General features: G+C 44.1%; 1 protein-coding gene across 2 annotated transcripts; it reads left to right on the forward strand.

Annotated features, from left to right (window-relative positions):
• Positions 1 to 2,022: 2,022 nt before the first annotated feature.
• LOC121577596 (GATA-binding factor 2) lies at positions 2,023 to 16,116 on the forward strand. Of its 2 annotated transcripts, none has more exons than XM_041891328.2 (6): positions 2,023 to 2,367; positions 2,930 to 3,307; positions 3,822 to 4,412; positions 8,873 to 9,030; positions 13,283 to 13,408; positions 14,003 to 16,116. In XM_041891328.2, the coding sequence occupies exons 2-6, from the start codon at positions 3,076 to 3,078 to the stop codon at positions 14,288 to 14,290; spliced, it is 1,395 nt and encodes a 464-aa protein (XP_041747262.1). In that variant the 5' UTR covers positions 2,023 to 2,367; positions 2,930 to 3,075; the 3' UTR covers positions 14,291 to 16,116. The 2 variants fall into 2 exon arrangements, with proteins under 2 accessions (XP_041747262.1, XP_041747264.1); XM_041891330.2 differs by having other exon boundaries at positions 8,885 to 9,030.
• The last annotated feature ends 55,973 nt before the right edge of the window (positions 16,117 to 72,089 follow it).

Here is a 72,089-nt window from a genome sequence, read left to right on the forward strand (position 1 = left end):
TTACCAATGACCAGGGACCATCTCTCGGCGGAGCGAACTCACACCGTGGCACTCTATCTGCGGCGCGCCCCACATGGACAATGGAAGAGCGATGAAGCGCGGTGGGAACAAACAGGTTAGCAGCGCAAAGCCATGTCGCGACATTTGTTAATTATCAATGTGATTACTCCTGCTCTGAATGCCTTTTTTATTTCCAAAAGGTACCCATCCCATCTTTACGAAGACCCTTTGCTATATATAGCACAGAGCACAGCGGAAAAATAACTATTGTCCAGTAGCATAGTGACAATGTCATCAGAATTGTAGGCCCTATTTCTCAGAACAAATACACTCTGATGACTATATCTCTGGCTATAGGCTAATCAACTTATTTATATTGCCTGCTACTTATAACATTGTAATAACAGGTAGAGAGGGAACTGATGATACCACTTTGACCTCAATCCAATCAGGAATGATGTTGACAGCAAGAGTGCATTAAACAGATATTTTTCAGCTATGTTGTGCTCCCCCAGGCTGTGTCCACTCCATAGTCCATCAGACTGCAGTTCTCTGCTTTATTGATTGCGTTTCAAATGAGACCCAAAGTGTTCTCTGGGGTCAAATCAAATCCCTGGTCGGGCTAGTGTGACCAAATCTCGGTCTCGCTGTCTTCTGTCGCCACTGGATCTATGTAGACACATTTCTAAACCACATCAAAGGTCAAAAGACTGTACTTTATTCATTATTAATGCCACTATAGTGAATATCTATTGCAGTCCTCCCAATAGAGAGTGTCTTTGAACGTGTTCCTCGAGTTCATCCTTTGGGACGTAAGCAGATCTCGTGCTCCCCCATCTCCCTACTTTAAGTATTATTAAAAGTTAATTTCCTGATTATTATTATTTTTTCTCCTCTAAAATGCGGTGACGTCAGGGAGCGGCGTCAGATAGGCGGCTAGTCGAGCTCCCTCGTCACAATATTCCCTGTCATTCCTATTCACTCTCCCGCCTTGGTCTGCTATTGACCGCTCACACACCGCTGGATTGTAGTCCGGACAAGCAGGGTTAGTCACTGAATTATTCACTGTTGTCAAGTGTTTCTGCAGGACGCGAAGCGACCAAGGAGTGGCGATAGGTAGCCTATTACAAATCTATTTGGAGGAGCTATGACACCATGTTACATCCATATTACATACCAGCTACAATGTGCCACCCCGACTCCATCAAACAGTTTCTCTACAAACATGCATCATTCTCTCATGTGAGTACTCAGGTTTGATAGGTGCGACAACATTTTTGTAAAGCTTTACCGGCGGGATAACGAGGATACTGCTCTCTCACAGCCATCACAGACCAGTGGCGATACTGTGTCTTTGCGACCATGACTGAGCTGCTGGGTTCTTTGGGGCAGTTTTTATTGTGACCACATAGCCTACTAAACAAACCCCATTTAGTGGCCCTCTATGGCTGTGGACCACTATGGCTGGTACTTACCCCCTGTGCGCTACTGACCCGCCAGTCAAAGAAGGCATTAAGATGTAAAGCAGCGTGTGATCGCCCCTGATTCACAAACAAAAAACATGTTTATGACATTACTGGTAATTAAAGACAATTAGGCATAGCCTAAAGACAGACAGGCGTCCACAGACATCACACTGGCCTACACCACAGCGTCATATAGTTGGCATATAGTTTAATTTAGCCTAAATACAAAATATAAATACTCATGAGTAGCCTATTTATGGAAATCTTTTTTTATTAAAATATAAAGTGATCATTACATTTACATTTACATTTTAGTCATTTAGCAGACGCTCTTATCCAGAGCGACTTACAGTTAGTGAGTGCATACATTTTTCATACTTGGCATCATTACACTTGGCATCAACAAATACATTTCTCCCGTGGTTGAGAAAGCATTGGTGTGGGCGGTGGCCCGAGGCTGCATCTTTAATAAGGTGACCCTGTTGATTAATACGTCCTGGGATCAGTGGGATGAGACCAGTAAGGCCTACACTACAGGGGCCATGGCTGTTTGCTCGCTGGTGCTTGGGCTGGAGAGGGTGAATGGCATGGAATCGGCGAAGGCAGAATCCAATTGGATGTCGCGGTGTCAACGCTAAATCTAAGACCCTGCCCCTGCGCACATGATATGGAATTCACTGGCGCCAGTGCTGACAGTTATTTCAGCTGCATGTTGCTAAAGCCCTATCCGTCTCCAACGGAGTTTACCCAGCCGATAACCCTGCACCAAAACCAAGGAAAACAGACCAAAGATATTCTGGAGAAGTTGAGTCAATACAGGAAAGGAAAATACATTTGCTAACTGAAGGAAAATTCTCTCAAGGGACTTGAAAACGGAATAACCAAACCTGAGACAGACAAGGTATTTGCATGAAATCTATATTATTTATTTTCCTAGTTGTGTGTGAAAATATATGACTTCTAACTCTGTAAGAATGTTAACTGTTTGTTCTGAGTGGGCTACTGACGACTATTAGTTTACTAGCTAGCCTATGACGGGTAGGCATGGGTTCAAAAGTACAGCCTACTAATCTGCGCGCGTAACGGTGAGGATGGCTCGGTGATTTCAGGTTCCTCGGAATGGGAGTGGTTGGGGACGAGTGACTCGATGTCTTTATCTTATGTTGGATATTCACACGCATCACTTACAAAACGCACCTAAAAAGGAGCAGCCTTCCGGAGTTCTTCTCTTAGGACTGGACGGCCACACAGAGATAACCACGCAACACCTTGTAAATGCCTCTGAAATATTAACATCCTATTTTTGGTTGTATTACAGTTAGGAGTCCAGTGTTAAACACGACTTGATGCCTGTTGAAGAAGGAGTGACAAGAGGAGCTCATCGGAATATGAGTTAGGACCGACGTATTGGAGATTGACTAACGCAAATTCTTAACAAATTTATGTTTTGTTTTCTACAATAGGAGGACATTTTTATCAGGAGAGGGAGACGCGTTTTATGAAAGATAAAGCGGAGAGAGGACGGTTCAGGAACACACTGTCCTCTCCCTAGAGAGGCTCCTCTTCTCTTTTCACCCTGTTTGCCCCACACGGAGAGACCCATACAGACATGGATGTAGGGGCTGATCCGCCTCGGTGGATGCACCACCATGCCGTGCTGAACGGCCAACACCCGGACTCGCACCACCCTGGCCTTTCGCACAACTACATGGAGCCCACCGCACAACTTCTGCCCCCGGACGAGGTGGATGTTTTCTTTAACCATCTTGACTCGCAGGGAAACCCGTACTACCACAACTCAGCTCATGCGCGGGCCAGAGTGTCCTACAGCCAAGCTCACGGTAAGACCTCAAATTCACTTTGCTAAGTAACTTACATTTCAGGATAAAGCAGGAATTATTGTGGGCCTATATTCATTTAATATTTTCGTCAAAATTGTCAGAGCGGATTAGAGCCTATTTTTCTCAAATCAATAAAACATTATTAAAGGCTTCTTCTGCAAAAGAGGTCCTGCATGTTCCAATGCACTTACTAGACCAGATATCCAGATATCTTTTTTTATCATAAAAAAAAAAAAAAAAAACATTTCTGGGGTTATCGTTTCTCTGTTTTTGTCTGAATACCTGCAAACTGTGTATTTTGTGCCCCTCACGAATCGAATAATACCTTTTACGCACAATGAGGGATTATTGTCACTGTGCATCAACAGGTGAATGACTGGTGTCCCAACTTTCTCTAATCCTATGACATCACATAATCAACAGGGCAATGACAGTTGTAATAACCATATAATTAGTCTGTTTGTGTAGGCCTATGTATTCCATCTAAAAACATATTTTTCAACTCTTCTTCCAGCTCGCCTCGCTGGGGGTCAGGTCTGCCGGCCACATCTCATCCATAGCCCGGGAATTTCATGGCTAGAGCCCGGCAAAGCAGCCCTCTCAGCGGCCCACCATCACAACGCATGGGCGGTCAGTCACTTCAGCAAGACCGGGCTGCATTCCTCAGGCTCCGGGGCTCCGGGCGGCCTATATCCCTGCAGCAGCAACGCCAGCACCGCCTCGGCCTCCTCGTTAACGCCCGCATCCCATTCGAGTCCACATCTCTACAGTTTCCCCCCTACCCCGCCGAAAGATGTCTCCCCAGACCCCGGGGCCACCTCTCCCTTGTCCTCTACCCCGAGAATGGACGAGAAGGAGTCTATCAAGTACCACATGTCCCTTTCTGACGGCATGAAGATGGAGGGTTCGAGTCCTCTCCGGAGCAGCCTGACCTCAATGAGCGCCCAGACCCCCTCCACGCACCACCCCATACCGACCTACCCCACGTACTCTCTCCCGGCAGCGCATGACTACGGGGGCAGTCTCTTCCACCCTGGCAGCCTACTCGGAGGATCATCCTCCTGCTTCACCCCGAAATGTAAAAGTAAAACTCGGTCGTGCTCAGGTGAGTCTCCTCTCAACTCGAAAATGTGGCATTTCAAATGTTTGTACTACAGAACAAAAGGATGATGACATAGCCTAATGACGATGGCAATACTTTATATTAATATTATTATTATTATTATTATGAATATGATTGTGATTATGATTATGATTATGATTATTGTTATTATTGTTATTATTATCATCATTATTATTATCATTATTATTATGACAGAACACACCGAAATTACGTTGTTTGACTAGGCTTATAGGCTAGGTATATTTATATTTTAGCGTTATCACAGGTTTGTTGTATCTAAACCCATAATTGAGTTAAAAACAAATAGCATATGTTAAAACAAGAATAATATGAAATATTTGTCCTATGCCATGTTTATATTAAGGAGAAAGTGTATCGAATGATTGCCACTGATAGCAAACTAGAACACAGTTTAAACTAAAAACAGAAACTTCGGCAATTTTTAGACCAAAGCTACTTATGTAGGTATAAATATATATTAGCCTATAAAAATACATATATAATAGCTAGCCTAGAATTAATATATTATTTTATATAATAATTGATATATTAATGCCTATGTTTATTGAACATGCATGAGAACATTTTCCCAAATATGCTGTTCTATAAGACTGGTCATTTGTGACAAATATTCTGAATGAAACGTCTTTGGCATTTTCAAAACCTCCAGTTTAATGCAATTTGATTTACTTGGTTAGCAAACTTTCCATTAACGTCCTTAGAAAAGGGTGACAATTCATTACAATAAGCCTCGACGTGGGGTGTGCAGGGATAATTGGGATGAGGTTACATCTTATCTGGGTGCATGTTGTCAGCAACTCCTTTCATAGCTATTTTCACACACACCGGTTTTTTTTGTATCCAAAAGTAAACACAATCCGCTTCAAAGAACCAGTAGGAAACTGTAGGCCCCTACACACATACACATAAAGCAGTGTCACATATCCACATAATAGTAATCCTGTATGTGAATTGCTTTACATAGCCTATGGATGAAGAATGGTATTTCAATCTTTTCATCCCCATGAGGACAAAAGCAGATATTATAGTTAACTATAATAGACTATTTATATATAAAAAGTCTATCAATAACTGTTCATTTGTTATAGGGGGGACAGATACACCAATAAGATGTGGTTTGAGGTTATGATATACAGTGTCCTCTTCGTCGATTTTGTCTGGCCTTATTTATGCAGTCACGTTTTTAAACAGTAGGCCTACTCCCTATAGGCCTACCGTTTCCTCTTTATTAGGCCAATTGATCATATCAAATCTGCATATTTTTTAACAATACAAATCGGTAATATCCACATATGTAGTATAATTATAATGATAGGCTTCGTCTAATAATGATAAGAAACCCTTCTTATTGTAAGCTGTGAAGACACAACTTTCCCAGTGTCCCAGGTCTGAGTAATGAAGGGCCTAGGCGAATAAATTGCTTAAGCCTATTTGGTTGGAAGGGACAGGTAAAGCATACTGCCACGCCTCACGCACCGCACACAACCAAGACCTGTCGTTTGGCTGCGCGCGGGCGCGCTTTGGCTGACACGTTTATTATCCTCTTTTGTAAACCGCGACTCAATTACGCTCGAGCTGGCTCGCCCTTGAGAATGGCGAACTAGATGTGAAAAGAAGATCTGCTTGCGCATATAGCCAAAAACCTCAGTATTTACAATTAGCCATTTCTTTGTTATATAATATAACATTGTCAAGACTTACATTTGGCAATCAGGCTGAGCTGATTGCCTTCAAGCAGCCCCCTATCTTATAAACTGTCTCTCTTATACTGAGCACCAGTATTAATTTGTTAGAGAAAGAAAGCGGCAACAAAAAAATGAATTCACCACATTTCAGAAATAGGGATTAAATGTCTCAACATAAACACCAAGAGTATTCTTAAAAATACAAATAAAAACATCTGTCACTGTGGTATTATGGTCATTCTCAGACAAAGGCACAACTTCCATCAGGAAGACCCAGCTAGGTGTTTGGTAGTGAATCCTCCTTCCTGATAGATCCTGATAGATTGATGTGTTAGGGGCTCTCCCTGACATCATGCAGGAATAGTCTGTCCTGTTTCTAGGAGCCTTTCTCTGTAGGGATGTCCAGTACTGGTGCCTTGCAGGACCATAGAACGCTATAGCGTCACACTATTATGGTGAAGGCCCTGATCATGCATACCTTAGAGGCACTTCCTGTTTGACTAACCCTAATCCAGGCCCCCTTCCTCTCTCTCCTCTCAGTCTCCCCCTTTTTTCTCTCACTCCTTCTCTGGCTGTCCATACTCAGCATTATCTGGAGACACCAACAGAGGCAAAGGCCCACAAGCACGCTAGTATTACCTCTACTAATCTAGACTGACAATATGATCCACATTATAAGCAGCACAAACATGTAAAAATGGCTACCTTTCTTTGCACTGTGGTTAGGTTACTTTGAATAAGGAATGGTCACCTTTCCTAAGAATTCCGATTTAAAGTGATTCAGAGCAGGCCATTATTTAGCCTATATAAAGATGAGCTGATGAGGCTGAGAGAGGAACAGGGAGATGTTGATTATCAGACCATCTTTGCCACATCTACATGCACACACACACACACACACACACACACACACACACACACACACACACACACACACACACACACACACACACACACACACACACACACACACACACACACACAAACACACACACACACACACACGGTCATCTACTAAAGGTTGATTTTTACCCTACTGTATATACGGGGAGGAAAATCATTGCAATCAATGTTCCCTCCATTTTATTCCAGCTCTGAGCAAATTTCAAGTCTGCTGAGTGCAAAGTTGAACATTGTGAAAATTCTGTGCAACTTCTGCCGTGCGTTTACTGTGAACACTGAGGCTGTACCCACTTTAAGTTACAGTTTTAACAGTGGCCAAGTAAGCTACTGTGGCTATTTGATCATAATGTAGGCCTACCAGAGTGGCCTACCATCAAAAACAATGGAGAAAAATGCATCCCATAACATTTTAACATGGAAATAGCTGTTCTATCATTCAGCCTACAGTAGCAGCAAATGTGTGTTGTTCAATGTAGGCCTACATTTAATGAGACTTTTGAAAAAAACATGCAGGGTTTGACATTAACCTGTTTATCCACTTGTCCTTTAGACATGGAGGTGACTGAAAATATTGTGTTGTTTGATGCAAGAAACCACTTTACAAAATAACATTCATTTTTATTCCAATACCATTATTACAGAGAATCAGACAAATTATGCTACCCTCTATGTATTGCAGAGCTTATTCAACCTTCAAGACCACTCAAAATACAACACAGCTCTTGCATCTACTTGTGACCACTTATGCAGCACTCATGCAGTTCAGTTCAAAGTGAATGGCACAGATCCATATATGGCAATGGCTATTCGCATATATATGTCTACTGCAGCTCTGATTAGTTATGGTGCACCGGTCTGTGTAGAGCAGGTTTGCCCAACCCTGTTCCTGGAGAGCTACCCTCCTGTAGGTTTTCACTCCAACCCCAGTTGAAACTAACCTGATTCATCTTATCAACCTGCTAATTATTAGAATCAGGTGTGCTAGATTAGGATTGGAGCAAAAACCTACAGGACGGTAGCTCTCCAGGAACAGGGTTGGGCAGTCCTGGTGTAGAGTATGGGCCTGAGTCGTGCTTGTCAATGCAGTAGAATCCTACTCCAATGCGCTCTGCCTACAAGAAAATGTATTGCATAGTTCATTTTGTTTCAGTATGTTACATTGGAAGTGGCTAATATTGTGTTGAATCGAGCACAATTCCCACAGTAGAGCGAAACGTTGATAGAGTTAATTCAAGGGGAAAACTCTAGAAAGTTGAGTGAAGTTCAATCTTGTGCTTCTCTGTGCGTGCTGATATTTCTTCTGCATGGCACAGTTTAGTGGGAACATTGATTGCAATCACAGCAAAATGAACAGAAACGTGAGAGATAGTCTGCATTTCATTGTGGGTGTACGGGTGCCCCTGTCTGAAACATACCTGGGTCCCAGCTGACCCAAAACGGACAGGGAGGAACTTAACCAGATCAAACAGAACAAAGCCTGGCCACAGCATTTTCATGTTGTTATTCCAAGAGTCTGCAGAGGGTTAAACACACACTTTCTCTCTCTCACACAAACTTCAAACCAAAATCACTCAGCTTTCTCATATACATATGAATTCAAGAACAGAACTAGAGAGTATAACTTAGAAACTAAAAATGAATTCTCAAAACTTTTCCCATGCTTCGGTGCACCTAAAAATATGCAGTCCTGGCATAGCTTTCCAGACAAACTTACATTACATTTTTCTAAATTGTATATTTCACTGCTACAGGTTACAGAGTTTTTGTGTATGATAAATGTGCCAGAGTTGACAGGTTAATTTTATAAATGTCCCTGTGCTCTCCCTCCACCTGCATGCTGCTCAGAGGGGCGTGAGTGTGTCAACTGTGGAGCCACCTCTACCCCGCTGTGGCGAAGGGATGGTACGGGCCACTACTTGTGTAACGCCTGCGGCCTGTACCACAAGATGAACGGTCAAAACCGACCCCTCATCAAGCCCAAACGTAGACTGGTGAGTACCACGGAACCCCCCCCCCCCCACACACACACACACGCGCACACATACACACACAGAGAGAGCATGGAGTGCAGAGGCAAATAAGAGCACAAGGTGGAGGAGACGGACGAGGAGGGCCACAATTCCAGGAAAGTTATATTTTCCCAATCAGTTTCCGGGAATTGTGTTTCCCACTCACCCCTGTGCTCCTGTACACAGGCTGTTAGCTGAGTGCAGCTAACTGTGTTGTTTCTGCTATCGTTATTGTTGCTACTTCTGATACTGTCACTGATACCAGGGCCAGTGCAGGCCTCTATATCATCCCTCACTATACAGCTCACTGTTGCTGTCTGCTGTGGAGGCTGTGTGGGCGACTGGTGCACCACACACCTTGTGTTATTCAGTCACTTTCTGCCCTTATACCAGTCACACATACTGTATTAGGTAATAAAAAGGAAACATTATAGACCTATGTGTTTCTTTTCTCTGTGAGTGAATATATGTGACTTGTTTGCAACACACTTGTAACACACTTGTCTTTCTGGCAAATGCTGGACTGGGCCTGCTTGGCTGCTTGGCTGATGTCACATTGTGTACTTCTCATCATGAACTCATTTCAACATCAATGTTGTGTTTTCCTCTGAGTTCAGCAGCCAGGTCAGATCCAGACTGATATAGCCCAGTCAGACAGCAGTTCAATGGACTATGTAAATGTTGTAATTACTGAAAACAGTCATCTTAGACTTAATGTGCTGGTGACTCCATTGATTGCAATTGTTTTCTTCATTTGTTGGGGTTAAAATTAAAATATATTATTTACATGTTACAGTATCTATAGCCCTGAGCTAATCAGACTTTAAAGCACTTGGTCTCAACAGTAACATATGCGCAATGAAGATGGCACATATATGAAACTCTGCGATGGAGGGAATTGATATGATGACCCAATGAGATGTAGAAACCAGAAGATATAGATAAGAACAGAACATCAGATGTGATTTAGATTATATTATATTGCGTGATGGCCAGTCGGATTTGCATCAAATACAAAAAGCAAATAAATACGTTTCTCTATGGCCTGTTGAAAGATAAATGAGGAACAAAAAAATTATATGCATAAATGACAAAATAACTCGATTCAAGATATGATCTGAATATTTCCTGTATTTCTAACATTTTGAATAGCCCACAGCTACCGTTAGCGGGCGTAAACCTATTTGCATGTAGACTAATACATCAATAGCATAAGAAGAAGAAGAATGGTAGACATAATGTAAAATAGCAAATAATAATAACCATAAAAGTATTTCACTGAGCTATAATTTCACTCGGCTCATAACCTCTCGATAATTGATTTATTCTGGCAACTCGTGGTTGATTTTCGCAAGAGTATTTTTAGAGAAATTACTGTAAAACGAACTGAGCCTATCAGTGGGAGATCCATCTATAGAAATGAAATACCTATGGCTTATTTTCTGGTAATTCATATTTGAAAATTGGATGTAGGCCTAATTAGGGTATGCCTATTCAAATGATTTATGAATTGGTTCCCAAATGTCTCAGGATGCATAATAGGATTATTCATATTTTAATCAAAGGCTACGGATACTAGCATTGAAACGCATTTATGGTTGAGACACAAATAGGTTATTTAGGCCTACATAGAGTATTTCATGTCGACTACGTTTTTTTTAAGGACCATCCTAAAGATCATATAATCCTGTGAGCATCTTGATAAGAGAATGGTCGAGAAAATATGGCTGAGGCCAATACAGACTATTTACATACGTTTTCACAAGGTCTCAGCCGACGGCATAGAGACTGCACAGATCTGAATCAGCCAATGCTGGCTATACAAAAGGCATCACCAACGAGACTATTTAGAGACATTTGAATACTATCTGAAACATTTGAACACTATCGTGACTTGAGCTACTTTACATTGTAAGCAGCAACGCCATAGGCCTAGGCTATGAATCTTTGTGCCTTGACAAATAATAGAAGTCCAAAGGATATCCCTGGACCACAATCAATATTGCCTAAACGTGCATGAAAAGCATAATAACGTGTAATACTTTTCCCTTTGGTGCTAATGTCTGAAAAATCCATTCGATTTTTTTCCCATACAAGTCAGCATCTTGATAAGAGAATGGTCGAGAAAATATGGCTGAGGCCAATACAGACTATTGACATTCGTTTTCACAAGGTCTCAGCCGACGGCATAGAGACAGCCGACAGCATACTGCTTTTGTAGCTATTTTTCAGCTCGCGTGTTTTCAGTGCTCGCGCAGGGGCCTTCCAGTTATTTCCTATATCCGGATATCTGCCGGTACGGATAAGGAAGCGGGGCCAGCGCATGTTTCCGTCCGTGGTGCGCTAACTACACTTAAATTTCTATAGCAGTGGTCAAGCCGGTCAGTCCTCATCTCACAGCATACAGTAAAGTGGATTGGCACAACATTTCAGGCCCCGTTACGTGCAGAGAAAAAAAGCGAGGGATATCGAGATGCAGGCAGGGCGCACGGGGGGGAGGTGAAGTAAATGGATTTATGCCCTGCTGCCTGTCGGGCCAAGGTTAGGGCTCGAGCCTAGACTTATTTACTTGGAGATTTGTTTATATAGGGCCTGGTTTACACAAATTGGGGCGTTTCCCGGGGGCAGTATGAAAATGTATGCACTCACTAACTGTAAGTCGCTCTGGATAAGAGCGTCTGCTAAATGACTAAACATTTTAAAATGTAGGTGTGTAGGGCCATGCACTATTCTGACTGAGGGTTCAGATTACCATATTTCGCTATAGGGGTATACTTGTAAATGTCTCATATTATTAAGTGTGAAGAAACCATCTGTAATAGCAGGGGATCGCAGGCAGCCCGGACACTGGAGGGCCTATATCACCCCTCGCTACCTAATCTCCATTCAATAGCAATGCTTTGCATCTGAGAGGAAGACCTTTGATAGTCAGTGTTCATCACTACTGTGTCTGTGAAATGAAAACGATTTCTCATGCTGGGAGAAATATAGACAATCCATTACTTTCTTATATGATCTATTCAGCATTACTTTTATAGTAACCCCATGATTTATTATGGTATTATAATACTATCTAGCCAATGCGTGCTGGCAGCTGAAAATAACTGGATAATTACAAAAAATAGTCCTGTTATTATCGTATTCGGAAAATTATCCATATCTGTTAAGATACTCGTTTTGTCCGAGTACTCGGCACACTCATTGTTAATAGAGACCAATTAATTCACACATTAACAATACAACTATTTGGTGTATGTCACGGATCCCCCGGTACTGCTGCTCATTCCGTTCATAAGTTCCGGAGGTCTACGTCACCGGCTTTCTAAGGCGTCACAGACATGGATCATTACCACCAACCCCGGACTGTCTTGTCTCATTACGCACACCTGGTTCCCATTCCCCCTGATTAGTATGTGTATATATGTGCCTACCTCTTTAAGGAATACCTGGAATAGTATACCAGTAATCCTTCTACCCTCCCTCCCCCACCCCCCCATTTTATTTTTATTTTATTTATTATAAAACAAATTACAAATTAAATAAAACATATATTTTTTAAAGGAGTGGTTGTCCCACTGGCTATCCCTAAATTGAATGCACCAATTTGTAAGTCGCTCTGGATAAGAGCGTCTGCTAAATTACTTAAATGTAAATGTAGAATGTAAATGTTCCCCGTTGTTCTTGTCGATTATTGTCCCCTGTCCGTTGGTCTTGTGAGTACCGGTTATAATGCTCTTGTTGTTTACGGGTCTCGTCCCGTGTAATGTGTAGAGGTTACACCTCGCTCTTTGTTTGGGTTACATCCCTTTTGTATATATATACGTGTTTGTGTTGGATGGAGTAAATAAAACCCCTAATACGTATTCCTGCGCCTGTCTTCAAATCATTATACAACGTGACAGTGTATTTGATAAATATTCTGTCTGGGAATGTAAAGACCTGATACATTTTTATTGCATACTTCCTTCAGTATTTCATGGCATTGCAATAAACTATCAAACTGTCACGCAATATGAATAAATTACAGCAATGATATGCAAATCTATAATTATAATGAACAACTTTAATCTAAAACAGCATGGAATATTACATGTCCTCTCTGCTCCTGGCAGCCAATATGCAAATACTATCTACACACTTTCCAGCACTAAAGTAATTCCCAACCTAGGCTTTCATGTGTTATGTGTCCGTGCAGTTGTGGTCTAATAAAGGCTTTCTTCATGTTTCTATCCAGTCTGCGGCCAGACGAGCCGGCACCTGTTGTGCTAACTGTCAGACGACCACCACCACACTGTGGAGGCGCAACGGCAATGGAGACCCTGTGTGCAACGCCTGCGGCCTGTACTACAAGCTGCACAACGTAAGTCTTTCACTGCTAACCGCCTGGCCTGACCGACCGCCAGCCCTACCCACACTCAGCCAGCCAGGTCAAGTATATGGACAGGTTGCATTGATTAGAACGGGATAAGAAAGAGGGATAGGGAATGAGGGAGGGAGAGAGGGATGCATAGCTTGGCCCCTCAGACACACTGGGCCCCGTTGGTGTTTTCTTTCTTTGTGCTTTATTGTTTCCATGGTAGGCGTCATCCCCTTGAGACTCACAATGGTGGGACTGTTATTCTGACAGAACAACTGCGTCTGTTCAAATGAGGCACAACTGTTGAATGTTGAGCCTTGGTGTATTGCCATGTATTAAATTGAATATGGCCTAGTTTTAGGGAATAAGCTGCGTACCGTTTCTGCATGTTATTTTCAGAGTATTTTATTTATTTAGAAAAATAGGCAAATTAGTGTGTCTAGAGTTCTCATGACAAACATATAGTTTTCAGGTAATATACAGTATGTCATTTCTGCACATAGTCCATTAAGCTCAAACATATTGAGTTGATTAAAAACCCTTACCACCATCCCAACCCGGTGACTCATCTCTCCCTCCAACCCCGTCTCCCTACAGGTAAACCGGCCTTTGACAATGAAGAAGGAAGGCATCCAGACACGCAACCGTAAGATGTCCAACAAGTCTAAGAAGGGCAGGCGGGGCGGCGACGGTTACGAGGAGATGTCCAAGTGCATGCACGACAAGTCCTCTCCTTTCAGTGCTGCCTCCCTGGCCGGACACATGACCCACATGGGCCACCTGCCACCCTTCAGCCACTCCGGACACATGTTGCCCACCCCCACACCCATACACCCATCCTTCGGCCACCCCCACCACTCCAACATGGTCACCGCCATGGGCTGAGCTGGGGAGGACAGGGAGGCACAGGGGAAGTGAAGGTTGTTCAGTTTTCTAATGGGGGTTGAGGGTCAGATAGGCCTCTTGCTTGAGGACAATGTATACTATGTGAAAGACATGCATTTGGTGTGTCTGTGTTGAGTGTCTTGTTGTATTCATGGGTTTCACATTGCGCCACAATATTGTTTTGAACGTTCATTTTAGGACTGATGCCCAACTGAGCATTATACTCAATGCATCCTCATTGGGCGTTGATGAAGATTCGGTTTAAAGTATATTACTGTGGCTTGAAAACACTATGACATTTCTAAAGAAGGCAAATAATTAGTAGGAAAACCTGTCATCATTTTGATGTCGTGAGATTGACTTTAGATCCAGTATAACGCTAGCTAGCTAGTTAAGATTGAGGGGAGACCTCCAGATTTTATCTAGCTAACGTTAGCATTGCTAGCTATTTTTGACAAACTTTGCTAGCTAATGACAACATTGCCATCTGTCTAAAGTACATTTGATAACATGATGATGATGGCAAAGTTGTTTTCTACTAAATATGTGCATACTTTAGCAATGTCATTGTATTCCCAAGCCCCTATGATGTAATTTGGACAAAAAAAGAATTAGCCCCTGTTCTACATTTGAGCATCAATATGGCTGTGGCGTCTGTAGATTGTTGATAACAATGGCAACGTGTGACGGAGGTGCAATCTATGAATAGAAAGGATGTAAAGGGTACAAGGGTGTCTGGGGAACCATGCAGAATCCACAGCATCCACTGATGGGTGGGGGTAGGGGGTCATTTTCCTTTCTATTAGGTACCTGCTTAGACCAGATATAGACTACACCTACACCCACCCCCATGCAAATACCGTCCCCTCCCACTTCTCCCCCGTCCTGCTGCAGTGGTACTGTATGTGCTGAGCAGGTCTCTAGTGAATGTGAATATTGTAAATGTGTGAGATACTTGGGTGGTGAAGACAGAGCAATTCCCTTCACACCGTTTAATAAATATATGCTGGATTTCTGCTCAATTACTTCTACTATTTTACATGAACATTACAAAGAAAAAAAGAAACAAGCAAAGTAAAAAAGTTTAAAAAGCTTAATTTGAAACAGTTTATTATTGTTGTTATTATTATTGTTATTTTTATTGTCATTCAGATAATTTATTTTATTTTTTCCTTTTTCTTTCACCTGAAACATTATGGATATTATTATCACCATTTCTATCATTATGAATATATTTTTTAGCTGAAGTGCTTTCTCTGAGCTGTTAAACATTTCCCTCTTCATGAAAATAAAGAAATCAAGTTTAATTCTGCCAACTGCCCCCTCTTTACATGATCCCCCCAAAATTGAGAGGGCTGTGTGTTTAAAATCTTCAGCAAGGAGACAGAGAGAGATACACAGAGCATAGAAATAGATTGAATAAAACAGATACCCTTGCCATTTCAGCTGCCATATTGGATACGTCATACAGAAACTGACGCCATTGTTGGAATAATAAGCTAATTTACACGTTAACACGAAGCAACAATCTGTTCTATCAATTCTATTTCTATGGGACAACCTTATTGACCTCTGTCCTGTTCTATGTTACCTAGGCCTCTCCTGTGTTGTCAGCATTGCCACGGTGATGGGCAGTAGCCTGTACCTCTCTGTTTCTCTGTGGTGTGTGTCTCTGTGTCACAGCACAGCTTTGATTTGCTGCCACTCTACCTAACAAGATAGAAAACCACACACCTGCTCGCTATTACCTGTTCAAAACCATTATAACCTGACAATCTGGATGCCATTACATACTGATGATAATAAAGAAACCTTGTAAACATGAATGAGACTTCTATGAGACTTATTTTTCCAATGAGAGATTCAGGAATCAACACATGCACACACACACACACACACACACACACACACACACACACACACACACACACACACACACACACACACACACACACACACACACGCACACACCTTATACTGTAGCATACACTGTGAATGGGAATGGGTAAGGAACCATAACACTAGCAACATGCCACTGCAGTATGGGATATATTCTGAACCAAAATATAAATGCAACATGCAACAATTTCAATGATTTTACTGAGTTACAGTTTATATAAGGAAATCAGTTAATTGAAATAAATAAATGAGACCCTAATCTATGGATTTCACATCACTGGGAATACAGATATGCATCTGTTGGTCACAGACACCTACAAAAAAAGGTAGGGGCGTCGGTCAGAAAATCAGTTAGTATCTGGTGTGACCACAATTTACCTCATGCAGCGCGACACATCTCCTTCACATAGTATTGATCAGGCTGTTGATTGTGGCCTGTGGAATGTTGTCCCACTCCTCTTCAATGGCTGTGCGAAGTTGCTGGATATCGACGGGAACTGAAACATGCTGTCGTACACGTTGATCCAGAGCATCCCAAACATGCTCAATGGGTCACATGTCTGGTGAGTATGCAGGCCATGGAAGAAGTAGGACATTTTCAACTTTCAGGATTTGTATACAGATCCTTGCAACATGGGGCAGTGCATTATCATGCTGAAACATGAGGTGATGACGGCAGATGAATGGCACGACAATGGGCCTCAAGATCTCGTCATGGTATCTCTGTGCATTCAAATTGCCATCGATAAAATGCAATTGTTCGTTGTCCGTAGCTTATGCCTGCTCAAACCATAACCACACCTCCACAATGGGGCACTCTATTCACAACGTTGACATCAGCAAACCGCTCGCCCACAAGTGGTCTGTGGTTGTGAGGCCGGTTGGACGTACTGCCAAAAAGACATCTGTGAAATTGTGTTGTGTGACAAAACTGCACATTTTAGAGTGGCTTTTTATTGTCCCCAGCACAAGGTGCACCTGTGTAATGATCATGCTGATTAATAAGCTTCTTGATATGCCACAGCTGTCAGGTGGATGGATTATCTTGGCAAAGGAGAAATGCTCAACAGCAGGGATGTAAGCAAATTTGTGCACACAATTTGAGAGAAATAAGCTTTTTTCTCTCTGACATCTCTTTACACCTTGCATTTATATTAACATGTATATTAATGCCATAAGATCGGATGTGAAAAATCTGGCAAATCCAAAGACCAAACATGACACAGAAGACCTACAACTGATCTCCTTCTACCTGGATAGATGTATGCAACGTGTCATAACACATGATGCACCCAAAGAGCTTTCTCACGTAATGAATACCTACCTGAGATTTCTCTCCAAAGAAACCATGTTTCTTAGAGAACACTTTGTCCTGATCCTCAGTGGATCATAGTCTCAGCCTACAGTAGTGCTACCTTAACCCCTCCCGGCATCAAATTATATCAATTCTCTAATTGACTTGCTGTCCTCCAAACATTTGGGACACGCAATGTTGACAGAATCGGAGAGGTTTGACCCACATGTTACATCTGCACTGTTACTCAACCGGCAGCATCGGTTCAGTGAAAAGACTAATTAAACTCATTGTGTAATAAGGCTCCTCTCTCCTCAGACAGTACCATGATGCCATCTTGGCCCTGTTCCTGGGAGCCATGTTGGTTCAGCCTTGCAGTCGACTCACAGAAACAGAATGAAAGTGTGTCTGTGAGGATGAGGATTATTATGAAAGCCACATGGGCCACAGACGGATGGGCTACAGGACAGGGGTCTCAGACAGCACACCACAGGGGTCAACTTGAGTGCGAGCCCCTGAATCACCCTCCCTCCCCTCCTAACCTCCTTGACCTCTCACCTTGGAAGCACTTACACTGTCACTCTGCCAGACCCTTCCGCTCTCCACACACAGACATATTTACTGATCCTTTTAAAATGTCACGACTCCCCACAAAAATATGACGCTGCAAAACAGACACCTCCGTCGTAAAGAAGGAGAGATGAAAAGCATAGCGATAAAGGAAGAGTCGACTGGCAGGGTGAATCCCTAGGAGGGCCGGAGAGGTGAGGGGGGAGGGGGGTTGAGAGACGAGAGGAGTGGGTGGGCCTCTTAAATAAGTGGCCTTCGAGGTGTACAATACCTCCTCCCCTCCGCTCCCCTACATACCTCCTCCCCTCCGCTCCCCTACATACCTCCTCCCCTCCGCTCCCCTACATACCTCCTCCTCCATTAGTTTTTCCATCAAACTCAATTAATGGAATCAAAAGCTGGGCCAGGCTGGACTTCAGAGGGACCAGTTAAAGGAGAGATGGAAAGAAAGAAGATGAAAGAGGAAGCAGCTTGGTTCAGTTCAGCCCATGGTACCTTTTGGTGGGTTGGGGTTAGGGTGGGTGGGAGTTAGGGTTTGGGGGACGGTGTCCACATAGAGATGCCAACATTTGGCAAAACAAAAGAAGTAAAGGAGAAGCATCATCAAAGAGCATCCACAGAACTACAGACAAACGACAGGCAATATGTGATGAGTGTGATAGAAGGAGTCAGGCGCAGGAGGGTAAATCACAGAATACAGAGTTTATTCCGTCGTACAATTGCGCTGGACACACGAAAACAGGCACAAGGGAAACTATCTACCCTGGCAATACATGGTACGGGATACTCCAACAATATACAGGCACAGGGGAAATATCTACCCCGGCAATACAAAGTGCGAGTAGCTCCACTGAGCTACACTACTCTCACAAATAAACAATCACCCACAAGGACAAGGGGGGCATAGGGAACACTTATACACGAACTAATGTGGGGATAAGAACCAGGTGTGTGTGATTGACAAGACAAGACAAATGGAATGATGATATATGGAGCGGCAGTGGCTAGTAAGCCGGTGACGACGAACGCCGAAGCCTGCCCGAAAAAGGAGGGGAGGCAGCCTCGGAGGAAGTCGTGACACAATAACTCATAGTAAATGAATGTTCCCAAGCTGTTCGTTTTCCAAACCATTATAGCTCATAGATTAGTGTTCAGTGGGTACCCAGGCTTATATACCAAGCTGGACGTAGAAAGGAGGAACAACAGCATAGTAGAGCAGCATGTAGATGAATGCATGACCTCCACTGGTAAAACTAATGTTGAGTCATTAAATACACTGTCCCGGCATCACCTGGGTGGCACAGCTATGGCACATGGTTAGAGGTCAAGGTTTAAGGGTCAGGGTGGTAGGCTATCTGAGGTCAGGATTAGGAAAATGTAGTGTGTGACATGTTACATCCTATCATAGCTTTGTGTCCTGGTGTCCCATTGACCCAATCTGGGACACGAACTATAGGGCTTCAGTGGGATATAGGTCTCTACTGGGATCTCACATACAAAAACACCCAGAGAGATTGTTCCTATCTTAGATGATCCGATCTGCAATAGAATCTCAGCATCCCAGCATCCCAGTTGGAAAAGAAAGTATCTTGCACGCACGCACGCACACCACACCAACACACACGCACGCACACGCACACCAACACACACACACGCACACCACACCAACACACACACACACACACACACACACACACACAAACTGTGGAGTTATGAAACAGGGATGATCATAGGGAGTCATCGTAGTGTAAAGATGCCAACACTACAGTCAGACACAACACAAATTCTGGGAGGCCATTATCATGTAAAGCTGCTCCTTTCATTGGGCATGCAGGTAGCTTTGTCTTCTCTCCATGTAGCATTACAGTCCCCAAACTGGAACAAAACAGGAAGAGAACGACATAACAGGAAACACTTATGGGGATTTATTATGACCAAAGGGAGAATATCTGGCACACACACACACGTGCGCACACTTACACACCTATTTCCCCACATTTGTAGCACTGGTTATATAGTAGAAAGGCTGTGGTGGCAGAGGAAGAACTTGCTGACACACGGTTCATTCTCTGTGAAAAGTGGGACGCCCCCCAACCCCCACCCACCACCCAGACAGCTCCCATTCAAGACCCTTTCTTCTCCTGTCTGAAGCAGACAAATTCATCCCTCTTGTCTCCAAACAATCAATCCTTTTTTTCAGCCCGTGGCTCAAGAGAGAGAGAGAGAGAGAGAGAGAGAGAGCGAGAGAGAGAGAGAGAGAGAGAGAGAGAGAGAGAGAGATAGAGAGAGAGAGAGAGAGAGAGAGAGAGAGAGAGAGAGGGAGGAGAGCTGCTGTTCACACACGGTGAGGCAGATCCATGCGCTAGGCAAATGCTAGCGCTGCATCGTCCTGTGTGTGTGAGGGCCCCTGGGACTGGGCCCCTGGGCCCCACTATCCTATGACACGCCTGACAAAAGGCCGACGGCTTGGCTCCAAGGAAACATGAGAGGGCGGGAATCTAGGGCGGAAGGGAGGGAGCGATGCACAGAGGGAAGAAAGAAGAGGTGCAGGTGTGTCGCTGATGTTACATTGGCCCACAAACAATAAAAAAGCGGGGTAACACATCCCAACATCTCTCCACTGAGACATGCCGAGCTGCTCATCACTGGTCTGAACACTCAGGCAGCACATAGGACTGATATAGTGTATACCATGTGGTAAACACACAACCTGGGGAGGTCACACATTAATGGCCACCATTGGAAGGTCATGGTCCAAATCCAGGGTTCAGCCAGCCATCTGTCCTGGCGTTAGAGCCAGTGGTTCCACCAGAGGCCCTGTCCCCCATCCTCTCACCCCAGCCAGGAGGACTGAATCTGGGTCAGAGCCACTGGGCCTGCTGGGGCTCGTCTCTGTCCTCCATGGCTCTGGGCAGACGGTAAGGCTGTCTCTTTGTTCACAGACGATGCCGCCCTGTGTTGTGTCTGCACCTCCACCCTCCACCCTCCACCTGCCCTTACCCCTTTGCCTACCCCCTGCCCTCCCTCTCACCTCCATCTCCCCAGTGTCTGCTGCTCCTCATGGGCATCCACCCACAGCACACTGGGACCGCCAGGAATGCTACTAGTGACTCAACGACAGCACACACACACAGACAGACGCATATACAGACGCACACACAGACGCACACACACACACTTGAGCTGCTCTCTGATGCCCCACGTGCCAATCCGACCAAACTCCCCACACACTCTCCTCATCTCATTGTGCGTGTGTGAGGGGAGATTGGTGTGATAGCACCGATCTGACACTGATCCATGTGGCTATCTGAAGGCCTCTGTCTGCCGGCCTGTTGTTGTTGCATCTCGTCAGGGAATTTAGCCCGGTCCACTGAACTAAAACATGTTATCGCTGCATCTGGCTATGGAGACTTCTCTCTCATTCTCCTTCTTTCCCTCACTCTCTCTCACTCTCTATCACTCTATCGCTTCAACACTATAATAAACCCAGCAGGCAACAAACCACTCACCAATACCACCGCAGAAATGTTTACCTAAGGCCTCAACATTCTATTCTGTTGGTGTTCTGCCATTCTGCAGGGTTTTGTCAGGGTAATAAACCGGAAATCTTCAGAGCTAATCACATAGAAAGATGTGAAACATATTCACACCGAGCGCTTTTCTCTGGGAGACCAGAGGGATCTGTTCTAGTATCACAGCTCATCTGACCTCTGTGTGACCTGAAGAGTAGAATACATCTCAGATGAGAGGCCCCACTGGCTAAGACCAAACATAGGAGAGACACGCATAAAAGAGAGAAAGAGAGAGATAGAGAGAAAGATGGAGAAAGAGAGAGAGGGAGGGAGAGAGAGAGAAATTGATAAATAGGAAGAGAAAGTGTGAGAGAGAGAGAGAGAGAGAGAGAGAGAGAGAGAGAGAGAGAGAGAGAGAGAGAGAGAGAGAGAGAGAGAGAGAGAGAGAGAGAGAGAGAGAGAGAGAGAGAGAGAAGGATTATATGAGTGCTGGGATAGTGGTATAGAGTGGTTGGCTGGTTGGATGTAATGTAGCAGTGCTATCGATGAGGAATCAGCTCCAAACACAGCTAGGCCTTCCTGCCTGACTGCAGTGTGTGTCAAATGTTGCAACTCCAGCTATTTCTGCAGCTTTTATCTCCCCCAAGTAGTTCACAGCCCTGATACCCTGTTCTCTCTTTCTGCACTGGAAATGACTGCAAGTCAAACTAATGATATCTCAAATGAAACGCACACACACAAATATGTATGCCCGCACCGAATGCACGCACACACACATATGACACAAGCACACATGCAAACATACAGGCATGCATGTGCACACATACGCATACACACAAACGTGTATGCACACACCCACATAAACATGTAACGGTTTCTTAACACATTCCAAACCTGCTGTGTGAGTGCATGGCCATGTCCAAAATCTGGCTTGCCTACTACTTAAACTGTATACTGTGTACTAATCATAATACATACTATTTAGAACGTACTGTTTAGTAAACACTAATGCAGTAAGCAACAAATATCAGCATACTAGGCTAATCCTACTGAGAATGTGTCATCTAATGGGCAATTGCAATGATTCCCACCTTTTGTTCATTTTGGTACAGAGCATCCCCTTAACTGATTATCAGCTATTGTAAAACACATGTGGGTCTTGAAAGAATATTCTCTTCCTCAATAGTGTGCAGTGAATTCTAGTAGATGAAAAGCCGAAATGAGTATGACATCCTGGCATTTAAAAAGCATACTCAGTTTTCACATGCTATAAAATGTTCTTTTTTCACATACCCAAAATGCCTAATTTTTAGAACCCAAGTACAGGTATTTGGACACAGCCAATGTTCGCTTTGTGTGGAAATAGGTGGGTATGTTGTGTATATTCCATGTTGCAGGATCTCTTTATGTCAGATACTCAAATGGCCGAATATCATCTACATTTTATTTGTCTCACAAGTTGCTTGATAAATGGTATTCAACATTTGTCACTCAATCTTGCCTTCTCTTCCACACACTTCCACTTTATCTCTCTCAGTCTCTCTGTCTCTGTCTCTGTCTCTGTCTCTGTCTCTGTCTCTGTCTCTGTCTCTGTCTCTGTCTCTGTCTCTGTCTCTGTCTCTGTCTCTGTCTCTGTCTCTGTCTCTCTCTCTCTCTCTCTCTCTCTCTCTCTCTCTCTCTCTCTCTCTCTCTCTCTCTCGCTCTAATTTAAGCTGACGGCTGCTCCTCTTATCATCCTCCTCCATCTTGCTGCTCTTTCATTTCCTCTCCCCCTTATTGCTTTTCTTTTAAAAATGTCTGAGATGTGCCACTCCAACCCTTCAACCACCTGGCTGAGCGCTAGCATCGCATCTGACATCACACACGCTGACCCCTCGTGACCTCCCATGGATCAACAGGGCGTTGTTCCCAGTGTCATCGCTGTTATCATTAGTTACCATCTCTGTTGTTAGTTGCAATATCGCTACAGAAAATATCACTAATAACAAGTATCTAACACTCACAGCCTCTGCTGCATGTAACCTTCCCCCACCCCCCCTACACACAGTCTGATAAGAGATGGAGAGCTTGTAAACTGATTGCAAATAGTCTACCACAGTATGAGTCACAATACCCATAAAGCGTAACAGTCAAACACGGAAATGGTTCCAATCATTTTTCCACCATTCATTTGATCCAATATGAATTTTAGAAACACTTAAAATAAGGGCTGTGTTTCGTGTAGGCTTACCCTGGCATGACGTTTTGATAACCATGTAAATCTCTCTCGGACAAGGTGACTTTTATCAATATACTCACCTGTATTTATCCCCCAAAAATGAAATGCTAATTAGCTGCTAATGTGGCTATCAGACAGAACTACAAATGCCTGTCTCAAGCTTCACTTCACTCACCAGGGCCATGATGATCTGGACGAGACTGCCGAATCAAGACAAAGGTAAGAATCTCTGGATTAACTATCTAATGTTAACTACATTTAGTAATTAATAAATTCTGTGAACTGTCTTGGGCAAGTTTTTTATTGAACATGCCTGTTATCTAGCTAGTTAGCTCATGGTTAGCTAGTTAGCAACATTAGCCTGGCTAAATGGCTACATTAGCCGTCTATTTATCTTTCCATTTAAATGCATTAGAAATTCATAAAAATGAGTTTAACTTTCTTTGGCTTTTATAAACCAACAGTCTAGTTTGCTAGTTAACTAGCTAGCTAACTTAGATGGTGAAGCTAGGGCTAGGCGCTCTTGATAATGTTTGTTTGTGTCTGTGGGTTAGGGGTGGGACACCTACTACAAGTACTACTTGACTTGTAGCTACCCTAGCTGTATTATTTTAGTCTTGCATTTTGAGAAGTTTCAGAGATGGACTGATTAGCAACCTCTCGAGTCAACAGTGTGTTTTTTAGGTAGAATTACTGTCATGTTATTGATGCCAAATTGCAAACCTTGTTTGCACCTTTTCTATTCCAGAACCAAAGGGTGTGCCTGAGTCTTATCACCTCTCAGCTAGGTAAGCTGTTTCAACCTGGAACCTTATTCTCCTTCTTTGGTCTGTTTCAGTCATTGCAGGAAGTCCAAAAGAGCAAGAGTGTGTGAAGGGGTTTGTCCCAGCCCAGCTCTAACACCTGAACAGTAGTCCAGATGTGACAGAACTAGGGCCTGTAGGACCTGCCTTGTTGACAGCATTGTCAAGAAGGCAGAGCAGCTTCCTGAGTGGTGCAGCGGTCTAAGGCACTGCACCGCAGTGCTTGAGGTGTCACTAAAGACCTGGTTGTCAGTTGAACAGCGTTTCCTCTGACACATTGGTGCGGGCGGGTGTTTAGGAGTGCGGTTAGGCGGGTCATGTTTCGGAGGATGCATTTTGATTTTATTTCACCTTTATTTAACCAGGTAAGCCAGTTGAGAACAAGTTCTCATTTACAACTGCGACCTGGCCAAGATGAAGCAAAGGAGTGCGGTAAAAACAACAACAACAACACAGAGTTACATATGGAATAAACAAAATGTACAGTCAATAACACAATAGAAAATGTATATACAGTGTGTGCAAATGTAGTAAGTTATGGAGGTAAGGCAATAAATAGGCCATAGTGCAAAATAATTACAATTATAATTTTGTATTAACACTGGAGTGATAGATGTGCAGAAGATGTGCAAATAGAGATACTGGGGTGCAAATGAGAAAAATAAATAACAATGTAAATAACAATATGGGGATGAGGTAGTTGGGTGGGCTAATTACAGACGGGCTGTGTACAGGTGCAATGATCGGTAAGCTGCTCTGACAACTGATGCTTAAAGATAGTGAGGGAGATAAGTGTCTCCAGCTTCAGAGATTTTTGCAGTTCGTTCCAGTCATTTGCAGCAGAGAACTGGAAAGAATGGCGACCAAAGGAGGTGTTGGCTTTGGGGATGACCAGTGAGATACAGTGGGGAAAAAAAGTATTTAGTCAGCCATCAATTGTGCAAGAACTCCCACTTAAAAAGATGAGAGAGGCCTGTAATTTTGATCATAGGTACACGTCAACTATGACAGACAAAATGAGAAAAAAATATCCAGAAAATAACATTGTAGGATTTTTAATGAATTTATTTGCAAATTATGGTGGAAAATAAGTATTTGGTCAATAACAAAAGTTTCTCAATACCTTGTTATATACCCTTTGTTGGCAATGACACAGGTCAAACGTTTTCTGTAAGTCTTCACAAGGTTTTCATACACTGTTGCTGGTATTTTGGCCCATTCCTCCAAGCAGATCTCCTCCAGAGCAGTGATGTTTTGGGGCTGTCACTGGGCAACACAGACTTTCAACTCCCTCCAAAGATTTTCTATGGGGTTGAGATCTGGAGACTGGCTAGGCCACTCCAGGACCTTGAAATGCTTCTTACGAAGCCACTCCTTCGTTGCCTGGGCGGTGTGTTTGGGATCATTGTCATGCTGAAAGACCCAGCCACGTTTCATCTTCAATGCCCTTGCTGATGGAAGGAGGTTTTCACTCAAAATCTCACGATACATGGCCCCATTCATTCTTTCCTTTACACGGATCAGTCGTCCCGGTCCCTTTGCAGAAAAACAGCCCCAAAGCATGATGTTTCCACCCCCATGCTTCACAGTAGGTATGGTGTTCTTTGGATGCAACTCAGCATTCTTTGTCCTCCAAACACGACGAGTTGAGTTTTTACCAAAAAAGTTATATTTTGGTTTCATCTGACCATATGACATTCTCCCAATCCTCTTCTGGATCATCCAAATGCACTCTAGCAAACTTCAGACGGGCCTGGACATGTACTGGCTTAAGCAGGGGGACACGTCTGGCACTGCAGGATTTGAGTCCCTGGCGGCGTAGTGTGTTACTGATGGTAGGCTTTGTTACTTTGGTCCCAGCTCTCTGCAGGTCATTCACTAGGTCCCCCCGTGTGGTTCTGGGATTTTTGCTCACCGTTCTTGTGATCATTTTGACCCCACGGGGTGAGATCTTGCGTGGAGCCCCAGATCGAGGGAGATTATCAGTGGTCTTGTATGTCTTCCATTTCCTAATAATTGCTCACACAGTTGATTTCTTCAAACCAAGCTGGTTACCTATTGCAGATTCAGTCTTCACAGCCTGGTGCAGGTCTACAATTTTGTTTCTGGTGTCCTTTGACAGCTCTTTGGTCTTGGCCATAGTGGAGTTTGGAGTGTGACTGTTTGAGGTTGTGGACAGGTGTATTTTATACTGATAACAAGTTCAAACAGGTGCCATTAATACAGGTAACGAGTGGAGGACAGAGGAGCCTCTTAAAGAAGAAGTTACAGGTCTGTGAGAGCCAGAAATCTTGCTTGTTTGTAGGTGACCAAATACTTATTTTCCACCATAATTTGCAAATAAATTCATTAAAAATCCTACAATGTGATTTTCAGGATTTTTTTTTCTCAATTTGTCTGTCATAGTTGACGTGTACCTATGATGAAAATTACAGGCCTCTCTCATCTTTTTAAGTGGGAGAACTTGCACAATTGGTGGCTGACTAAATACTTTTTTTCCCCACTTTAAAGAGCAATGCATTATGGGGGTTCAGTGCACTGTTAGCAATTACTGTAATTTCACAATAAGATTTTTCAATAACGTACTGTATTACTGTTTTGCTGTATATTTACTGCAACATACTGTAAATGATGGTGCATTGTGGGATGTTGTGGGTGGGGAAATAATCGTTGGCTCATTAACATATTTTGAGGCTTGCCTTTTAAGAGTCTATATTTGTTCCCCAGTTAGTGAGAGTGCTATACCAATTTAACTGATATGTGGTAGTAGTGCCCCAATAATTTAGGGCGGCAGGTAGCTTAGTGGGTAAGAGCGTTGTGCCAGTAACCGAAAGGTCGCTGGTTCTAATCCCCGAGCCGACTAGGTGAAAAATCTGTCGATGTGCCCTTGAGCAAGGCACTTAACCCTAATTGCTCCTATAAGTCGCTGTCTGCTAAATGACCAAAAAAAATAAAGTTAATGTGTATAGGGGAAAGATTGGAGTGGCAGCAAGTCTTCAACCTTCAATGGTTGAGTATTTTGCCATGTCCTTTTAGTCTGTTTTGCCCTGCAGTCACTGCCAGTTTGGAAGCCAGAAATACCTTATTGACATACAGTTGAAGTCGGAAGTTTACATACACTTAGGTTGGAGTGATTAAAACTCGTTTTTCAACCACTCCACAAATTTCTTGTTAACAAACTATAGTTTTGGCAAGTCGGTTAGGACATCTACTTTGTGCATGATACAAGTAATTTTTAAAACAATTGTTTACAGACAGATTATTTCACTTATACTTCACTGTATCACAATTCCAGTGGGTCAGAAGTTGACTGTGCCTTTAAACAGCTTGGGAAATTCCAGAAAATTATGTCCTGTCTTTAGAAGCTTCTGATAGGCTAATTGACATCATTTGAGTCAATTGGAGGTGTACCTGTGGATGTATTTCCAGGCCTACCTTCAAACTCAGTGCCTCTTTGCTTGACATCATGGGAAAATCAAAAGAAATCAGCCAAGACTCAGAAAAAATTGTAGACCTCCACAAGTCTGGTTCATCCTTGGGAGCAATTTCCAAACGCCTGAAGGTACCACGTTCATCTGTACAAACAATAGTACGCAAGCATAAACACCATGGGACCACGCAGCCGTCATACCACTCAGGAAGGAGACGCGTTCTGTCTCCTAGAGATGAATGTACTTTGGTGCGAAAAGTGCAAATCAATCCGAGAACAACAGCCTCCTCAACCCTCCTCTCCTCCCTTTCTGCATCATTTGACTCTCCATGTCCCCTATCCTCCCGGCCGGCTCGGTCCTCCCCTCCTGCTCCGTGGCTTGACGACTCATTGCGAGCTCACAGAACAGGGCTCCGGGCAGCCGAGCGGAAATGGAGGAAAACTAGACTCCCTGCGGACCTGTCATCTTTTCACTCCCTCCTCTCTACATTTTCTTCATCTGTTTCTGCTGCTAAAGCCACTTTCTACCACTCTAAATTCCAAGCATCTACCTCTAACCCTAGGAAGCTCTTTGCCACCTTCTCCTCCCTGCTGAATCCCCCCCACCCCTCCTCCCTCTCTGTGGATGACTTCGTCAACCATTTTGAAAAGAAGGTTGACGACATCCGATCCTCGTTTGTTAAGTCAAATGACACTGCTGGTCCTGCTCACACTGCCCTACCCTATGCTTTGACTTCTTTCTCCACTCTCTCTCCAGATGAAATCTTGCGACTTGTGACGGCCGGCCGCCCAACAACCTGCCCGCTTATCCAGAGCGACTTACAAATTGGTGCATTCACCCTATAGCCAGTGGGATAACCACTTTCCAAAATAAATGTTTTTATTTTTTTATTTTTTTGGGGGGAGGGGAGGGGGTAAAAGGATTACTTTATCCTATCCCAGGTATTCCTTAAAGAGGTGGGGTTTCAAATGTCTCCGGAAGGTGGTGAGTGACTCCGCTGTCCTGGCGTCGTGAGGGAGCTTGTTCCACCATTGGGGTGCCAGAGCAGCGAACAGTTTTGACTGGGCTGAGCGGGAACTATGCTTCCGCAGAGGAAGGGGAGCCAGCAGGCCAGAGGTGGATGAACGCAATGCCCTCGTTTGGGTGTAGGGACTGATCAGAGCCTGAAGGTACGGAGGTGCCGTTCCCCTCACTGCTCCATAGGCAAGCACCATGGTCTTGTAACGGATGCGAGCTTCAACTGGAAGCCAGTGGGAAGCTTGTGGAAGGCTACCCGAAACGTTTGACCCAAGTTAAACAATTTAAAGGCAATGCTACCAAATACTAATTGTGTGTATGTAAACTTCTGACCCACTGGGAATGTGATGAAATAAATAAAAGCTGAAATAAATAATTATCTCTACTATTATTCTGACATTTCACAATAAAGTGGTAATCCTAACTGACCTAAGACAGGGCATTTTTACTAGGATTAAATGTCAGGAATTGTAAAAAACAGAGTTTAAATGTATTTGGCTAAGGTGTATGTAAATGTCCGACTTCAACTGTAAGTTTTCAGAGCCTTTGCTCTGAGACTCGAAATTGAGCTCAGATGCATCCTGTTTCCATTGATCATCCTTGAGATGTTTCTACAACTTGATTGGAGTCCGTCTGTGGTAAATTCAATTGATTGGACATGATTTGGAAAGGCACACAACTTTCTATATAAGGTCCACAGTTGACAGTGCATGTCAGAGCAGAAACCAAGCCATGAGGTCGAAGGAATTGCCAGAAGAGCTCCGAGACAGGATTGTGTCGAGGCACAAATCTGCAGCATTGAAAGTCCCCAAGAACACAGTGGCCTCCTAGAGCTGGCCGCCCGGCCAAACTGAGCAATTGGGGGAGAAGGGCATTGGTCAGGGAGGTGACCAAGAACTTGATGGTCACTCTGACAGAGCTCCAGACTTCCTATGTGGAGATGAGAGAACCTTCCAGAAGGACAACCATCTCTGCAGCACTCCACCAATCAGGCCTTTATGGTAGAGTGGCCAGACAGAAGCCACTCCTCAGTAAAAGGCACATGACAGCCCGCTTGGAGTTTGCCAAAAGGCACCTAAAGACTCTCAGGCCATGAGAAACAAGATTTTCTGGTCTGATGAAACCAAGATTGAACTCTATGGCCTGAATGCCAAGTGTCACGTCTGGAGGAAACCAGGCACCATCCCTACGGTGAATCATGGTGGTGGCAGCATGATGCTTTGGGGATGTTTTTCAGCGGCAGGGACTGGGAACTAGTCAGGATCGAGGGAAAGATTAACAGAGCAAAGTACAGAGAGATCATTGATCCTTTAAATAATTACCTAGAAGCCAACCTGCTTGCACCAATCCCATGTTATTACAGTAAAATACTGTAAAATACAAACCCCATCTCTCTTCAATAAATTTAAAGATGGTATCCACATTAGGGGAAACAGCGCAACTTTCCACCCCGGCACCATTGTTATTATTTTTGTTTTGGAGGTGTGTGCTTGTCTGGCATCTGTTGTGGGGGGGTGGGGATGTTGGGGGGGGTATAATACAGTACATTTTACAGTATTGTACAGTGTGTCATTGCTCTGATATTACAGTAACTTACAGGAAGCTAGTGGCAAATTATTGTGAATATAATATCTTACTTGCCACTGTATTCAGGTGTTCCAGTAATATGTTGTAGATTTGTGTTACAGTAAAGGTCCTGTATATATACAGTAAAAACTGGCTACTAAGCTGCCAGTAATTTATTGTAACAATTACAGGATTTATCATTGTGGCCCAGGTGGCACAAAATAATTAAAGGTCTGACCGCACGGAGATGCTTGGGAAAATGGTTACAACAGGGGATCAGAGTGTTTGTGTCTCAGGTGAAGAGGGTGGATCTGATCTCCATCACCTAGGACTTGACATAGATTAAGTAGATTAATCAAATCTCACATTGTTATCAATTTCTGCTCAATCTGCATGCTTTCTCAATCAGCTTTAACTGTATGTGCACTCGTAAATCAGGTTATTTCTCGAGTTGGGCTCTGGGATATAACAGCCGTTGAGTATCTGAGGTATGGGATGTACCACGGGAATTATTTGCTAGGATAATAATTGCTTGTCAATGAATTAAATGTAATACAATGGCAATCCGGGTTATATGTTAGAATCCTACGCGTGAACTGGCGACATTATTACGCATATTAATTGATAATGATGGAAAATAGGATATGCATATTTTTTTAATAATAGTTATATAGACATATATATAGAGGTGAAAGCATTGGAAATGCTTTTGGCGGTTAATCTGCTTCTGTTTTGTGGGTGGCACTGTGTGCTGTTTTCGATGGATGGGTCCTGGCCTCTCGGGATCTTAGGGATCCGGAGGGACGTGGATGGGATGCTGATCACTGGGATGACGGCTCAACTTGGGATGGGGAGGGGCTTTCGCGGGGGAATTAGTGGAGAACAATTGAAGGGTTACTCCGTAGCAATGCAAATATCACGGTACAGCTATATGGACACTCAATCATTACGGTAATTTTTTTTGGTAAATTTACAAACATATATAATGATAAATAGACTTGAAACTTGTATCTCATTATGGTGTATGGTGAAATAAGTATAGCCAGTTATAATTGTAATGGCTTAGCTGATAATAACAAAAGAAGAACAATATTTACATGGCTCAAAGAGAAGGAATATAATATCTATTGAATACAGGAAACTCATTCAACAATTTGAGATGAAGTAGCGTGGAAAAAAGAATGTGGGGGTGGGGGGGGAATATACTTCTCCCATGGGCAAAGAAATTCAAAAGGGGTGATGCTATTAATTAATAGTAATTTCGATCCGAATGTGCAAATTGTCCAAATAGATACGCAAGGTAGATGGATTATTTTAAATATGTTATTGGACCATAAACAGACATGGCTCATTAACCTTTACGGACCAAATAATGATGATCCACAATTCTTTGACAATATATATAATAAATGATCAACCCTGCAAGCAATTCAAGACAATATTATTATGGTGGGGGATTATAATACTGTTTTAAATAGCTCAATGGACCGTAAAGGAAATCACACCACAAACAATCACCCACATGCTCTTAAGGAAATTGTGAATGTCATGGATACATTAGAACTAGTAGATATATGGAGGCTTAAATATACTGATCTAGTGAGATATACATGGTGGAGACTGAATCAAGCTAGTCGTCTTGACTTCTTTCTTATCTCATTCTCGTTGGCACCAAAAGTAAAAAAAAAAGTGTTGATAGGGGACAGAATGCGGTCGGACCATCATATAATAGGCATATACATTACTCTTACTGAATTTCCACAAAGGAATTTATAACTGACTTTTTCCAAAATAACATAGGTACAGCGAATCCCCTTATTGTATGGGACACCTTTAAATGTGCCTTTAGAGGCCATGCAATTCAGTACTCATCTTGAAAACAAAAGCAATTTAGGTCAAAAGAGTTTATACTAAGAAAGGAAATAGAAAGTCTAACAGAACAGATAGATGGCAATAAAAACTGTAACATAGAGGCTCAGAATAAATTAGAGGAAAAACAAAAAGAAATGGAGAAACTTATTATAAAAATAAAGCAAACTGGATAGAATATGGGGAAAAATGCACAAAATTCTTTTTTAATCTTCAACATAGGAATGCTACCAAAAAGAACTTGGTTACAATTGACGGAGTCACCCATAATTCACCAAATTATATTTTGAAGGAAGAAACAAAGTACTTTAAGCATATGTTTTCTTTTTAGTCGCCTCCATCTCCTCTAACTGAAGCTAATTGTAGAGTTTTTTTTCTATTGATAATGTCAAATTAACAGCCACAAAGAAAGACTCATGTGAAGGTGAAATTACAGAGGAGGAACTTCTGGATGCAATTAAAGACTTTAAGTCTGGGAAAACTCCAGGGTTGGATGGCATACCAGTCGAGGTATACCAAACCTTTTTTGATATATTAAGAGGACCGTTATTAGCATGTTTTAACCACTCCTATGTAAATAGTAGATTATCTGACACTGAAGAAGAAGGTCTGATCTCATTATTACTGAAACAGGATACAAGTGGAAAATATAAAGACCCAGTCCATTTACAAAATTGGAGGCCCCTTACACTTCAGTGTTGTGATGCAAAAATATTAGCAAAATGTATAGCGCATAGAATTAAAAAGGTATTGTCGGATATTATTCATTCTAATCAGACAGGTTTTTTACATGGCAGATACATTGGAGATAACATAAGGCAAGTATTGGAAACAATAGAACACTATGGAAAATATGGGAAACCAGGCCTGCTATTCATAGCAGACTTCGAAAAGGCATTTGATAAAGTTCGACTGAGGTTTATATATAAATGCCTGGAGCATTTCAATTTTGGAGAATCTCTTATGAAATGGGTCAAAATCATGTATAGTAACCCTAGGTGTAAAATAGTAAATAATGGCTATTTCTCAGAAAGTTTTAAACTGTCAAGAGGAGTGAAACAAGGTTGTCCACTATCAGCATATCTATTTATTGTGGCCATCGAGATGTTAGCTATTAAAATCAGATCCAATGATAATATCAAGGGATTAGAAATCCAGGGCTTAAAAACAAAGGTGTCATTGTACGCTGATGATTCATGTTTTCTTTTAAATCCACAACTAGAATCCCTCCACAGCCTCATAGAGGATCTAGATACATTTTCTAACCTCTCTGGATTACAACCAAATTATGACAAATGTACTATATTACGTATTGGATCACTAAAAAATAAAATGTTTACATTACCATGTAGTTTATCAATAAAATGGTCTGATGGTGATGTGGATATACTCGGAATACATATCCCAAAGGAAATAAATGATCTCACTTCAATACATTTTAATAGAAAGTTAGCAAAAACAGATAAGATCTTACTACCATGGAAAGGAAAATACCTGTCAATTTGTGGAAAAATCACCCTGATTAACTCTTTAGTATTATCCCAGTTTACCTATTTGCTTATGGTCTTGCCTACGCCTAGCAAACAGTTTAAATTATATGAGAAAAAAATATTAAATTTTATTTGGAACGGCAAGCCAGACAAAATTAAAAGGGCATATTTATATAATGAATATGAATTCGGAGGACAGAAATTATTAAATATTAAAGCATTAGACCTATCACTAAAAGCTTCAGTCATACAAAAGTTATACTTAAATCCGAACTGTGTGACACTCTGGCTCCACGGACCTTGATATTTGAGCCAGGGTTGTTTATTTTCATTGGTTGGGTGTATTTCTATGCTGGGGATTTCTGGTTGTGCATTTCTATGTTTGGGTTAATTGTTCTTTATGTTGATTAGTCATATGACTCCCAATCGGAGGTAACGAGTGTCAGCTGTCGGCTCGTTATCTCTGATTGGGAGCCATATTTATACGGTGTGGTTTCACCTTGGTTTTGTGGGTTTTTGTTTCCTTGTTGCTGTTAGTGTATATCAGTATTTGGACTTCACTTTCGTCCTATTTGGTTTGTTGTTTTTGATCGTGGTTTCTTTAATTAAATAAAGTCTACGATGTTCGCTCAACACGCTGCGCTTTGGTCTCCTCCTTTCGACGATCGTGACAGAAAAACCCACCAAAGAAAGACCAAGCAGCGTGTCCAGGAGCAAGGAGACTGGACATGGGAGGAGGCGCCGGGCAAGGAGATGGAGAGGCTGGCGATGGCCCAGGTGGGCACATCGTGGTCCTGGGAGGACATGCTCGGAGGCAAGGGACCTTGGGGAAGGATCAAGGCCCTGGCGAGAGAGGAGCAACGGCGGCAGCAGAGCCATCGTCGGAGGGTCGTGAGTCAACCCCAGAAAATTTTTAGGGGGGGGCACACGGCATGGACGACGGGGCTGACGGAGGAGAAAAGGGGGAGTATCCAGGAGGCCACCAGGCCAGGGGTACACCGCCCTGTACGTCCTGTGCTGATGCCTCACACAGAGTGTGTGAGGGTAGGCATTCAGCCAGGACGGGTGGTGGCCGCTGTTCACTCCAGGCCTCCTGTCCGTCTCCACAGCCCGGTCCGGCCTGTTCCTGCCACCCGCACCAAGTCTACGGTGCGCGTCGCCAGCCCGGTCCGGCCTGTTCCTGCCACCCGCACCAAGACTACGGTGCGCGTCGCCAGCCCGACCCGGCCTGTTCCTGCCACCCGCACCAAGTCTACGGTGCGCGTCGCCAGCCCGGTCCGGCCTGTTCCTGCCACCCGCACCAAGACTACGGTGCGCGTCGCCAGCCCGACCCGGCCTGTTCCTGCCACCCGCACCAAGACTACGGTGCGCGTCGCCAGCCCGGTCCGGCCTGTTCCGGCCACCCGCACCAAGTCTACGGTGCGCCTCAGACGGCCAGAGTCTGCCGTCTGCCCAACGGGGCCTGAACTGTCCGTCTGCCCAACGCCGTCTGAACTGCCCGTCTGCCCAACGGCGCCTGAACTGCCCGTCTGCCCAACGCCGTCTGAACTGTCCGTCTGCCAAGCGCCGCAGGAGCTGCCCGTCGGTACTGAGCCTGCAAAGCCGCCCGTCTGCCATGAGCCTTCAGAGCCGTCCGCCAGACCGGAGCCGCTAGAGCTCTCCGCCAGACAGGAGCAGCCAGAGCCTTCCGCCAGACAGGATCAGCCAGAGCCTTCCGCCAGACAGGAGCAGCCAGAGCCTTCCGCCAGACAGGATCAGCCAGAGCCTTCTGCCAGACAGGATCAGCCAGAGCCTTCTGCCAGACAGGATCAGCCAGAGCCTTCTGCCAGACAGGATCAGCCAGAGCCTTCTGCCAGACAGGATCAGCCAGAGCCTTCTGCCAGACAGGATCAGCCAGAGCCTTCTGCCAGACAGGATCAGCCAGAGCCTTCCGCCAGCCAGGATCCGCCAGAGCCGTCCAGCCAGGATCCGCCAGAGCCGTCCAGCCAGGATCCGCCAGAGCCGTCCAGCCAGGATCCGCCAGAGCCAGCTAGTCAGGTACTGTCCCTTAGCCCGGTGCGGCCCCTTAGTCCAGGGCTGCCCCTTAGTCCGGTGCTGCCCCTTAGTCCGGTGCCGCCCCTTAATCCAGTGGGGTTTAGTTGGGGGTGGTCATGTGGAGGGGGATACGGAAGCGGATAGTGACTAAGGTGGGGTGGGGACCACGACCTGGGCCAGAGCCGCCACCTGGACAGACGCCCACCCAGACCCTCCCCTAGACTGTATGCTGGTGCGCCCGGAGGTCGCACCTTTAGGGGGGGGTACTGTGACACTCTGGCTCCACGGACCTTGATATTTGAGCCAGGGTTGTTTATTTTCATTGGTTGGGTGTATTTCTATGCTGGGGATTTCTGGTTGTGCATTTCTATGTTTGGGTTAATTGTTCTTTATGTTGATTAGTCATATGACTCCCAATCGGAGGTAACGAGTGTCAGCTGTCGGCTCGTTATCTCTGATTGGGAGCCATATTTATACGGTGTGGTTTCACCTTGGTTTTGTGGGTTTTTGTTTCCTTGTTGCTGTTAGTGTATATCAGTATTTGGACTTCACTTTCGTCCTATTTGGTTTGTTGTTTTTGATCGTGGTTTCTTTAATTAAATAAAGTCTACGATGTTCGCTCAACACGCTGCGCTTTGGTCTCCTCCTTTCGACGATCGTGACAAACTGGTTCTCAAGCATATTAGTAAGATTGTCTCACCCAATGTTCAAGAAAGGCCTTTTTCCCTTTATTCAGATTACAACAACTCATTTGCAGTTATTTGAAAAGGAAATCATCTCCCAAATATCACTATTTCTAAAACAAGCCATAGAAAGTTGGTTGCAATTTCAATTTAATCCTCCAGAAACGACAGAACAAATAATGCAACAAATATTGTGGTTAAATTCAAATATACTAATTGACAAAAAACCTTTATTTTTTGACAGAATGTTTAAAAAAGGTATAATCTTCGTAAATTATATCATCGGTAGGACTGGTGGAGTTATGTCGCAAATGCAGCTAACAAAAACATATGGAAATGTCTGCTCTACCCAAAATTACAACCAAATAATTGCAGCCTTACCGCAAAAGTGGAAGAGGAAAGTGGAAGGGGGAGAAAGTAAGGAACTTGTCTGTCGGCCTTGCATTTAAGAACATAATTGGTTAAGGAAAACTGTGATAAATAAAAAAGTATATCAGTTTCACTTAAGGACCAAAGGATTGAGAGCCGTCCCATATAGATTGCAAAATAGCTGGGAAGAGATTTTTGACGTACCGATCCCATGGCATAGTGTTTATGAACTGACATGCAAAACGACACCGGATTCAAAAATTAGAATCTTTCAATTTAAATTATTATATAAAATTCTTGCTACCAATATAATGTTATTTATATGGGGGATACAATCTTCCCAGCTCTGCAGATTTTGCTGTGAAGAGACAGAATCATTAGATCATTTGTTTTGGTTCTGTCCATTTGTAGCTTGTTTTTGGACACAGGTCCAGGAATGGCTAAAGGATTGCAATATTTACCTGGAGCTAACCTTGTAGATATAATTACTGGGTGATCTGAAAAGTCATAGTCAATCGATCAATAATATAATAATACTTTTAGCAAAAATGTTTATTTTTAATTCACAATCTGTAGAAGCAATGAGAATAGAAAGGTTCAGAACTTTTGTAAAACATCACAGTACGGTTGAAATATATATGGCAAATAGAAATCTTATATGGATGGTGTTAAGAGATAGATGGGAGGTATTGAATAGAGTTGAAGGATGGGACTAATAATGTAAGCATACTGTGTCCATAATAAGTACAGTGGGGAAAAAATGTATTTAGTCAACCACCAATTGTGCAAGTTCTCCCACTTAAAAAGATGAGAGAGGCCTGTAATTTTCATCATAGGTACACGTCAACTATGACAGACAAATTGAGGAAAGAAAATCCAGAAAATCACATTGTAGGATTTTTAATGAATTTATTTGCAAATTATGGTGGGAAAAAAGTATTTGGTCACCTACAAACAAGCAAGATTTCTGGCTCTCACAGACCTGTAACTTCTTCTTTAAGAGGCTCCACTGTCCTCCACTCGTTACCTGTATTAATGGCACCTGTTTGAACTTGTTATCAGTATAAAATACACCTGTCCACAACCTCAAACAGTCACACTCCAAACTCCACTATGGCCAAGACCAAAGAGCTGTCAAAGGACACCAGAAACAAAATTGTAGACCTGCACCAGGCTGGGAAGACTGAATCTGCAATAGGTAAGCAGCTTGGTTTGAAGAAATCAACTGTGGGAGCAATTATTAGGAAATGGAAGACATACAAGACCACTGATAATCTCCCTCGATCTGGGGCTCCACGCAAGATCTCACCCCGTGGGGTCAAAATGATCACAAGAACGGTGAGCAAAAATCCCAGAACCACACGGGGGGACCTAGTGAATGACCTGCAGAGAGCTGGGAACAAAGTAACAAAGCCTACCATCAGTAACACACTACGCCGCCAGGGACTCAAATCCTGCAGTGCCAGACGTGTCCCCCTGCTTAAGCCAGGACATGTCCAGGCCCATCTGAAGTTTGCTAGAGTGCATTTGGATGATCCAGAAGAGGATTGGGAGAATGTCATATGGTCAGATGAAACCAAAATATAACTTTTTGGTAAAAAACTCAACTCGTCGTGTTTGGAGGACAAAGAATGCTGAGTTGCATCCAAAGAACACCATACCTACTGTGAAGCATGGGGGTGGAAACATCATGCTTTGGGGCTGTTTTTCTGCAAAGGGACCAGGACGACTGATCCGTGTAAAGGAAAGAAGGAATGGGGCCATGTATTGTGAGATTTTGAGTGAAAACCTCCTTCCATCAGCAAGGGCATTGAAGATGAAACGTGGCTGGGTCTTTCAGCATGACAATGATCCCAAACACACCGCCCGGGCAACGAAGGAGTGGCTTCGTAAGAAGCATTTCAAGGTCCTGGAGTGGCCTAGCCAGTCTCCAGATCTCAACCCCATAGAAAATCTTTGGAGGGAGTTGAAAGTCCGTGTTGCCCAGCGACAGCCCCAAAACATCACTGCTCTAGAGGAGATCTGCATGGAGGAATGGGCCAAAATACCAGCAACAGTGTGTGAAAACCTTGTGAAGACTTACAGAAAACGTTTGACCTGTGTCATTGCCAACAAAGGGTATATATCAACTTTTGTTATTGACCAAATACATATTTTCCACCATAATTTGCAAATAAATTCATTAAAAATCCTACAATGTGATTTTCTGGATATTTTTTTCTCATTTTGTCCGTCATAGTTGACGTGTACCTATGATGAAAATGACAGGCCTCTCTCATCTTTTTAAGTGGGAGAACTTGCACAATTGGTGGCTGACTAAATACTTTTTTCCCCCACTGTATATAGGTTGTATGTTGGGAGCTTTTGGGAAAGAGCACAGTTAGAAAGATATGGCATATAGAAGCAAACCGGATAGACATCATGAAAATGATCAGAGAGGTTGAGAGTAGAAGAAGTTCAGGAGCAAAAAAAATAAATAATAATAATTACAGGATTTTTTTTACACTAAGGGGGAGAGTAAAAATAAAGAGAGAGAGTGAGTGTGAGAGAAAATAGGCGTATATGTGGAACACAACAGTACAGAAATATACCTCTCTGTCTCATTCTCTCTCTCTGCAACCCATTTCTCTGTAGATTTTTCTCTCTTTAACTCCCTTTTCAGGCTGTTTCTCATGACCTGCTGATCAGTAGAGGAGATAGCCTCCCCCTTCTTCCCCTCTCCATGCCATGTCACCAAACTATGAACAGAGAAGGGGTAAGGGGTGAGGTGGTGAGGGGGGAAGTGTGGAGCACAATGTGTTGACTGTGTATCCATCAGACTTTAGTCACTACGGCAGCTCAGCAGGCCTCAATGTGGGCAGGACCAGTCCAGGCTCAGCCAATCACATAGGACCAAGCCAGCCAGGTCAACCTTACCTCTGCCATCTTACCCAGCTGTCCACACACCAACAGTTAGCGCAACATAATCATCAGGACTCAGTGTGTGATTGAGAAAGTGTACCAGTGGAGAAGATGGCATGAGAACACACTCTGTCTGACTAACAGTGGCTCTGAGTAACCCTACCTCTTCAAAGAGTATCTTAAAAAATCCCACAGCACCCTCTCGCCCACACCCTTGCCTTTTGTGAACTAACTCTCGCACTTGACTTTTTCCTACTAGCACTGACTTTGTTGATACTTACTTTATTGAGGAAAAATGTACTTACTATGTCTGAAATGTATGGTTGTCTCACCTATCTTAAAAGGAATGCACTAACTGTAAGTCACTCTGGATAAGAGTGTCTGCTAAATGACTAACATGTAAATTAACACAGGGATGCACAGCAGCAACCTTATACAACTATTAAATACATTTTTATAACATAGCTGACTACTTGATAGCCACTCAACAGCAAATAGATTATAACAAACACACATCCATAACCAATTCATGCACTGCAAGAAGCATACAATCAAATTAGAAAAAAAACCCTCCCCACACACATACACACACGTATCATTCAAATGTACAGTTTTCACTTAAATGCAAATATCCATAGTGATATTTTCACACACCCTCTTGCATGCACACCGGGACACACACACAGAGGAAACCCATCCGCCTCTGTTGAACTGGATACTTTATGAAACAAACACGATCAAACTGCTCGTTTACATCCTGTTATTGTGCTTTTTATTGTCATTTAAGAAAATGCTTCCTTTAGAGAACCACAGCCTCAGGGCTCTCTGGGTAGTGCTCAGATCGCCGTGACAACGACCCAGGGCCGAGGCACAATCGCGCTGGATTTAGTGACACTGAGGGTTATTAGTCCATGTACTGAAACCTCACCCTCCTCACCTGCCTTACCTGCCTTACCCCTCTCCTCACCCATCTCCTCTCCTCACCCCTCTCCTCCCCTCTCTGTTACATTTTGTACTGTACCACACTCCAGTTACAGTTACGCCTACACGAGCACTGGTACTTCAACTACACTGTAATCAGGTGTTACTTTAGCCTAGTGCCAGGCCACAGTGTCTTCTTTCCTCACACGCACCCACCCACCCACCCACCCACGCCCACACCCACACCCACACCCACACCCACACCCACACCCACACACACACACACACACACACACACACACACACACACACACACACACACACACACACACACACACACACACACTGGTCAGCTGCACTTTTTCTCTACAGAGTTCGAATTAAGACAGTGTGAGATTTATTTTTGAATGTATTTCATTGGTTGATAATGTACTAGTCTACACAAAGTGAAGCTGCATGTATGGAGTCCTGCCTGTTTCTAGTCAGTAAACTACCAAGGAGCTTATTCTTGCTTCTAGTCTGCATTATTCAAACAGGTGTCCTGAAGAGACTATAAACCTTCCACTCACACTACCCACATAAAAAACACTACAGTTTACTATAGAGTACTACATTACTTACTACAGAATTCTGTAGTAAACTGTAGTATACTGTAGAATACTATACTACACACTGTAGTATCCCTCGGCCATGTGTAGTACTTAGCATGGTTCCGTCAATTTCTATAACTGGAAGTGAGGCACACACCAAGGATCCTGGTACGCGGGAGGCCAGGCTGGGCGCAGACCGTGGGAGAGAGGGAAAAGGTACAAACTACGGGACTAATTACATTTACATCATACTGTCCTGCATTTACTGGATTCAACTGTTCAATCTAAAATACAACCTCTACAGGTAAAGTGAGCAGAGAAAGGCCAGCTTTGGCCAATGGGTCAAGGTTTAAGACCTTAGAGTTAGAGTCATCGGTTGAGGGATGTTTGACTGACTGAAGGCACGCGTCCACGATTTACACAGCAGTGAAAGTGTACCCCTGCCTCCGCCTCCACCTCCACTCAACCTGTCAGCTCCACTCAATCAACCAACTAATCCCTTAATGACCGACCTCTGAGTGAGAGGGAGGGGGAGAGAGCTAGGGAGCAACGGAGAGGGAGGGCAAAAGAGGCAACAGAAAGCAGAAGACAGAGAAAGAGAGAGAGCAAAAGAGAGGGATCTGTCCCAGAGGGCTGATGAAAAACTAAGTGGTCAAATTGCCGATGTCTGTAGGGACCAATTGAAAATGGTTGTCCGTGAAATGAGAGGTCTCTCTGAGCAGAGGGATGGGGATGATGATGAGGAGGAGGAGGAGGAGGATGATGGTGATGATGAGGAGGAGGAGGAGGGTGGTGGTGATGATGATGGTAGTGGTGATGATGAGGAGGAGGATGGTGGTGGTGATGATGATGGTAGTGGTGATGATGATGAGGAGGATGGTGGTGGTGATGATGATGGCAGTGGGGATGATGAGGAGGAGGAGGTTGGTGGTGATGATGATGGCAGTGGGGATGATGATGAGGAGGAGGTTGGTGGTGATGATGATGGCAGTGGGGATGATGAGGAGGAGGAGGTTGGTGGTGATGATGATGATGAAGATTGATGAGGATGATGATGATGATGAGGATCCTTTGGCTGTGCTAGGCAGGTCTGGACTGGAGTAGGAAGGGTTGGGCTGTGGCCCCAGGTGCAGTTCAACTTCTCAGGAATTGAAGAATTGTAGCCATGGCGTTTTTACATCAGCCTTCAGCTCAGGCAGCTGAACACTTCCACTAGATAAGGACAGAGAGAAAAAATACAGGGATGAAAGGAGAGAGACAAATAAGAGCAATAGAGTGAGGAAGAGGAAGAGGAAGAGGAAGAGGAAGCGAGGAAAAGAGTTAGAGAGGTGTGTGTTGTGTGTTGTGTGAACTAGCATGTATGATCTAATTGTGGGTTGGGTCCCATGGTTGATATTGAAAGTGTTTACTGTGTGTGTGTGTGTTAAGATATTTAATACTCCATTGTGTGAATGGAGCAGGAGAGCTGTGGGAGTCAGACTGAAGCAGGCTGGCGCCTACACGCTTCTCAGGGGTCACCCAGGGGTCGTCATGTGGCTACTGTGCCCACTGCCAAATACATAAACACACATAAACACACACACACACACACACAGGCATATACACACACACACACAAATACAATCACACAGGTTATAACATACACACACACAATCACAGGGGCATGAACTCTCACATGAACACAAAAATATTCACACAGACGCACACACACACTTGAGCGATTGTTTTCATAAAACTGGAAAATCAGAACATTATTACCTAACAACCTTTCATTATGCTTCTTTCCCCTCCTCCCCCTTTTCTCTTCTATTGCATCCCTCGCTTCCCCTCGTTTCCTCTACTGCCCCCCCCACCCCCTCCTCCATGTTTTTTTATCCTCCTGTCCCAGTCATTTCCTTCTATTTTTCCTTTCTTGCTCCCCTCTTTTCTCCTGCCTCTCTCCCAGGTCATGTAAAATGAGAAGTCACTATTCTGTTTTTCTGCTAAATATCCCCAGCCATTAGTGACATCAAATCAGTACAGAGGCAGGGAGAGGGGGAGGGAGAGGGACAGAGCAGAGTGGGAACAGCAGAGAGAGGGAGAGAGAGAGAGAGAGAGAGAGAGAGAGATTGAGGAGGAGGAGGAGGAGGAGGGGGGGATAGAGGGAAAGAAAGGAGAGGGAGATGAAGATGGGATGGAGAGAGAGTGAATGAAATGGAACGATGGAGTGAAAATTGAGGTCTAATGACAAAGGAGGGCAGGGAGATAATGATAGATGGGACAGAGGAAAGAGAGGGAGAAGTAGATCTGGTTTCAGTGTGTGTTCATGCTCCCTCTACATTACAGTAATGTGTTGGGTCCATTTAACTAATGCATAAAAGCACCTTGATACCCACAATAAACAGCATTACATGATGAATTAGGGGGAGAAAGAGAGAGAGAGAGAGAGGGAGAGGGGCACTGAAACATATCCAGCAAACACACACATACAGTACAGGCAAGCTGGAAGACACACACACATGCATATAGACACAGTAATTACCAATCAAAACACACACACACACACAGAGTGAGTGAGATGATTAGCTTCATTACCCAGCCCATTCCTCTTAGTGAGAGGAGATAATTTAAACCCAATTACCACACCAGAGTCAAATTAAAAGCTTTTTCTCTCAATGGCCGCAATCAGTCTGCTGTCATATGAACAGTGCTAAGTTCATCTGTGTTAATGGTGCCTTTCTCTGCCCCGAAACACCAAGATCCGTATTCACAATGACTCACCTCCTTTCAAACAACATTTAAAACCAACAGTTTGACACCATAATATTACAATGTCCTCACTAACATCAACATCAATCAAAACTGGGAGACATCTAGAAATAATGAATAACACACCCATACACTCATGACCATGGGAACTCAAAACATGCATTATGAACATTTACAATAAAAGGCTTCTCCCATTCAAAGTACATTAGGACAAATTCCTTACATTGATACATTTTTAGAAGGATGTTTTCTTATATCCCTCCCTCTTCTCCCTCCTTCTCCCTCTTTCTTTGACCCCCGCCCTCTCCTCTCTCCTCTTCCGTCTCCCCCGTCCTCTCCTCTCTCCTCTTCCATCTCCCCCGTCCTCTCCTCTTCCGTCTCCCCCATCCTCTCCTCTCTCCTCTTCCGTCTCCCCATCCTCTCCTCTTCTGTCTCCCCCGTCCTCTCCTCTCTCCTCTTCCGTCTCCCCCATCCTCTCCTCTTCTTCCTCTACTCGGCACACTAATCCAGTTCTAAAGTAAACAGGCTCAGGCCTTCATTCCAGTCTAAACTGTATCCAATGTATCAAAGCTGAGCTCTGTGCTGGCCTATGCTGTTGGGGCTTCAGAGAGGTCAGACTTGAGCCAGCAAGCAGCTCAACCCAGCAACCCAGCAACCCAGAGATAGAGAGAGGGGAGCTGGGTAGGAGGCCGCTCGACGCTGGGTGTCTGGATGAGCCATCCTGGAGCTGTAGTAGATGTGGGGTCTACTCAGTGTAAATGGTGTGTTACTGTGCATATGTTTGGTACTATTCAGGTACACATGTGTCAGACAATCTACTGCGTCATCATTTTACACATGTTAGGGTTGTTAAAGTTCACACGCGGGACTACATCTGAGCCTGAAAATAATTTAAACCCATGAATTACAATACGATATTGTTAATAATAATAATACATTAAATTTGTAGAGCGCTTTTCATTTCCAGACGTAAATCACAAAGCTCTTTACATTGAGAGCAACCATCAAAAGTAAAAAGCTTTAATTAAAGGACTAAAAAACATTAGGCAAGAAATGTAAAGATAGCTAGTGGCTTAGTACTATACAAGATACGCTCCCAGTTTGAAGAAGTGTTTCTTGAGCTCAGACTTAAAGGCGGTGGTCTGGGGCATGCGGAGGTGGGGGGAGCTCGTTCCAGAGCTGGGGGCCGAGACAGCAGAATGCTCAGTCACCCATTGTTTTTAGTCGCGTCTTTGGGACTGCAAGGAGTCTTTGATCATTTGACCGGAGTGAACATGAAGACTGTTTGGAACAGAGGAGTTCACTGAAGTATTGGGGACCACAGGCATTGAGGGTTGTGAAGACTAACAGGAGGATTTTGAAGTTGATTCTGAATTGGATGGGTAGCCAGTGGAGAGAGGCTAGAATGGGGGTGATGTGGGCAGATCTCTGGGTTCCTGTGAGGACCCTGGCAGCTCTGTTCTGCACAAGCTGCAGCCTGGGGATGCTTTTTGAGGGGAGACCACCAAGGAGGGCATTGCAGTAATCGAGTCGGGAGGTGACGAGGGAGTTGACAAGCTTTTCCAGATCAGGTTTGGAGAGAACAGGACGGAGCTGGGTGATGTTACTCAGGTAAAATAATGTTTTTTTTGCAGACTGATTTTATCTGGTCGGAGAAAGTGAGGCAGGGGTCCAGTAACACTCCAAGGTTGGACACGAAGGAGGACAGTAGGATGGAGTGGCCGCCGAGGGTACGGGTGGTGATGGGATTGGTTTTGGTGTGATGGGGAGTGCCGATGAGGAATGCTTCTGTTTTAGTATTGTTGAGTTGTAGGAAATTGTCTGACATCCAGGCCTTGATGTCACCCCAACAACTGGTGAGGGTGTTTATGGGAGAGAGGGAGTCCAGGGTTGTTTTATGTAGATCTGTGTGTCTTCAGCGTAGCAGTGGAATTGGATGCTGTGTTTCCTGATTAGGAGACCAAGGGGGAGCATGTAGATGATGCATAAGATGGGGCCTAAGACAGAGCTTTGAGGGACACCACAGGTGATCGTGGTGGGTTCTGACTTGGCATTTCCTGTGGCAACATTTTGTGTCTGGCCCTCTGGATCAGAGGGACAGGCATTCATGATTCAGTGGGTTTTACTCTACTATTCCATTATATATTATACAGTATTATCCAAAAATAGGGCTATCACTCAGACAGTGAGATCAATATGAACCCACCGTGAGAATAGGGCAGATATGTGGATCTCAGACACACAGGTGACCCCCCTACATATAGTCCTGTCCTATAGCCTGTCCCTCCCTGTCCTGCCCTGTCCTATACCAGCCACACAGCGTGAGAATGGGCCACAGCACCTCCTCCCAGACCCCCCTCAGAGCCCCCTGGAGACCAACAGCATCATCCCCCATCAATTACATTCAGTATACAGCCTTGCTCAGGCCTTTGATTACTAGTTCTATTAATGAGCGGCAAAGGACCTACATGTTTAACACACACATGCACGCACACATGTACACACACACACACGTACACACACACAGACACACACCCACACAGCGGCGCCCATGTCTCCTGTAACCTCCAGCCCATCACTCTGTCCCAGTCACCCAGTCAATATGGTCCCTCTCTGGGAAGAGTGTCTTATCTGATCCCCCACCACTCTCTGGGGAGTCATCCCTGTTACCCTGTTCCCTGTTCTCCTCCTCCTCCCAGACCAAGCCTCAGGACCCCTCACAATCAACACACATGCCCTTACTTGTAATTTCACACATTCCAAAATGTTCTCATTATGCGGTACTGTCCATTTTGTGACATTTTCACCTTCTTACTCAAAGTTTCACAGCCTTGCCTACAAGATACAGACATAAAAATTAAATACATTTGAAACCCATCTTTAACTCCATCGTTCTGTTGTACGTGTCTCTATCTGTCTGTCTGTCTGTCTGTCCCTCTGACCAGAACACACAGCGGAGTCATTGTAACCCACTAATGTGTTTTAGTCTAATTGGCGGCCATCAAACCTAAATTTGCACTCTGTAATTAATATTCATGTTTATCGGCTGGAGATCTGATGTTGTGGGATGGGGGAGGTGCTTGTTAATCTAATAGGGTGAGTTTCTAACTGATACAGGAGGCTTTCAGACAGTAAGGTTATCTCTGTCTCTATGTGACACTGTCACTTACAGGAGCTCCCACCAGATATGATCACACAGACCCATTTTTCCCGCTACATTTACCTTTCTCTCTCTCACACAAATGGAAAATGTTGTGTTCCGAGGGAGGGGAGGGTACGCCAGTTAGCTCATCAATCATTGTAATCAGTGAGTGTGTTTTGCAAAGACAAAGTAAGTCTTCCAAACCCCTTCACCTTGTTTCACATTTCATTCCCTTCCCGTCAGTCATTCAGGTTAGATTACTCCGACACATGACAAGATAATTAGTTCTTTAAAAGTTGCAGTGGAACTTCCAGAGATTCAGGTGAGCCATTCTAATGATCAACATTGACAGTTTGTTGCGTCTGACCATTTCCACGTTTAACACGCTCATAATATCCATAAACAGGTGTCACACAGTATTTACTACAGAACCACAACAGAACAGAACATATAACAGGACAGGACAATATATTTTGTATATTTCTGCCATATGTCTGAGGAGAAAACCCAAAGTAACACAATTACCAAATACTGCAGTCTCTGTTTTGACTGATAGGCTTACAATGACACAAACCCTTAGAACCAACCAATGCCACCTTCTGGTAAGTGCTGTGACCCCTTCAGATCTCCATCTCCCTGTCCTCTCATGGATTGTTATCAGGCTGAGGTCAGAGGGCAAAGGGCACATCATTTCAAAGTCTTTATCACCAATCCATCATGGCTGAGTGAGTTTGGATTGGGCTGTATGGACCACTGTTGCCTAGACTACAGGTAATACCATTACCCATTACATTACCCACCCTGGTCCCAGGGCCATGTATGTTGGGCCACATGTCTGTCTGTCTGTCCTAATCCTGTTAGAAACAACCAAACACACCCATGGGGGGACAGAAGAAGGGGATCTATAACTAATCTCTCTCTCTCTCTCTTCCACCCCCACTCACTTTGTCATTCCATTGGGAAGCCCTCACACTGTTCAATAACAAACATGTGGTCCTCTGTAGCTCAACTGGTAGAGCACGGCGCTTGTAACGCCAAGGTAGTGGGTTCGATCCCCGGGACCACCCATACACAAAAATGTATGCACGCATGACTGTAAGTCGCTTTGGATAAAAGCGTCTGCTAAATGGCATTTATATTTTATAAGAACAACTTTAATTACAAACATGAAGTAGCATGAATTAATTAATATTTAATGTTTGTGTTAAATCGCCAGTTGGTGGCCCATCCCTTACAGTATCAATTGACACATTAAAACAAAATTACAATGATTCTCACAATGAGTCCTCCAGTGTACTGCGCAGTACACACCGCATACAAAGAATGAACAAATATCAACATGATAATAGATAAGGTTATCCAAGCACTAACAATAACCTTCAAGCAGCAAAAACAAAAATAAATAAATAAAGATGAATACATTCTAATAAATGAAATGGAAAAAGGCATTTAAACTCGGTCAGGCATCAAGAAAGAATTCAAGTGTGAAAGATATACGCACAATCCATAGGTACCTTCACTTTGATATATGTCTAGAATTATATATTTAATTGAATTATAGGTCACCCCTTTTCTTTTATTCCAGGCTTTATCTTAAAATTCAGCAAACTACAATGTACAAAAAAACGTGTAACTTTTTCCTTGTTGCTCAGCCACACAATAGCGACCTGTTTCAATACTAATGGGCAATACCACTGATCTTAACTGTGCACATAGTGACCTCCTGCTTTTAGGTTGGTTGTACATAACATATCTCTGGTATTAAGGATGACTTACATGGAAATGTTTTCTCTTTCACTAATGAATCAGTCCATTCCATTACCCTCCCTCCCTCCCCCACCCCCCACCCCTCACCCCTCACCCCCAACCCTCTGCTCTCTCCCTGGAGTATAGCTTGTAACGGAACTCTGTAGCATCTGTGTGTATGGTGTTTATTCAAAATGACTAATGGTGAGAGACGGTGTAGTCCTCAGCATACCCTGAAACTCACAGTTACCATAAAACACCTATCACACTTCTATTCCAATAATCAAAATCCATTCACAGCTCATTCATAAACAAGTGTCTTTGCACACTCACAACTAACTCACATCTAAGTTGAGTAACTTAATACTTAATACTTGCAAAATATACAATGATGCCAAACAATGCACAGCCTGTAAACAACACACAAAGACAAAACAAAACAGCGATTTAGCACCACACAGTAGACCAGTGTTTCTCAACTCCAGTCTGCCGCCTCCTTTCTTTGCCAGAGTTGTAGGTTAAGTAGGATCCTTTGTTGTAGTCCCGGACAAGAACACCTGATTCAACTTGTCAACTAATCATCAAGCCCTCAATGAGTTGACTCAGGTGAGTTTGGAGGACTGGAGTTAGGAAACACTGCAGTAGAGCACACCTGTGTGACACCCGAGGTTCCTACTAAAGCTACAACTCTGGCAAAGAAAGGAGGATGAGGATGGAGGACGAAAAGGAAGAGGATCAACCCAAGAAAAGAGATGAGGAAAGGGGTCGGTGGAGAGTGGATGAACGTACAGGGCAGAACAAAGGAGCAGATAGAAAGAGTGCGCCGAGAACAAAGGGAGAGATGGAGGGAGAGTGCCTTACACGAATGCCTGTCTTTGTGCTTGTTTATAGGGGAGCAGGTTGTTTTATGCAACTGTATGGAGTGTCATTTGAGTGCTCGCTCAGGTCTTTGTCATGCCAACAAAGCCACAGAGTTCTAGTGGGTAATCTTAGACTGAGCTGCTTGGTAGTGGCTGTCGAGGTGGGGTGTTTACTGTAATGGGGCACAGATACAGTGGATAGGGAGATGGAACCTATTTTACCTCAGAGGGAACTGTTTTCTGTGTTATGCCACCACATGCTCTGTTTTCAGTGGGTGAGGAGGGGTGAAGGGGGGTAGAGTGAGATGAGTGGGAGTAGGACATGGTGATTGTTAGAGGACGCACACATTTTAATTGACATGGTGGGGAGGGGAGGGAGGTGACTCAGCCTGTACCCGTTTGTGACTTACTGTGACCTCTAAAGGTAAGTTGGGACAGATGAAGGGATCGAAGAAGAGAGGATGATTGATGGAGGGAAAAGAAGGAGAGGGAGAGGGAGAGATGAAAGGCAGTAATATTTAATCTGGAGGTGAGTCACTGCAGGAGGATCAGACACCAGTGGAGGTCCAGATGTTAGAAGGAGCCACAGTGCTCTCCCCCTTACCCCCCTCCACCACCCATCCTCTCTCCCTCTCTCCCTCTCTCTCCTTACCCCCCTCCACCACCCCTCCTCTCTCCCTCTCTCTGCTTACCCCACTCCAACACCACTCCTCTCTCCCTCTCCCCCCTTACCCTCCTCCATCACCACTATTCTCTCCCTCTCTCTCCCTCTCCCCCGCCTTATCCTCCTCCCCCACTCTCCCTCCCCCACCTTACCCGCCTCCCCCACTCTTCCCCATTACCTTCCTTCCCCACCCACCCTCTCTCCCTCTCACTCTCTCACCCTCTCACCCTTACCCTCCTCCCCCACCCCTCCACTATCCCTCTCGCCCACTCTCCCTTTCTCTTCATCCTGGCCTCCCTTCCCTTTGAGATAAGCATGCTGAGTAATCCCTCTCTCCTCCCTTATTCCCCTCCTCTACCGCTCTCATGCTCCATCTCTCTCCCTCTCTGTTTCATCTCTGTCGTTCTCTTTTTCCATCATCCATCTCTACCCAGCAGGCCACAGACAGACCTGCACAAGGGCTATACCTCTACCCTGCATGTACCACTCTCCCCACAATCATGTGACCTGAGGAAGCTATGCCATGCTGTAACACTGCACATCAGTGGATACGGCCCAAGAAGCAACCCCTAGGCACTTGGTTGATTCTGAAAGGATTGGATAGGTATAAGCAATGTGGCTGAAATTTCACCAATCCTATAAGAGGGCAAATTAAAGCTAGGGTCTAGGGGTTGTTTCTGGACCAGGCCCCTATGTCTGGGTTAAACCACCCTAACAGTGAGGCCAGTGGCCTTGTCAGGGCAGGCCTGTACTGCAGCAGTGCTGCTGGGTGTGTGTGACTCCTTTATACAGAAGCTGAGGTCTGAATAGAGGGTGTGTGTGACTCCTTTGTCTGCCTACTATAGACAGAGGTGTAAGAAGAGGAGAGATATGTATGGCTTTGTCCCAGCAACATGATACATCCAGAGGAGATCAGCAGAGAGAGAAGTGGGAGAGAAATTGGAAAGAAAATAGGTTTTGATTTGATATTTGTACTTGAGATGCGCATATGTTACTGTAAATGTGTAAAAACGGTTCATCTATCAATTTCCCAGGAAATTTATAGATTTACAATTTTTACACATGTACTATAAAATACAGTATACAGTAGTATATGCTGTGATATGATAAAAGTGATGAAAAATAATTGTATCCTAATCTTAAATGATTTAATCCTATATTTTATTATATTAGTTGTTATTACAGATCTGTGAAGACTAAAAGCATGTTCAAAACCACTCTGGACTGCAGCACTGAACGAGTCATTGGCTTTTGTTTTTTATGAACAAAGTGATTCTCATAGGTCAATGGTAAAAGACCAGAAGGATGTTGGATGTAACATCCTTCCCTTGAACCCTCAACAGAGACCCCTGATACAGAGACGTCCTCGCCTCGCCCCTCTTTCCTTGCCTCGCCACCCACGATCTGAAACAAATCCCTCCACCACCCACACTACTGATTTAACACTGAGACCCCTGACCAGCCAGGACCGCCACACACCAGGAGTCAGCCAAGGATACGTAGAGAGACATGGGGGGGCAGAGAGAGAGAGAGAGAGAGAGAGAGAGAGAGAGAGAGAGAGAGAGAGAGAGAGAGAGAGAGAGAGAGAGAGAGAGAGAGAGAGAGAGAGAGAGAGAGAGAGAGAGAGAGAGAGAGAGAGAGAGAGAGAGAGAGAGAGAGAGAAAGAAAGGGCAAGGGATATAGAGATAGCCTAGATATCCGCCCTCTTTAATTCCTCTTACATTTAATCAGAGTAGTGTGTCTCCATTATCAGTGTGTGTTAATTCTGACAGTGATTATCACGTTAGGGATCGTACTCTCCTCTGTGTTCTCTGTTCAGTCATGTTAACCCTCTGCTCATTACCTCAGAGCCACACACTCCAATGGAAATCACAAGATGGCGTTTGCCATGGAGAACAGAGAGTATATCAGTCACTAGGTATCTATTCTTCACAGGAGAGGGGTGAGATCTCTCTCTCTTTCTGTTTCTCCCCCTTTCTTTTTCTCATTCACTCGCTCTATCTCTTGTTCTGTGTGTCTTTGTGTGGTGCAGGCCTGGTGCTATTCTCAGAGCTGTGACCTCGCTGTGGTCTCTTCTACTGTGCTACAGACGAGGAACAGGGTTTCAATACAAATGAACCCCAGTGAAAGAAAAAGTCATTACTATCTGTTTTTTAATCCCTCTGTGTGCCTAAAGTCAGAGATTTAACCTATCTTAGCTCATCTCACCTTTGCCGTGTGTGTGTGTGTGTATGTTCAGTCTTAGGTGTAGTCATTATCAGGATGTAGTGTAAAAGGATCAAGCGTCTGTCTTTCACTGATCAGGATAACAGGTTTAATGAATCCAATCTCTCTCTTAAGTCTCTCTCTAAAACCAAGGAGAAGAAGAAGAATCTATGTAGGTCGTCTTTCCAGTTAAGAAAAGGTAAGGATGAGGAACAAACTGGGGGTGAGTGGGAGAGAGAACGGGGTGAGTCAAAGGAAGAGGAGGGGAGTGGAGGAAAAAGGGAGATAGAGAAAGGAGGGCGTCTGGGATTAAAGTCTCTAACTATTCCCCACCTTCATTCAGGAGAATTAACACAGGAGGAAGGAGAGAGAGAGAAAGAGCGAGAGAGACAGGCTGATAGTTTTAAGTGTTTCAAAGGAGCCCAGATAAGGAGCAGGGGGGAGGAGGGTGGATGGGGGTATGGATGGGAGGAGAGGAGAAGTTAATTACCTGTGCAGAGGGCATGGAGAGAGAGGTGATTGGAACGAGGGAGGAGAGAGAGATATCACACAGAGCTTCCCCTCCAGAGCCTGTGACGCATACAGAAACAGATTTGGGATGGGACGGAGGGGGAGGTGGTGGCGGGGGCCTATGGGGCTATGGTGATGTGTAAGTGGACTCACGCTCCTCTTGAGACCCCCATACAACACTGGAATATTAAAGAGGAACCAATGGGAGCCACAGCGTCTCTTAGCTATCTCCTACCACAGAGTTACAGACCTACAGAGACAGCCAGGGTGGAAGTCTAGGCCAATACCCACTCTGTTTACTGAGTTATGACTTTGTGAAGTCAATCATGCAAAAGAGATGAGTGTTATGTGTGACCTTCACCTCTGACAAAGGGTCTGATCTCCAACGCTGGGAGAAGCCCTTACAGAGAAGAGAGCGAGGCAATGGAGGGATGGATGGAGGGATGGATGGAGGGATGGATGGAGGGATGAAGGGAGGATAAAGGGAAAGGGAGGAAAGAGGAAACACATAGGGCAGAGTAATGGGTCAAACTTCAGAGCCAAATTACTGAGGCGCCGACGAGATAGGGATCAGAGTGAAGCCACGCACGAGTCTGTTAGAGCAGCACTCAGTGCATTAACATCCCTATCATTACCCGCCTTATCATTAACATTATCATCATGCAGGAGGAATCAGCTTCTATAACAAAAAAACTGTAATGGTCTTTATTAGTGCTTCCCTGGTTAGAGGTGAGCTTTCAGACCGGTCCAAGTCCCCATGACACAGGGGTGCAGTGGTGGAACCGGCTGGAGCTCAGCACTTAGGGACCATGATCCCCGCTCACAGGCGGAAAGTGGTACAGCCTAGACCCTCTGTGATTGGTCCCTGCAGACCAGCCCCGCGGCCCATTCGCTGGCCGGACAGCTAATTTTGTTAAGGGCGCGGGTTGCTTCCTGTGCTGGCTAAACAGATCTGTGTAAATGAAGTTTGGGATGCCTGGGGCATGCAGGGGCTGGGAGGGGGGGTAATGGAGCCGAGAGGACAGAGTACCACAGGGAGACAGAGAGTGGAGGGGGAAGAGGAAGTTGAGGAGAGGAGAGGAGGAGAGGAGAACGAGTGGGGCATGGTAATAAAGGTTAAAAGAGAGAGGGAGTAGCACGAGAGAGAGAGAGAGAGAGAGAGAGAGAGAGAGAGAGAGAGAGAGAGAGAGAGAGAGAGAGAGAGAGAGAGAGAGAGAGAGAGAGAGAGAGAGAGAGAGAGAGAGAGAGAGAGAGAAAGAAATACGACTACATCAAACCTGCATTAGCGTTGATTAACAGGCCTGGTTTGAGTTACTGACTTTCTTACGTTTCCAAACGTCAAACAAAGTTGACCCGGCAGGCTGTGAGCCGTGCTATAACTGACCCTCGGGTCACTGACACCCTAATGACTCTCAACCAGCACAACCATAACAAACAGACCTCAGACAGAACTCAGCGGGAATCTAACACCATTACACCATCACCTGACACACTGAGGTGTCCTAATGGACCATGTCATTCACACACTGTCCTGGAGTACTGAGTACTGGAGGAATATTCATATTGTTTTCACTTCCACTAATCTGTTTATCTGGTTTTGTTGTAGTACTACCACAGAATGACTAGAAAAGCACTCATGGGAGTTTTTGAATGATTATGGTAATAGTTAAGAGACTTACAGAGACAGAGGGAGACAGATGGAGTGACAATGATGGGTAGAGAGAGACTGAGAGAAAGAGACACTGAGAGAAAGAGACAGCGAGAGAGAGAGAGAGAGAGAGAGAGAGAGAGAGAGAGAGAGAGAGAGAGAGAGTGTTCTGTCACCTGGCAATTCCATTTGCTAACAGGCAGCGGTGATCTGATCACTTCCCTGCTAAAGAGCCTGGCCGGACAGCAGGATGGTGGCCACTCTACCCCACGGTGCCCTCCAAATTACATTACACACTAACAGTGACAGTTAGCAGCCAAAAAGGCAGGTACCCTCCATCCGATGGCTGTGAGCCCACACTCTCCCTCCTTCCTCCAAGCTCACCCCCTGCCCTCCCTCCCAGCACTCTCTCAGGGCTGTTATTAGATTGGCCAGCAGCTAATAGCATTATGGTTGAGCAGTCAGCCACTTGATATTTCCAAGTTGTTGGCAGTAATTTGCTCCTATTAGCAGCTTTTACTGAGACCAAGGGTCATGGTGTAAACAAGACAACTAAGTGAGGTTTCACTGGCCAGCGAGCAAACGTGTGTGTGTTTGTGTGTGTGTGTGTTTAAAGGGTGCTTGTTTCAGTGAAAGATTCAATTGTAGGAGTAAAATCGAATCAGGGAGCTGGAGTTTAGCAGGACTGTGCCAGTTCCAGAGGGTGTATGGAGGCCAGGGGGCTCTGGTTACCCCATGGGGGTGAGTGTTTTGGAGGGGGGGGTTAAGGGAGGAGAAGGGGGTAAAGTAATGGGACATGGAGGCTGATGGATATTATATCCAGGGCTGGGGAGGTGGAGTGGGAGGGGGGAGAAGGGTGGAGGTGGGTTGTCATCACAACATGCTAACACAGGAAGTTAGGATGATGATGATGTGTGTGTGTGTGCCCACTTTGCCAAGGTCAGGTGATTAAGCCAGAATACAGAATACTCATCCCACAGGATGCTTTATTGGAACATTTAATGCTTCCTACCTCTGCTGCCTCAGACGTATCTAGTACAAAACAGACACGGACAAACACACTCGCGCACACACACGCACACACAAACACGCACACACACACGCACACATACACACAGACCATGTGACAGAAAGGGAATGGGAGCTGTTTGTTACGAACAAAAAACAAACACTCACAATTCTTACAGATGACTATTGTATTCAGGGGACTTCCACTTTTTCACTTTGTTTATTTTCTGCCCGTTGGCCCACAAAAAAGTCATAGTCATAGTTCCATTGGGGAAATTTGCACGCAAATATAGTTGGATGGTGATTAATCATATACAGTGCCTTCGGAAAGTATTCAGATCCCTTGACATTTTCCACATTATTGCTAGGTTACAACCTTATTCCAAAATTGATTAAATTGTTATTTTCCTCATCAATCTACACACAATACTCCATAATGACAAAGCAATAACAGGTTTTTAGAAATGTTTGCTAATTTTAAATTGTTTTACTATGGAAATATCACATTGACATAAGTATTCAGACCCTTTACTCAGTACTTTGTTGAAGCACCTTTTGCAGCGATTACAGCCTCAAGTCTTCTTGGGTATAATGCTACAAGCTTGGCACACCTGTATTTGGGGAGTTTTTCAAATTTTTCTCTGCAGATCCTCTCAAGCTCTGTCAGGTTGGATGGGGAGCGTTGCTGCACAGCTATTTTCAGGTCTCTCCAGAGATGTTCGATCAGGTTCAAGTCTGGGCTCTGGCTGGGTGACTCAAGGACATTCAGAGACTTGTCTCGAAGCCACTTCTGCATTGTCTTGTCTGTGTTTTCAGGGTCTTTGTCCTGTTGGAAGGTGAACCGTCGCCCCAGTCTGAGGTCCTGAGCGCTCTGGAGCAGGTTTTCATCAAGGATCTCTCTGTACTTTGCTCCGTTCATCTTTGCCTCGATCCTGACTAGTCTCCCAGTCCCTGCCACTGAAAAACATCCCCACAGCATGGTGGTACCAGGTTTTCTCCAGACGTGACGCTTGACATTCAGGGGAAAGAGGTTAATCTTGGTTTCATCAGACCAGAGAATCTTGTTTCTCATGGTCTGAGAGTCTTTAGGTGCCTTTTGGCAAACTCAAAGCATGCTGTCATGTGCCTTTTACTGAGGAGTGGCTTCCATCTGGCCACTCTACCATAAAGGCCTGATTGGTGGAGTGCTGCAGAGATGGTTGTCCTTCTGGAAGGTTCTCCCATCTCCACAGAGGAACTCTAGAGCTCTGTCAGAGTGACCATCGGTTCTTGGTCACCTCCCTGACCAAAGCCCTTCTACCCCGATTGCTCAGTTTGGCCGGGTGGCCAGCTCTAGGAAGACTCTTGGTGGTTCCAAACTTCTTCCGTTTAAGAATTATGGAGGCCACTGTGTTTTTGGGAACCTTCAATGCTGCAGAAATGTTTTGGTACCCTTCCCCAGATCTGTGCCTCGACACAATCCACAGACAATTCCTTCGACCTCATGGCTTGGTTTTTGCTCTGACATGCACTGTCAACTGTGGGACCTTATATAGACAGGTGTGTGCCTTTCCAAATCATGTCCAATCAATTGAATTTACCACAGGTGGACTCCAATCAAGTTGTAGAAACATCTCAAGGATGATCAATGGAAACAGGATGCTCCTGAGCTCAATTTCAAGACTCATAGCAAAGGGTCAGAATATTTATGTAAATAAGGTATTTCAGTTTTTTATTTGTAATACATTTGCAAACATTCTAAAAACCAGTTTTTGCTTTGTCATTATGTGGTATTGTGTGTAGATTGCTGAGGATTTGTATTTATTTAATCCATTTTAGATTAAGGCTGTAACGTAACAAAATGTGGAAAAAGTCAAAGGGTCTGAATAGTTTCTTGAATTCAATAACCATATGGAAAAAAATTGATTTCAAATATATTTTTAGATAAAGAAAATTGGATACATGTGAAATATTTAAAATTGGCTAAATAATGTACAGTGCCTTCAGAAAGTATTCATACTCTTTGACTTACAGCATTCCACACTCTATTGTGTTACAGTCTGAATTCAAAATGGATTAAGTAGATTTTTTCTCAGCCACTTACACACAATACCCCATAATGACAAAGTGAAAACTTGTTTTTGCAAATTTATTGAAAATGAAATACCAAAATATCTCATTTACATAAGTATTCACACCCCTGAGTCAATACATGTTAAAATCACCTTTGCCAGCGATTACAGCTGTGAGTCTTTCTGAGTAAGTCTACGAGCTTTGAACATCTGGATTGTACAATATTTGCACATTATTCTTGTTAAAATTCTTCAAGCTCTGTCAAGTTGGTCGTTGATCATTGCTAGACAGCCATTTTCAAGTCAACCATAGATTTTCACGTCGATTTAAGTCAAAACTGTAACTAGGCAACACAGAAACATTTAATGTCCTCTGTAACTACAGTCGTGGTCAAAAGTTTTGAGAATTACACAAATATAAATGTTCACAAAGTCTGCTGCCTCAGTTTTTATGATGGCAATTTGCATTTACTCCAGAATGTTATGAAGAGTGATCAGATTAATTGCAATTAATTGCAAAGTCCCTCTTTGCCATGAAAATGAACTTAATCCCCAAAAAATAACATTTCCACTGCATTTCAGCCCTGCCACAAAATAACCAGCTGACATCATGTCAGTGATTCTCTCGTTAACACAGGTGAGAGTGTTGACGAGGACAAATTTGGAGATCACTCTGTCATGCTGATTGAGTTAGAATAACAGACTGGAAGCTTTAAAAGGAGGGTGGTGCTAGAAATCATTTTTCTTCCTCTGTTAACCAAGGTTACCTGCAAGGAAACACATGCCATCATCATTGCTTTGCACAAAACGGGCTTCACAGGCAAGGATATTGCTGCTAGTAAGATTGCACCTAAATCAACCATTTATCGGATCATCAAGAACTTCAAGGAGAGAGGTTCAATTGTTGTGAAGAAGAAAGTCCAGCAAGCGCCAGGACCGTCTCCTAAAGTTGATTCAGCTGCGGGATCGGAGGCACCACCAGTGCAGAGCTTGCTCAGGAATGGCAGCAGGCAGGTGTGAGTGCATCTGCACGCACAGTGAGGCGAAGACTTTTGGAGGATGGCCTGGTGTCAAGAAGGGCAGCGAGGAAGCCACTTCTCTCCAGGAAAAACATCAGGGACAGACTGATATTCTGCAAAAGGTACAGGGATTGGACTGCTGAGGACTGAGGTAAAGTCATTTTCTCTGATGAATCCCCTTTCCGATTGTTTGGGGCATCCGTAAAAAAGCTTGTCCGGAGAAGACAAGGTGAGCGCTACCATCTGCAAATATTGACTCTTTGCATAAACTTAATGTAATTGTCAATAAAAGTATTTGACATTTATGGAATGCTTGTAATTATACTTCAGTATACCATAGTATATTACGTTCATCCACCTTTGGCCTGCTAGCTCTCCTACCTCTACGGAAGCACAGTTCCCGCTCAGCCCAGTCAAAGCTATTCGCTGCTCTGGCACCCCAATGGTGGAACAAGCTCCCCCACGACGCCAGGACAGCGGAGTCACTGACCACCTTCCGGAGTCACTTGAAACCCTACCTCTTTAAGGAATACCTGGAATATTATAAAGTAATCCTTCTTCCCCCACCCCCCATAAATAAAAAAAATATATATATAAAAAAAGGTGGTTGTCCCACTGGCTATCATAAGTTGAATGCACCAATTTGTAAGTCGCTCTGGATAAGAGCGTCTGCTAAATGATGTAAATGTAAATAATAGTAACATCTGACAAAAATATCTAAAAACACTGAAGCAGCAAACTTTGTGAAGACCAATACTGTACACAACTCCAGTGTATATTTAAGCCATAAGGCCCGAGGGGGTGTGTGGTATATTGGCCATAGAGTATATCACATACCCCCGAGGTGCCTTATTGCTATTATAAACTGGTTACCAATGTAATTAGAAGAGTCAAAATAAAGGTTTTGTCGTACATGTGGTATACGTCGGATATACCACGGCTTTCAGCCAATCAGCAGTCAGGGCTCGAACCATCCAGTTTATATTTGGCCTTGTGTTTTAGGTTATTGTCCGCCTGAAAGGTGAATTTGTCTCCCATTGTCTGTTGGAAAACAAACAGAACCAGGTTTTCCTCTGGGATTTTGCCTGTGCTTAGCTCTATTCTGTTTATTTTTATCCCAAAAAAACTCCCTTGCCGATGACAAGCATACCAATAACATGATGCAGCCACCACCATGATAAAAAATATGAAGTGGTACTCAGTGATGTGTTGTGTTGTATTTGCCCCAAACATAACACTTTGTATTCAGGACATAATGTTAATTTCATTGCCATATATTTTTTGGGTGCCTTATTGCAAGCAGGATTTTACAGGCTTCCTTCTTTTCACTCTATCATTTAAGTTAGTATTGTGGAGTAACTACAATGTTGTTGATCCATCCTCAGTTTTCTCCTATCACAGCAATTAAACTCTGTAACTGTTTTAAAGTCACCATTGGCCTCATGGTGAAATCCCTGAGCGGTTTCCTTCCTCTCTGTCAACTGAGTTAGGAAGGACGGCTGTATCTTTGTAGTGACTGGGTATATTGATACACCATCCAAAGTGTAATTAATAACTTCACCATGCTCAAAGAGATATTCAATGTCTGCTTTTTGTAATTTTTTACCCATATACCAATTGCGATGCATTGGAAAACTTCCCTGGTCTTTGTGGTTGAATCTATGTTTGAATTTCACTGCTCGACTAAGGGACCTTACAGATCATTGTATGTGTGGGTTACATAGATGAGGTAGTCATTCAAAAATCATGTTAAATAATATTATTGCACACAGAGTGAGTCCATGCAACTTATTATGTAACTTGTTTCTGGGTTTAGCATGACTGTTGTAAGTAACAGCAAACTTTCCAGGACATAGACATGTCTTAAATGGGCAGAAAGCTTAAATTCTTGTTAATCTAACTGCACTGATCAATTTACAGTAGCTATTACAGTGAAAAAATACCATGCTATTGTTTGAGTAGAGTGCACAACAACAAAAAATGTATCACAGCAACTGGTTTGATACATTCACCTCTGAAGGTAAATAATGTACTTACATTCAGTAATCTTGCTCTGATTTGTCATCCTAAGGGTCCCAGAGATAAAATGTACCATAGTTTTGTTTAATAAAATCAATTTTTATGTTCAAATGTAGGAACTGGGTTCTGCAGTTTGAACCCCTGCTGTCTCTGGCTCCACACCCACCCCGCCCGGCCATCTAGATGTGTGAAAGTTAGTCTATAAGCTAATGAACCATCATGTATGACATTCCTGGGAGTGTGTAAACTTACATTTTGTATTACCATATCATTTTTTGTATGTTCTCTATAGTTATGTACTTAAAAATGTATCAATTGACCAATTCGGCACATTTGGGCAGACTTGAAACAAAACAATCCAGTCCCCTGTAGCTCAGTTGGTAGAGCATGGCGCTTGCAACGCCAGGGTTGTGGGTTCGTTTCCCATGGGGGGCCAGTATGAAAATGTATGCACTCACTAACTGTAAGTCGCTCTGGATAAGAGCGTCTGCCAAATTGTCACGGTTTTGGCCGAGGCTGCTCCTCCTCCTTGTTCGGGCAGGTTTCGGCGGTCGTCGTCCCCGGAGTACTAGCTGCCACCGATCTATGTTTCATGTTCGTTTGGTTTTGTCTTGATGTTGTACACCTATGTCTAGTTAGTCCTCATTAGTGTCCTATTTAGTTCTCGTTGTGTGTGTATGGTGTTGTGTGTGATTGCTCTTCTGTTTTGGTGTTCTGAGCTACGTACTTCCCTCCGTTGTTTGGAGAGGTTTTCGCACATGTTAGTGCGCCTTTTGTTTGATGCCTGTGTGCGCCTTTATTTCGCCTCCGGGCTTATTGTGCTCGTTTACTACGTAAATAATTCACTAAAGTCTTTTGGACTTAGCTTCTGCGTCCTGCGCTTGATTCCTGCACCACACCCACCTTCAACACCCCTTGACACAAATGCCTAAAATGTAAATGTATTGCAACGCTTCACTGGATCAATCTGAAACTTTGCACACACACTGCTGCCATGTAGTGGCCAAAATCTAAATTGTGCCTGAACTGCTATATTGTGGCCTTTCTCTTGCATTTCAAAGATGATAAAACATTTTTTTTTTAAATGCATGTTTTTTTGTTTGTATTATCTTTTACCAGATCTAATGTGTTATATTCTCCTACATTAATTTCACATTTCCACAAACTTCAAAGTGTTTCCTTTCAAATGGTGTCAAGAATATGCATATCCTTGCTTCAGGTTCTGAGCTACTGTCACGAATTCAGCCGAGGCTGCTCCTCCTCCTTGCCCAGGCAGGCTTCGGCGTTCGTCGTCACTGGAGTACTAGCTGCCACCGATCTATGTTTCTGTTTTCTACTTGTTTTGTCTATGTTGCACACACCTGGTTCCAATTACGATAATTTGTTTCCCTATTTTACCCTCTGGTTCCCTCATGGTGTTGTGCGTGATTGTTCGTTGTTTTGTTGTCATTGACATTGTGAGTCTGTATTTTCTTCCCTGCGTGGAAGATATGTTTATTTACTTGTGACAAGTAAAGTACGTCGTTGACTAAGTTCTGTGTCCTGCTCCTGACTCCGTCCTACCGCTACACACTGACGCATGACAGCTACAGACAGTTAGATTTGGGTATGTCATTTTAGGCGAAAATTGAAAAAAAGGGTCCGATCCTTAAGAGGTTTTAAGCACATTTCTACTCCTATACTCATTTAAGCTTGCCATAACAAAGTGGTTGAATACTCAATTTAATCTCAATTTAATCCATGTTAGAATAAGGCTGTAACGTAACAAAATGTGGAAAAAGTCAAAGGGTCTGAATACTTTCCGAATGCACTGTAACTACCAAAGGTTTGGCTTGGTGGCCCAAAAAATGATCTCCATTGATCAATATGTAAAGAGTAATTTAAGAAGCCGAACTAGGAACCACTTTGGCCACCCTGTAGACTAGATGTCATAGCCATGCATTTCTGGAGTATTGTCAGGCATTACATGCATTTTAGCAAAGATGCAAATGTATTTGAAATTAATTTTACGTTACATAAAATTAAATTACGTATGGGTATAGGTGATATGAATACTTGTCTTTGTAGTAAACATAAACAGTATCAAACTGAGAGCAGAGAGCTCCTGAACCCTAAAGGAAGCAATAAGCTAACTGGCGATAACAATCAGAGAGGGGGGCAGAGAGAGTGAGAGTGAGTGAGTGATTTAGTGAGAGTGATTGAGTGTGAGAAAGAGAGAGAGCGAGAGAGAGATAGCGAGGCAGAGGCGCCATAATAGGGGGTGTATAGGTAGGTAGAGAAATGGAGTCCATTTCTGAGACAACATTATGGTAGATTTGTTCCCTCTCCACAAAAGACAGGTGATTTCGTCCCGAAAGGGATTGGGAAAGGAGGGTCCTCCAAGGAAATAGGGAAGCATTAGGGAATGTGACGGCCCTAACAGTCCATCCACAGGGAAATGGGAATACCATGGAATACAGAGGCACATGTGACAGGTGTGAGAATGGACCCTGAACCCAATAAATCAGACAGAGAAGGAGACAAAGACAGAGCAGAAGAATCAAAGGAAATGCCTGGCCTCTCATTCCCATGTTAAATCACCTCTTTTCTCCCTTTCTCTCCCTTTCTCCCTTTCTCTCTACCCATTTGGAGAGGAGAGGATGGCCGTTTCCTGTCATTCATGGGGAGGACAAAGTCAAGAGTGAGGGATAGCAAGACTGGGAGAAAGAAAGGAAGGGTGAGGAGAGACTGACTGAGACAGACAAACAGAGAGAGAAATAGAGCAAAAGAAGAAGAAGGGTTACGCAGGCCATTGTGAGAGAGAGAAGATGAGGTGGGGTGAGCAGAGAGAGACACACAGACAGAGACAAAGACAAAGACAGAGACAGACGGGTGGACGGACTAACGGATGGACATAGAGAGACGGACATAGAAACCGACAGATGTAGGCACAGAAAGAAAGGATGAGAGGGGTGGAGTTGGGAGTGTGCCTGTCTGTCCATCCGTCTGTCTGTCTGTCCCAGGCCACATTCCAGTAGAGTAATCCCAGGGCCAGGAACTGACCTAGGGTCTGTCCATCAGCAGCTGATCTCTCTGATATCACCGACATGGGGAGTGTAACCTATACTCTCATATTCACAGACACACAGGCACGTGCATACTAAACGCTTGCACGAACATACCTGAATGAACACACACATAAGCCCAGACATATAGAGTACACCTATACATTGCACTCTACTGACAATAGTAGCTGTACCTGAACATCATTGAAGATCCTGAAGTATGTTCCTCATTCACAATCATATCCTCTCCCTTTCCTTCTCCCCCGTTCCTCCTAACCTCCAAACATCCTTCTCAGATTATTTTATCATATTCCTCTGTCTGTCACCTCCCCAAGCTCTCCCTGCCCCCCCACACACACACACCCCACTATGAGCAGAGGCAGTGTAGCATTTCAGTTGTTAACAGACTGGAGGAGGGGTGCAGAGGGGGTTGTATGAGAGGTGGTATTGGGGGGGTGTAGAGTGGATGAGGGGGGATCATGAATGGGTCTCATTCTCCCGGACCAGACTTCAAACAGACCTGCATCAGTCAACCAGGTGGAGCACCGCTGGCCCACAATGCCCGGCGGCAGCCCAAAGGTTTCAGATTTACCGAGCACGCTCTCACACACACGACAGACAGACTTACACACTGATCCATGGAATGAGCTTTCCATACCTTCACACAGACGCACACACACAGACACACACACACAGGTACTTGATGAGCCAGTAGACTTTAGTAGTGTCTCTGGCCAGCGGATCCAGGCTGTATGTGAGAGAGAGACAGAGAGAGAGAGAGAGAGAGAGAGAGAGAGAGAGAGAGAGAGAGAGAGAGAGAGAGAGAGAGAGAGAGCAGCTGGAGAGTTCTCCTCTCCTGAGGACAGGCTCTAGGTCCGTGGCACCACACACCAGCCATGGATGCCAGGGCTAGAGCATGGTCTTCCGCAAGGTACACACACACACACACACACAAAATCCTATTTTCCCTAACCCCTAACCATAACCCTTAACCCCAACTCCTAACCCTAATTGTAACCCTAAGCCTAAAATAGCCTTTTTCCTTGTGGGGACTGGTGAAATGTCTCCACATGTCCGAATTTTCCTTGTTTTACTATCCTTGTGAAGACTTCTGGTCCCAATAAGGATAGCAAAACCCCAAAAAACACACACACACAAACAAACACTCACACCGCACACGCACAGGCACACACACTTCTCTCTTGCTCTTCCCCCTCTGCACATACATAGTTTATAGTAAGTGTCCTCCCCTGTTGATGAGAACATGTCTTTCTAAAGCCTTGTTCACACTGGCAGTTTTAAGTGACTCAAATCCAATTTCTTTGCATATCCAATTCAAATATGTTCTTTTTCCTGCAGTCTGAACAGCCAAAAAGCACATGGAATCGGATATTTCAAGCCATTTCAAACCACCTTCGTAGACGGTTTGAAATCAGATTCTGGACATGAGACTTGTGTCTGAACGGTCAAATTTGATTTATTTGCCCTCAAGTGGTTTTTAGACTGTTATTTGGCATATCTTGTTGCTTGCTAGCTACTCTGTTGACAGTTTAACAATAACATGTGGTAGCTAACTAGCTTGTTAATTATTTTATAAACAGATTAAATAGCTAGCTAAACAGCTAACAGACTGCTTTGGCTAGCCAAAAATGACTCATTTTGAAAGTTGGATCATGTTATCCTTTGAGGATTTAAATGTTCTTACAATATGATTTTGAACATTCAAAGCAACTGGGAAACTTCCATGGCAGGCAATGTTGTCATCTTAGCTCGCAACATAACTTCTGAGTGATAGGTAGCACCAGCACCACCACCTGTTGATACTATGACAACTAGCGTAGCCATGTCAGCAAATGACTGCTGTCTGAACACACACAAATCCAATTTGGTCACTTGTAACTTGCTGTTTGGACAGTCAGTATTCCAAAACGGATTTGAAAAACAAAACAGATTTGAGCATGAAGGCCTGCAGTGTGATAAAAAGGCTTAACACACACACACACACACACACACACACACACACCTGCAGTGCTCTATATTCTATCCACCATTCCTCACATAAAACTCCCCTTTCCTCCACCTCTCCTCCCCAGGCGCCTGTGCGTTAAACAGTGATCCATCAGAGCTGTGTGTGTCTCTGGGTGGCTTTGGCCAACCAATCGGGCATCAGATACTAACCCAACCATCACACTGATATCAAGAAAAGAAAGAGAAAAGATTAGTTTCTACTACCGAGATGTTGTGAAAAAACCTCCTTGCTGACTGTGTCTACATGAGTTTAGACACGTACAAACTCTCCCATAAAAGACTTCAGTACATCGGTTGTTCTAAATGCACTGATTTAGACTGGTGCCAAAGAACATGTAGCAAGACTCTGAACGTTCTCCAACTGAAAAATAAAACATAATTAACTAAGCACACGCAGCAAGCCAAACAAACACACATTCTACACTGCTCTTACAGAGCTGTGTATTTGAGAGACATAACATTTGCATAGGTAATCACTGCTGACTAACATTAGGGCTTATTGGTGAGCCCAAAGTACATGTTTCATAAAGCAATGTTTACATATACGTACAAAACGCTGAGATACACTTATTTCTGGGTATATTAATGTGTCATTCAGATGGATTCATAAAGTAATGGAGTTCTATTCTATGCATTGACTGAATATGACTGCTGCTCTCCCACTGAATAGAGGAGAGACGCACTAGAGAGCCATTGTAGAAATACAGAGTACCGCCCATACGCAGGAATGCATTTACAATTCACAGTCCACAGACATACCGGTTTCTATTACACAGCCACTGCTACTGCTGCTGCACAGTGCATTCAGTTGGCAGTAAAGACTCATTGATATCCAATAGCTGAGTACACAAATGCATATCATCTATTCAATGAAATTGAATGGTGGTCCTCTGTAGCTCAATTGGTAGAGCATGGCGCTTGCAACGCCAGGGTAGTGGGTTCGATCCCCGGGACCACCCATACGTAAAAATATATGCACACATGACTGTAAGTCGCTTTGGATAAAAGCGTCTGCTAAATGGCATATTTTTATTATAAATTAAATGGCAACCGAGTGGTGAATGCAGAGTATGGACACCTCAGGCCAATAGACTGTAATATGAGTATTACTGGATGCAGACTCTCCTCTGTGGATGTATATGGCTCAGATAAGGCAGGCAGGTGTGTAGTACAGGAGAAAGTGGATGTAGAGCCCTCTAGAGAGCTATAGAAAGACAGGGACGCAAACGAACATAATTTACAAATTCACACACTGACCTGTGCTACCATAGCCCACAAACACAAACACTCTCTCCCCCTCTACCGCAACCCTCCTTCTCCATGGGAAACAAGGCAGCCACTTCCTGTGCCCACGGGCCTCAACCAATCACCATCAGATAAGAGGTAAGCCAGCCCCCCCTCCAATCGGAGCCAAGCGGGGGCAGTCACATAACTGGCGCGCCAATCTTGATAAGAGGGGTGCTGTGTCCACCCGCTTCTGAAATGTCCCCTTTTATCCAACAGCCCTTCCCCTGGCCCTGCCTGGCCTCTCATGTCCCGGCCAGTGCACCCCTAGGCCTGGCTGTGGTGGTGTGGTGGGGCTGTAGCAGGCTGGGGTGTGGAGTCTCTCTCTCTCTCGCTCTCTGTGGGCTGGGCTTTGTGTTTGTGCTGCAATTATGCCTCTCTCTCATCCGCCCCTGCTCCCCTGTGACCTCTGGCTAGGGGTCACGCCCCTGGACCCCCCCCCCCATCACAAACAATGGACCTCCATTCATGGGCCTGGAGAGGAGAAAGAGAGGAGGAGAAGGAGACTAGAGGAGTGGAAGCCATATCTCACCATCGCATCTCTCCATCCGTCTCTGACCAGTGTTAGCCCCCTTAGCTTCCGCCCACATCTGTCTAGCCATAGCCCCCTCGTCTAGCGGCCGGCATTCTCTCTGCCGTCGCCCATCGCCCACTCAACAGCCATCCCCGTGTTCCTACCTCCCCATGTCAGACCCTAGATCCAGTGGTGAGCTGCCCCATCCTGGCACTCCCTTCCTAGGGTTGCAGTCTGTGTCTATAGCCCCCGGAGCTCTGGTGTAATTGGTCTAAAAATGGCAGCTTTTTCACATAGGTGCTACCCTTTCTATCCATAGGTGCTACCCTTTCTATCCATAGGTGCTACCCTGTTATCAATAGGTGCTACCCTTTTACCCATAGGTGCTACCATTTTATCCAGAGGTGCTACCCTTTCTATCCAATCTGGCACTAGCTGGACCTTTGCCTCTTTAGATAAAACACCACAATTCTGGGGACTCATTCCATAAACCCACAGTACATCATATCACCACATTTTTAAACGCTATATCACCATACATCTTATACTGGATGTCCAGGATGCCCATAGCTGATGTATCACCTGCTGTCTTCAATAGAGTGATGCTGAAGTCCCAGTTAGCTGAAACCTGTGAGTGTTGGTTTCAGTCAGAGAGGGACGGGGCCTTTCCCCGGAGGGCCGGGCGGAGACCATAGGGGGGCATCAGGGGGTGGAGGGGGTGGGTGTATGGGGGGTACAGTGCTGGTGTTGATGGGTGGGCGGGTAGGCAGGGCAGGCTGGGATTTAAATGGAGATTGAGCCCCTAGGGGTAACCTGGCAACAGGCAGGAGCTTCTGTCAGATTAGAATCTGAGAGAGAGAGATAACCAGTTTACTGCCCCCTGGATGGATGAGAGGGGGAGGAGGAGGAGGAAGAGGAGGAGAGGAGGAGGGGTGCAATGTGTGTGTGTCAGTGTGTATTTAACCCGCAGTGCTGCATGGCAGAAGGCAGCTGCAGAGGCCTTTTCTAAAGGAGAGATGGGGCTATTAAAGCAGCATGGTTAGAATACCACACGCAACACACTATACAGAGCACACACACACACACAGCACATCCATCACTGACTGCTTGCAGCACAGACAGACAGACACAGACAGACACACAGGCACACACACAGAGACAGACAGACAGACACACACACACACACACACACACACAGAGAAACATACAAATAGAAATGCAAACAGATACACACACAGAACAACATAGTTAAACAAATTGATAGACATATGCACATACACACACACAACAAAACAAACAGTGAGACAAAAGGAAATTACACACAATTGTGTTGTGTCACTGCTTTGTTCCTGGGTGAACAGTCAGAAGTTGAGACATGTTTATACAATAGAATGACTCAGGGCCCAGTTTGCACGAGAAAGACTCGCTGGTCTGTGTTTGAAACCAACACAAACACACCACTGACCAGCATCATTCAGCCCCTATGACCAACTCTTTATATAGTATCTGCTCAAAGGGGAAAAGGTCATATACAAACACATACGGGCACACACCTTAAAAATTTAAACGCAACATGCAACAATTTCAAAGATTTTACTGAGTTACAGTTCATGTAAGGAAATCAGTCAATTTAAATAAATGCATTAGGCCCTAATCTATGGATTTCACATGATTGGGAATACAGATATGCATCTGTTGGTCACAGATACCTTAAAAAAAGGTATGCGCGTGGATCAGAAAACCAGTCAATATCTGGTGTGACCATCATTTGCTCACGTGACACATCTCCTTCACATAGAGTTGATTAGGCTGTTGATTCTGACCTGTGTAATGTTGTCCCACTCCTCTTCAATGGCTGTGCGAAGTTGCTGGATATTGGCGGGAACTGGAACACAATGTCGTACCCGTCAATCCAGAGCATCCCAAACATGCTCAATTGGTGACATGTCTGGTGAATATGCAGGCCATGGAAGAAGTAGGACATTTTCAGCTTCTAGGAATTGTGTACAGATTCTTGCGACATGCGGCCGTGCATTATCATGCTGAAACATGATGTGATGGCAGTGGATGAATGGCACGACAATGGGCCTCAGGATCCCATCACGGTATCTCTGTGCATTCAAATTGCCATCAATAAATGTAATTGTGTTTGTTGTCCATAGCCTATGCCATAACCCCACTATGGGGCACTCTGTTCACAACGTTGACATCAGCAAACTACTCGCCCACACAACGCCATACACGTGGTCTGGGGTTGTGAGGCCGGTTGGACGTACTGACAAATTCTCTAAAACGACGTTGGAGGCGGCTTATGAATGAACATTCAATTCTCTGGTAACTGCTCTGGTGGACATTCCTGCAGGCAGCATGCCAATTGCACATTCCCCTCAAAACTTGAGATATCTGTGGCCTTTAGAGTGGCCTTTTATAGTCCCCAGCACAAAAACATGCTGTTTAATCAGCTTCTTGATATGCCACACCTGTCAGGTGGTTGGATTATCTTGGCAAAGGAGAAATGCATTTGAGAGAAATAAGCTTTTTGTGCATATGGAACATTTCTGGGATTTTTTTTATTTCAGCTCATGAAACATGGGATCAACTCTTTACATGTTGCGTTTATATTTTTGTTCAGTGTATTTTACAACTGAGAAAATGGCTTCTAACTGTTATTTCTGAACATTTGTGTGGAAAATGAGTGCAGGGATGTGTGGAGTTTTGGTTCTTGAAATCACTCTAACTGGACTGATATTCCGAAGTTGCATTTTTTGCATGAGGGTGATCAGTGGCTTTGCAATAAAATCGGTGTATGTTATGTATGTTATCTAACAGGACACTTTGGCTAAGTAGTCCCATTGAATCCACTCTGACACTTTCACCCACATTACTGAAGATTTCAGTCTAATTTACTGAACCATGTCCAATACGTTGCAGGCAGGAAAACAACTTAAACAAGTATTGAGGAAAGTAATGGCAGATTGATGTATAGAAATAATTATCTACCTGACAAATTGATTGATTGATTGATTGTTTGATTGATTGATTGCGAGTGGCGGACTGACTAGACAGAGAATTGACGGACGTAGCAAGCAACCTTGCGACACAGCTACTGTATCTGATGTCCAATACACTAACCTTAGATGGAACAAGGGTTATGTACTGTTTGTTGCTCCCACAATCTTTAAGTGAAACAAAAAGTGTATATTTATCCAAGTCCAACACATTAGGCCTAACCTTTACTTCTTAAACCTCTGATTGTAATTTAAATTTTCTTGTGAATCAAGAGAACACAGCTATAATCAGAAAGTCCTGTTACACACACACAAGTATAGGGACTATGGATGAAACACACACTTATTATAAGAACTGTTTTAATCTATGGATAAAACCAACACACACACACACACACAGGGCCTGCTGGCTGGTGGATTGAGGGGGATTTGTGGGGAAGCAGGCGGGCAGGTTATGGCAGAGCCCCCCCGTCAGCTGTGTTGGTGTAACAGGAGAGGACGGGGGCTCACAGAAAATGAGGAGGGGGGTTACTATAGAGAGGGGTCAACACAAAGAGACGGGGGCCGCTGCTAGAAAAGAAGAGCAAGTAAATCTTCTCAACAGGGAAGAGAGGGACAGAGAAAATAAGTAGGGAGAGAGGAGGGGGTAGGGGTGAAGTCTGAAACAATGGCTGCTCTTTTCTGCAGGTGTCTGTGTGTGTGTGTGTGTGTGTGTGTGTGTGTGTCTGTGTGTGTACCTTGCGGTGGACCATGCTGAGTCAATGGAATTAACCAAATAAGCTGAGCATGGATCTGCTTTCTCCCCTTGTTAACTTTCTGATGATTTGCATGTGGCCTTTATAGGCTGCAGACCTGTAGCGGTGTGTGTGTGTCAATAAAATGAAACAAACAAAATAACATGTATGAAAGGCTTTATATGTTCTTTGGTTTGAATAATCTCTTCTCATTCAGTATGAACATCTGAAATGTTTCTTACTGGATCCAAGCTGGGATCCATATCTGTATCTCCTAAACCTCTCAGTTAGGTTCACATCACAAGTGTGTGCATAAATTTGATCATTAACTACATGAAAACCAAACAAGACATAGGACTATAAACCTGTGAGAGAGGATTCTCAGTCCATCTGAAGGAGA

This window comes from Coregonus clupeaformis, chromosome 12 (genome assembly GCF_020615455.1).
Source record: "Coregonus clupeaformis isolate EN_2021a chromosome 12, ASM2061545v1, whole genome shotgun sequence".
Lineage (NCBI taxonomy): Eukaryota > Metazoa > Chordata > Actinopteri > Salmoniformes > Salmonidae > Coregonus > Coregonus clupeaformis.

What these genes read in the sequence shown, in the direction of transcription:
- LOC121577596 (XM_041891328.2), top strand. Translation starts at nt 3,076, where the DNA reads ATGGATGTAGGGGCTGATCCGCCTCGGTGGATGCACCACCATGCCGTG. An exon ending in TCAAGCCCAAACGTAGACTG is followed by an intron (nt 9,031 to 13,282) that starts GTGAGTACCACG and finishes GTTTCTATCCAG; the next exon opens with TCTGCGGCCAGACGAGCCGG. An exon ending in TGTACTACAAGCTGCACAAC is followed by an intron (nt 13,409 to 14,002) that starts GTAAGTCTTTCA and finishes GTCTCCCTACAG; the next exon opens with GTAAACCGGCCTTTGACAAT.